Genomic DNA, 60,948 nt, shown 5'->3' on the forward strand with positions numbered 1-60,948 from the left:
GAACCCGAATCAAAAGTAAAAAGTTACTTATTGCTGCGTTTAGATACTTTAGAGCCATAAACAGTTGTACAACTTGAGGTTACCAAGGGAGGGGCAAAGGGGGGGGGGGTCGTGCTGTTGCCTGAAACTTGCCCCCTTCGTCACTAGATGCCGCTAGATCCCGCTAGATCCCACTCGCTGTTGTTCGAACCAGAGCACCTCCGTTGCCGTTAGTATCCAGTTCAATGCGACGTTGGAAGATGGTCTTCTGTTGCTTTGTACTTCATCTCAGGGGTGAATTCTTTTTACTCTAGACAGCTACAACGGCATCATCACCATCATTATTATTATGAAAGGATCCTTTCTGCGTAATGAGTGTGTTTACTTTTGGTTTGTTGTAATTGTAATCCTGAACCCTGGCGCCTTGGAGATAGGGTTTGTTATAAAAGCTGATAAATGCGTCGTAAATATGAGACTTTAAACACGTTTGGTTCCCTCCCCTCGAGGTCAGTGTCGCTCAGACGCCTGAAATAAGGTGTGTGGTTGGCGCAGTGGTTCCCAAAACTGTCCTACCAGGGTCCCCTTGAGGATAAAGGGACAGTGTAAGACCCCCCAAAACGAGTTCAGGGGAAAACGATTTTAAAAAACTCCACCATCAATGAGTTAGCTTGAAGTTAAAACATTCCCTTATTTCTTTAAAGCACTTTTCTATATAGTGATATTTAACATTTATGAATAAATCACATGTCTACAAACCCAAAGTCAAACTTTCACACTTTCAGTTTAATACTTTTCTATCTCTCACCCTTCTGCTATTTGTTGTCAAAGTCCATTAACGGTTCGACCTGTGACACACCTGTGAACCGGAAGTCCAAAGCGTCTCGGCGGGCTGACACGCAGATCCCTGCAGGTGCGACTCTCGTTTTGGGGGGGGGATCCGTGCGCTGCTCCTCGTGACGAACCTCCCTCGTGAGACCCCGGATCTCTGCTGTGAACGCACGAGTCACACCTGTGCACCGCGGGGAGAAAAGGTGTGTGCGCGGGCAGTCACTCCCGCCCACAGGTGACCCACAAAGTTTATCTCTCTTTTATTACACATCCAGTCAATGTCGTAAACATCTGGATTTAAAGCTCTCTGAGCTTTGTTTTTAAAACTTGCTGGATCTCCTGCAGGCTGTCTGACCTGCCCAGGAGACGAGATATTCAAAGTAAGTGAAAGTGCAAAGTTCAAAGTGCAATGTTGTGCATTATGAACCAAGCAGTGTGAGACTTGGACAGTTAATGTCAGCAGGTAAACTTTTAATTCCACCATTTCAAATAGAAACATTCAACTTCACGTCCAATTTCACATCACAGCATCAGAGCATTTAAATCATAAACATGGGAATAAAAGTCCAATCATTGACATAATGTCTTGTTAGAATACGTTTTTTTTATTTTAATGCAAATCTAGACCACTAGCAAAAAACAAAAACGGTATAATAATAACGGAACCAGCCTGTGATATCTTTCCTATTAGCACTCTCAATGCTAATGTTAGCATGTGACATCACGTCGATGAGATCAAAAGGGAATCATGTTCCTCATTATGACCGTTGGTCGTCTTACACGGAAGAACTCGGCTTTGACTCCACGTTCGATCCTCCTCGTCCTGATTCCAGCGGTTACTTTACGAAAATGTCTTCTTTCAATAAAGAGGGAAGGTGGGGAAGACTTTCTCCACGTTACGTTGCCATCAGACAGCGACTGGGGGCCGAGGCCGCTGTCGCTGCTGCACAAATCCACCAGACTCCATTGATAAAAGAGCCGACTTAATGTCGGTAGGCGGGTCGGATCCAGCAGGAGGTCGTCAGAGGTCGTCGGAGGAGGAGGAGCGGCCTCAGGTGCGGTGAGCGATTCCGTCGATGCTCTCCTGGATGTCGGACATCTTCTTCAGCAGCTGGTTGACTTTGGCTTCATCAAACTCCAGACACACAAACTGCGAGTCCTGAGGGAAGGAACGACGACACGAGCATCTATTCAGTTATGTGGCTTTTGCACCGACGCGACAAACTCTCTGAATACACAGCAGCTCTCTCTTTGAAACAAGAAACTATAGAATGTGAGAGTCACATTTGTTGGTTTCACCTTAAAAAAAGTACACGTTTTGTTTAGAATATTTGGGAATATTCATGTAAAACCTGGTCCGCACCAAATCCCCTTGGAGCAAAAGCCTGTACACATCTGGAAAGTGCTCCATTGACATCAGCATAAAAGGGGCGGAGCTGTTTAAACAGATGTGTAGCGTGAAACGAAACGGCAGCTGTCGGTCCCACCTGCCCGGCTTGACCCAGCTCCAGCTCCATCAGGGCCACGGGGCCGCCGGGGTCCGCCTCCCCCCGGCCGCCAGCGGCGGCGGTCCGGATGTCCACCCTCCAGGAGAGGCCCCTGAGGCCGGGCTCCCAGCGGCTCTGGGCCAGCAGGCTCTCCCTCACCCGGACCCGCTGGCTCCTCCAGAAGCGAGAGAGGGCGGCAGCCTGTTCGACAGTGAGCCCCCCGCCGCCCTGCCTCCTGGTCTGCGCCGTGAGGAAGGCCTCCAGCTGGGCGTGGTCCATGTCGGCCGCGGCGATGGACTGGGGGGGCATTTAGCATGTAGTTGCAGTAAATGTAAATTAAATGTGATTAGAATACATTTCACAACTGACAATGGATTTATGTCAAATGGAAAGGTTCATACAGGTCCTACAAAGTGCAATAAACCAGACTGAGGTGTCGTCGCCCCCTGCTGGCCACAGTACTTTTACACCACCTAAATCTACTTGAACACCGCCAATGACGTCACTTAAAAGGCACATTCGGTAGTGGGTGACTTCAGATATGATTGCGACCTGTGTATAAAGGTACGGAACATGAAGGCGCGTGTGTGTATATATGAAGTTAGGTGTATTTCCGCGGGTGGAGGCGCCGCCTCACCTTCAGGAGGCCTCTCATCCTCTCGTGCAGGGACCGGAACTCCTCGCGCGACAGGTGCGCGTACAGCTCGCGCTGCAGCAGCTCCTCGGTGACGTCACTCTTGTTGTAATAAAGCTTTTGGGCGATTCCGTTCAGCAATCCGCTCAGAGACTTCGCCGCGTCCACATCCGCCATGTTCGCGTCTCGGTCACGTGACGGCGGAAGGCGTCATGTGACGCGAGGACGTCACGACACGGCATTGTGGGAGTCGTAGTTCTATTTTTATTTTTTTTAATACGATTTCCAGAGAAAAGACTCCTCCCCTCGTAGTGTTGTTGTTTGATCGGTGCGATCAGGCAATATGTGTTTAATTCAATTATTTATATCAATACAACTAAACAAGACGTAGCAGAATGTCTCTCACACTGGAGCACGGTGAAGTTATTATGGACTTTTCCAGGATTTACTCAGTCAGTTTGCTTCTTAAGGGCATTTTTTCAATTGTACACATCTTAGCTTGGCTTTAAAAGACAATATGATCAAATATGATCATATTGTGCAAATATGATCCATACGCATGTGTTGAAGAACCATCTCACTGCTGTATATTATGAGGCACACACTGTAAGGCGCTGTGTGAACTCAGCATTTGGCACCGTTCAAAATTTCCATCTGATGATGTTATTTACTCAAGTACCGTTAGGAGCAAATTCAAGGTACTTATTGTGACTTTGAGTCCACAGCTGCAGCTCAAATGAGCTTTTCATCTTCTTCCTGTCAAATGAAAACTCTCTCTGTTGTGATGTGAAATGCTTGTGTGGATTAAGGGGAACCTGGTTTAGAAAAAAAAAATCTTCATAGTAATTAATATAAAAAAATAATCCTCCTAATGTATTTGATTTATTTTTCATTTGTCATCAGCGACTGATGAGCCAAAAGAAGATGCACACCATGAGTGTCTTTTCCTTCTTAAGTCCTAACTTAAATTTACATTGTGTTAACTTTTGATTCAGCGCTTACACACATCTACGGGCCCAATTAAAATAACCATCCAATTACCCACCTTCCTTTAATGTGTCAGAGGAGTCAATTAGATGTTGTCTTACACATTACCAGTATAGGGCTCCCTTCTATTCTTACATGTACGTTCCCAAATAACAGACACACAGACCATGGATGCTGAGACGAGCTTTATTCAGAAAAGCAGCAGAACAGAGGTTCAGTGACTTATATCAGCGCTTTGGAGCATTAGTCACTACATCACATGTCATTTAGCTGTCGCTTTTATCCAAAGCGACTTACATTGCATTATAACCCATGCGTTACATTTTGGGGGGGCGATTAGGGGTTGGGTGTCTTGCTCAGGAACACTTTGACATGGCACATGGAGCAGCCGGGATTCGAACCATTATCTCATCAACAGTGAGGCAACGACTGGACCTCACACCTCAATTTTATTCTTGACTAGTCACTCTCTATATTTGACTTTACAAAGGACCAGGAAATGGGCTGATGTGGATCAACCTCCACCTGTTAATTGGACCGTTACAGTTGTCTATTCGCCCCCCTGATTGCTTTTTTCTTATCAAGTTTAATTTTGATGAAGCCGGTTGAAATGATATAATGGCTACAGGCAAAGGCTAAATCTATTAAAGGCTTAAGAAAGCGCTGCTGGTTTGTCTCAGGAAACTCCGCGGGGCCCTTTGACCCGCGTCACTCCAGCCCCCATCGCCTGCCTCTGCTCCGGCTCCTGCTCCTGCTCCTGCTCCTGCTCCTGCCCTTGCTCCGGCTCCTGCTCCTGCCCTTGCTCCGGCTCCTGCTCCTGCCCTTGCTCCTGCTCCTGCTCCTGCCCTTGCTCCTGCTCCTGCCCTTGCTCCTGCTCCTGCTCCTGCCCTTGCTCCTGCTCCTGCTCCTGCTCCCGCCGCGCTTCTTGACGCCCCGCCCTCTTTTACCTTTGCGGCCCCTCTTGCGGCTCTTCTTTCTCACGCCGCCTCTCTTGCGCTTGCCGCGTCCTTTCCGCTTGCATTGCTTCGCCGCCTTGCCCCCCTCCCCCCCTCCGCCGGCTTCCTTGGGTAAGGCCACGCCGTTATCCGGGGCTTCGGCCTCGCCCACGCCGTTATCCGGGGCTTCGGCCTCGCCCACGCCCTCAGCCGGGGCTTCGGTGACGCCCGCTTCCCCGCCACCCGGCGCCACCTCGTCGTCGGTACCCGCTAGCGAGCGCGGACCTCGGAACCTCCCCCCTCCCGCGCACGAAGGCGCGACCCCTCCGCCCGAAGCGCACGTGTCGCAGCGCAGCAGCGCGTCGCCCGCGGGCGCGTAGCAGCGGAAGACGTTGTCGAGGCCCAGCTTGGACACCGCGGGACACCGGAAGGACGCGTCGGCGGGGCCGGCTTCGGAAAACACGAAGGCGTAACCGGGCCACCGGCGCACCACGTCGACCTTGTCGCCGAGGGCGCCGGCGTCCGCGGGGGAGCACGGGGAGCGTTTGGCGTAGATGACGAGGAAGCGGCCCTGGCTGCTGCCCGCGAGGGTCTGCAGGTTATCGAGGACCTGCGACAGCGGCGCCGCCACCACCCGGGCGCCCCGGTACACTCCGCCGCCGGAGACGGCTTTTCTCACGCGGTCCGCCGGGTCCTCCTGGAGGAGCCGCGGGAGGTCGCTCACGTCCTGGTTCCCCGGGACGCTCACGGCCAGGCTGAAGGCGTCCGGGAGCGCGTACCTGCCCGAGGGAAGACATTTTATAAGACATTTAATAATTCTTATTAAATGTGTTTTAAAAGTAAAAGTAATGTGCAACACACACATTTAAAATATAAGCGTAAGATATAATATGTTTGTGGTAGACGCGTAAAAAGTGATTACACTCTGATGACAAAAAGAGTTAAGTTTAAAAAGTTGTATCTAATTATTATTAATAAAAGCCAGATGTCTTACTATGTCCTAGAAGTCTAAAAACAACAATTCGGTAATATAAGGAAGGATGTAAAGGTGAATTAATAATTATGCAAATAAACTGATTTTAATAAGAGAATCAAACTGTATTTGTAAACCCCAATAAACAGAATATTCTGTGACTGCGTATTTAATAAACCGAGTGCTTCCGATAAACAGATTACACTGTAACATTTTTTGGAGAGTAGTAATTATAACCCATGCAAATCAATTAAATTGTACTTGTGTATTAGTCATCAAACAAATGTATAATTAACAGTAACTTCCACCTACACAACTACAGCCTAATAAAATATAGTTTTAAGTAAAGCTAAGTCATTTAATAAGTCATAATGTGCAATTTTAATATCAGTTGTAAATCAGTTGTATAAAGTGTTGAGTAGAGTTTACCTCATTTCTTTTAGTGAATCTTAGATGTAAAACGTAGCCGTACTTTTAATTATGTGCTGAAATCCCCAAACAGACGCCCTTATTGATTCTATCGGTTGTTTTTTCTTATAGTGTGGTAGAAGTAATCCATGTACATTGTTTTGTGCACTTACTCCTTCTTGATGCCGTCGATGATACTTGTGAGCCACGTCTGGTCCACAGCAGCCGAACCGTCTCCAGCTGACAGGAGGACGGTCAGCGCCACGACCGCCCAGCGCAGGCCGGCCATGTGCACGCACTCTGACCTCTGAGGTGATCACCTTTACCTGTGAGTGCTGGTTCCCTGCAGAGAGGACACACACACACAGCAGCTTTAAGAGCACAAATACTATTTGATATTCAGGGATGGAAAAACATGAATAATAATAATAATGAAAAGTAATTTCCTCTCTACTCATAAATGGTCATTAATCGTTGTATTTTCGTGTACCTGCGATAGTGTGACGTCTGATGCTCTGAGGACCGCTCTCCTCTCAGGCCTTGAAGGGAACGGGCTGCCGCAGTGCCCACGGGCACAATTTAATTTGTGCTTTCAGCCGACAGTAAGCACACCGGACGAAGCGCTCTTCTCTCCCCGTGCCCTTATTTGAACGTGTGTTTTCACAAAGCAGGAAGAGGAAGATGCGAAAAAAAAGTCACCACGGCTCGATTTGTAAAGTCATGAAGGTGCGGCGCGCACGTCGGTCATCGAATGTTTAACTTCATCAACACATCTGCAGTTTCCAGGGATGCTCGTGTGCACCTGCAGTCAAACCTTCCAGCATCACCATCTTCATGGAGGCCGAGCGCCTTCGTCTCACGGTGCTTTCCTGCGATAAAAAACGCTCATTTTAAATTTAGCAAAAAATGTTGAGCGTTTTCTAGTTCCAGCTTAAAAAATGTGTGTTTCTTTCTGCATTTCGTCATCTTATGTCGTAGTAAACTGAACATATTTGTATTTTTTAGTGGATTCAACAAAGCAAGTAAAACGTGGACGTCCCTTTTGTGCTCAGGGGGAGATTGTGAGGACACGTTTCTGTACATCAGGAACTCTTCATGTACCTTTTATTCACCGTTCCATTCAGGCCGTGAACACAATACGCACCAAGTGATCAAGGGACGGATTGGAAATAACGTCTTTAGTTGAAGCTCTTGGTGCAACAAGTAAAAAACACTGGTGCTTGAGTCCATCCTGGAGAGGACTCTTTATTATCCGTCTCTAAGATGTGATTAAGATGTCAATGACTTGGACGTGTCTTTAATGTCAAAGAGGAACTCCTTCAGGGGAACCAGCAGCGAGAGCCGCCCCACGCTGAAAGCTTCACCAACAGATGGACGACTTCTGCTCCGTGGATGACTCGCAAAAAGCTTCCTGTTTCCATCTGTTCATGAGAAACTTCAAAAAGAGAAAAAGAACACGGACTCGTGGCCTAAGCTCGTAAATATCAAAGTTCAATCAAATAAAAAAGGTGATGTATTTTGTAGTTTTTGTTTATTTTGTGTTCATAGGTGTGTAGTTATTCACTAACTGCCTCCACACACTGCAGCAGCTTCGAGGAACAAACCTCCCTTTAAAGAGTTTCCACATATCGGCCCCCCAGCAGCAAAGCTCGCGCTCCATAAGTATCCCTTTCACGAATGTCGTTGTTCTCTGAGGAAAATATTTTAAAACTCTGCTGTAAAATTCACAGATGGCTTTTGTTTTTAAAGTAGGTCTGTACACAGTTAAGCACTGACTTCCTCTTTCTGTACACTGGACTCCTTGAACTCAGTGATTGTCATCTTTAGACAATTCAAGTTCAATTCAGATTATTTAACGAGATACTTTTAATTTGGATCCTCTCCTGTGACCTCAACCCCTGAACCACCGTAGGCACCCAGGTCCTTGTCCTACCGACGGTTTATTTAGGACCTGGTTGCAGACACCGAGAAGGCAGGATAGATGGGAAAGTGAAATATGTATTTAGTAGGTAAATTGATACAGTATAGTGTGCGGTGGCGAGGCGCTGGTTGGGCGGCGATGTTATACGGAGATCCACTGGGTTGGGAAAAAAAACACACGGGTGAGGTTCAGTATTAGCGAAGTACCAATAAACTGATCTTCCCACTCAAAGGGGCCGAGAGGATATCTAACACTTCCACACCGACCCAGTTTAAGACCCGTTTCTGTCACAGCAGGGTCGAACCCCTTCAGGACCCCACAAAGAGGCAGAAAGAGAAGAGGGAGAGTAAAAGAGGGAGGGGTCTGGAATGTGTCAGTAGGATGGAAAACGTATCAGGGAGGGATTTACAGGGATACCGGAATAGGCGTGTTGGAGGCGTGTTGGAGGCGTGGTACGGCTCCCAAAATTCCGCCAATTAGCTTCAATTGACTAGCAAGGACCACGCCACCAAGTGACTACTTTATATTATTTGTGGGATGTGAGCGATAGGATTGTAAGTCGATCCGTCCAGTCGGATCGGACCGGTTGTGGGGTTCTACGTCAGAGGATCCGCCGTGTCGCCGGGGAAACAATGAACCCGCCCAAAAACTCCCATTGCGTGAGGTGCGATGAGCCGTTAGAAGATCTTTAAGATCCGGGGGGGGGGGGGGTGTGTGCATGTGAGGGCAACCGGCTCTGGGTTGGGATGAGGTATTGTAGGTTTTCATCACAGGAGGCTTTGGTAGCGCCAGCGATTCTCAAGGAGCGTCCGGAGTGCACGGTTGGAGGAATGCTGGTGGGACCGGAATCTGGTCGCCACTTTGCCGGATTGTCCGGTGAAGAGTGGGCCCTTTATTCATTGCCTCTGTGATTTTTGAAACTTGAAGTGTGTGGAAAGCGTCTCGAATGGACTCAGGGGTGACTGTGTCTTAGAGTGAAGACAGGTGTAGCTCGGCCTGATTGGTTTTCATTTACTTCGAGTGGAATGTCACCGTGTCTTCTGAAAGACGGGACAGGAAGTCGATATGCAAGCATAGCGGCGTGCGTTGAAGGTGGTGGTTGATGCGGTAAACGTTTGATGGCCATCTTGGAATGAGCAAAGGTGGCGAAACTTGTAACGGAGACCGGATTGAACGGCGGCCAGGACACTTTGCGAGCTTGGGACGCCATTTTGAACCTTCCATAGTAGAAGCCCAAAGACCAACCGAAGAAGCTGCATCTCAGTACAAATGTAAATTGGAGTGAAGGTTCAGCCAGAGACGGAGTTCGGAGCGTTCCCAGCTGTCCAGTGGGATGAAATCCAGGAGCGATGGGACGGATGTGGCTAACGCCAAGAGGTGAATGACCTCCCTCCAGGAACGATGCATAGGGCGACGTTTAGGTGACCCAAAGGGAAAGAAGCTGGCGTTTGGTACAGCGTGTGGCAGAGAGGAAGCAGACAGCTAATCCTCCTTTTGTGCTCAGTGGGAGATTTTGAGGACACGTTTCTGTACATCAGGAACTCTTCATGTACCTTTTATTCACCGTTCCATTCAGGCCGTGAACACGATACGCACCAAGTGATCAAGGGACTGATTGGAAATAACGTCTTTAGTTGAAGCTCTTGGTGCAACAAGTAAAAAACACTGGTGCTTGAGTCCATCCTGGAGAGGACTCTTTATTATCCGTCTTTAAGATGTGATTAAGATGTCAATGACTTGGACGTGTCTTTAATGTCAAAGAGGAACTCCTTCAGGGGAACCAGCAGCGAGAGCCGCCCCACGCTGAAAGCTTCACCAACAGATGGACGACTTCTGCTCCGTGGATGACTCGCAAAAAGCTTCCTGTTTCCATCTGTTCATGAGAAACTTCAAAAAGAGAAAAAGAACACGGACTCGTGGCCTAAGCTCGTAAATATCAAAACTCTCAAAGTTCAATCAAATAAAAAAAAGGTAACTTCAGATCAATAAAACAATAACAAAAGTGTTGTGGATGATTGTGTGTGAATACTGATCATTTGGAAGAGGACTCTGTTCTAGCGCCACCATCAGGTCAACAGAGGACACGTGTGCACAAAAGGCCCAAACACAAACCCAGGTGGACGCACACGTTGTTGAGTGAGTCATTTCCATCAGGACCAGAGGTTTAAACACCTTGTTGTCATGGACACGGTGATGCATCACCAGCAGGTGACAGGTGCAATTTGGGGACACTTCAATACTCTTGAAAGGTTCATTAAGACAAGGTTTTCTCACATGATTTACCTGTTTGTATCATACAAAAGAATTAAGGAATGAATCCTTTTAGAAAGGCTCTGTTCTCTGAGTGTGATCTTCATTTAGTGTTTGGTGTGTTTTTACTGGTGTCCATTAGACGCTTGAAGCTACCGAACATCAAACTTCCCGTTCTTTGTCTTCAGAAGCGTCTGCTGGGCGGAACGTGTGATCTCACATCTCACTAACACACCTTCTTCAAAGTCTTCCCCATTTCTGAGAAAATGTAAAAGAAGAACCTCCCTGAGGAGACGCTCCTCTTTCTACCAGACAGGAACAAACCAACAAGATTAGTGGTGAATATGTGGAATTCTTAAGGGAGATGTGTTCATATTTTAGTGGAATAATGTTTTCTATTCATACTAACATTTAATTTTGTTTTACATACGGTACTTTATGTGATTATTGTCCTCTTCTCAAAGCTATATCATGATATATTCTGGTCCTCCATACATGGGTTTAGATAAGCACTCAATTGCCTCTGACAACGTATTTGTTGACTCGTTCTCTCCTTCATCCACGTAGTGACAACATGCCTTTAATCATTAACCTTCATGTTGTATCCAGATGGCGGTGGTGCTGTTATCTGCGTCTGCTGAGAGTTCATTTTAACGTTCAGTGGACCGTCTGCATCAGTTGGATCAGAACAAGTTCTCCAAACCAACGAAAGGCCTTCATCTTTGTCATTTTAATACTTGATGCTCTAAAAACATTTAAATATAAAATATAAATGACTTCTAATCATGCTCTGAGTCTATTATTATTTTAAATAACTCTCTGGTCCTGTTGCTGTGTGTTACAGTCAGGCTCCTTTTCAAAGGCCACCTCTCGAACAGGTGAGTCAGCTGGTGTTAAATAACAGACTGTGTGTCACGGTTTGGTCTCTCTTCCTGTTTTAGTTTGAAGTTTCATGTCTCTTGTGGTCCTGGGTTAACTTCACTTCCTGCCTTGTCTTGTGATTGCTTGATTGTCTCCACCTGTGTCCAATCACCTGCACCTCCCTTGTGTATTTAAGCCCTGTGTGCCTGTTGTCCCCGGTCGCGTCATTGTCTAATGTCACTCGTTGTTGGAGCACGTCTTGATTTTGGTTTGGAATAAAGAGCACTGTTTTTTTTTGGAAAACTCTGCGTTTGGGTCCTGCCTTCCGCCTGCACCAGCAGCCGGCCCTGACACTGTGATTGGCTCGTTGCATCACATGTTTTGTGTTTCATTGAAGGTCAGTAGGCACTGAGAGATTTAATGATATGTCTCCTTCAAAATGCAGCTCTCTTTAACCTTTATTCAGTCTAGTTTTAGTCTCTTAATTATTGTGCATTATCTTAACGTCATATTTCATGTTTCATTATTGCAAAAAACATTCTGATATCTGCACTTGAAGTGCTTCATTAATTAAATCACTTTTATCTCTATCTGACCTCAATCTGTTATTTAGTTATTAAAAATAGCCTTTTTGTCATGTTAGTTTGTGTCCACGTAGCTTATTGAACAGCTTTTTAAAACCTTTTTGTTTTCTTCTTTGGTACATTTTCCATGCTTTTGAATTTTCAAATAAGTTGTTATCTGGATCTGTTGGTTGAATGTTTCTAGGTCTGCATATTAAAAACTAAAATAAACTATATGTCAACCCTCATTGTTGCTTTACTTGCCCTTAGATCAATTATTTCTACAGATAAGAAACTTTCAATCTGACATGTTTGATATCTGCTTAATGTAGTGTCATAGTTAAATACAAATACAACTCTTTACAAATAACATGGATAAAAAAAACATAGTGGAGCTGCCTTTGTAAATTTATTCCATTTAACATAAGGATGAGCAATAAAATGAGCTTCTAATCCGTTTGCTTTGAAAGTTTTCTTCCAGAATTGGAATAAATCCATACTGATAGTTACTGATAGTTTGAATAATTATTACAAGGTGCTTCGGCGTGTTGATTGACTCGTTCTCGTATTCAGCCTCTTTCTCTCATTCCTGTGATCATGTGATCTGTAACTTCTCATCTGTAGCAAACATGTCAGTGACACTATGGTTCTGTGTTCATTTGGCAGGTAGCGACGGTCCTACATGTGACGATCCAACCAACGAAGGTCAGTAGGTGATGAAGTAAACATTTCTCAGGAAGCACTTTTCAAAATCAAAGCTAAAATGTGGTTGAAGAGGAATGACTATAAAGGATTAATAAGCACACAGGCCTCAAGTGTTTTGCACATTAACACAATGTTGGGAAAAGAATTCTGAAATAAGAATTGAGTTTTGACTCTTTTTATAATCCTAAATAGAGTAAATAACAGCTGGGTGGAGTAACAGTGACTGAAGTCTACAGTGTGAAGAGGATCCTTTATTAACGTGATGTTGTAGTGAAGAGGGCACTGAGAGCTTTTAATGATATGTCTCCTTTAATAAGCAGCTATTTTAGTTCTTTTCATAGTTTGTAAAACATTTAAACATATCTTATTGAAGAGGTTTTTTCTCCTCTCTTTTAAATTTTGCTTGCTTTTGAATTTTGAAATAAAAAGTTAATATTCATTCTGTTATGAGCAATGAAATGAGCTGCTTTTCCTTTTGCTTTGAAAGTTTTCTTGGAGAATTGCAAGAAATCTGGCGTGTGAAATGAATCTATACTGATATAATTAGAATAAATATTACAACACGCTGCTCTGATCTTCTGTTTCAAACACGTCAGTGACATTTGGTTCTGTTTTCATTTGCAGGTATCGACCCTCCTACATCTCAAGAATCAACAAAGATCAAAGGTCAGTAAGTTATGAAGTGAATTTTTCTCAGGAAAAACCTTTCAAGATAAAAGCTCAAATGTTCTTTAAAGAGGAATGACTAATAAGGAGTAATAAGCACACAGGCTGTTTGCCTCCAGTGTTTTGCACATTAAAACAATGTTGGGAAAAGAATTCTGGACGGACATTAAGTTTTGACTTTCTAATTATAATCCTAAATAGAGTAAATAACAGCTGAGTGGAGTAACAGTGACTGAAGTCTACAGTGTGAGGAGGATCCTTTATTAACGTGATGTTGTAGTGAAGTCTGTCTTCTGGTGTCTCTGTTCTCTTTCACAGGAAGTTACACACGTTCAGTCTGGCTGTGAGCATCCCGTACAACAACAACAACAACAACAACAAGTACGACGTCAACAAAGTCACCGATAAACCCGATAACTACATCTCTGACGTTCATGCCTTCATGCAGTTAAAGATCAGGGAGCTGATCCCGCAGAGTGCCGCGCTCTGCAGAACTTTAACACCTTAACGGATAATCTAAACAAAGATGATTTCTTGCTGTTCTACGTTCGTGCTTCCTTGTTTGATCAGAAATGTGCATCCACAACGAGTAAAGTTAGTATTTTAGACATCAATGTGATTACCAAGTGGACTATATATAGATATAGATATAGATATAGATATAGATATAGATATAGATAGATATAGATAGATAGATATATATAGATATATATAGATATAGATAGATATAGATAGATAGATAGATAGATATAGATATATATATAGATAGATATAGATATATAGATAGATATAGATAGATAGATATATATAGATAGATATATATAGATATATATAGATATATATATATAGATATAGATATATAGATATAGATATATAGATATAGATATATATATATATATAGATATATATATATAGATATATATATATAGATATATATATATAGATATATATATATATAGATATATATATATAGATATTTGAATAAGATGTCCTTAGTATCTTCAACTGTTGGAATAAATGTTAGATATTTATCTGCAAAGTAATAATGCAGTTCGGGAGTCATCAACACCTTTTATTTGATCTGATGACGTCTAAAACCTGCCAAATGGACACGGAGACAAAATGTCCCCGACAGAAGGTCCAAACTGTGGAAGGACACACAGACACATGAGAGGTGATGCTGAGCCGAGCTTTAATCAGAAAGAGCAGAAGAGCAGAGGATTGAACAACACTTGAGGGAGGGAGTGACATGAGGAAACACTGAGGTTCATTTACATCACACTTACTTTTTATCTTTCATTTAAACCACATTAAACCCCCCTGTGTGTGTCTCACAAAGCATTAAAGTTGGTTACTAGAGGCCTCCATGACGCAGCTGGGAGAACCTTTGTGAGGAGGACACCCCTCATTAGCAGTTATTTCTCTGTCTTCCATCCATCATCATCAACATTAGTAGAACCGCCCAGACTTTTGTTGTCTTTTCCTGGTTTGTTGGTGTAACAGAAGGGGGTGACTGATTTGCCGGTGGTATCAGGATTGGAACAACTTGTGCACTTAAAACTTCCCTCTATTTTGTCACAGCGAAATATGTTCTTGAGAGGGATTTTAGATTTTCCAAGATTGTTAAGAGCTTGAATCAGTTCATGTTCCTCAACCGTTGCATTTTTAGGCTTGAATACCTTTTCAAACACAAAGACGGTTTCCCCCCATGTTTGACTGTTGACGACCGAGTTGATCTTTGTGATGATGTTGTAATGGTTACTTAGGTTGGTGCATCTTCTGGGACAAGGGGAAGCATACGAGTAGATGATCAGCAGGTCGCCTGGTTGGCTCTGTAGTTTTAATTTGTTCAGAACTCGATACTCGGCATGTTCACGCTTTTCACCTTGTTTCTCTGGTTCCACTATTGCGGCAACAAGTCTTTGGCCTTTGTACACTTCACCATTTAAAAGCATTTCCTTCACGTCGTTTGGGTTTTTTTCGTTGATGACTTGATCCAAGTTGTATGGGTCCTCATTGGGGATGCTTACTGCCAGGCTGAGCATACCATCTACTTTATAGCTGTCAATAGAGAACACAACATGTTACAAATATTCTCACTTATTTGATACGAGGGACGAGAATCATTTGCATTTCATCTACTGATTGGTTCGGTTGTAGAGACTCTCAAATGGTTCTTTTTATCACTAAACATTATTTTTTATTGTTATTTAAAAAAATAAGACATTATGAGCAGGTTTAAAAGTTAGCATTTTCATATTTATATTTCTATATAGCTCAGTCATAATTGTGAAATATTTGTCGTAAAAAATATTTAAAATATGTATTACATATATATATATATATATATAAAATAAAATATAAAATATGTATTTAAACATATATACATTTGACTTTGGTGGCTGCGATCCTAAATTTGGAAATGCGTCAACTTTAAAAGACAATAAGTCAGTGATGTTTACTCACTTATCCATGAGGCCTTTTATTAGTTTGGCGAGCTCCTTCGGGTCCACCTCACAGTTCACAGGATTCTCCACAGAACTCCCAGCAGACGCAGATAAGAGCAGCAGAGCCGCCATCAGCCACAGCCTCGCCATCTGGAGACAAGATGAAGGTTAATGATGTTAATGATTAAGTTGTCATTACGTGGATGAAGTCAACAAATACGTTGTCATAGGTACACGAGTGCTTTGTCTATTTTATTGACATTTTCCTCTTTTCGTTTAGACGTTAAATACGTTTATATTGTAAAACGGTGTCGAGGGGCACGACTCCGTTGCAAAAAAAATAATTAATTTTAAGTTGAGCACAAAAACATGTATATCATATTTTGAGGATATAAGGCACTGTATGTAAAACAAAATGAAATGTTAATATGAATAAAAAACATTACACTAAAATATTAAAATCTACTAAAAAACACATCTCCTTTAAGAATCCACATATTCACCACTAATCTCTGCTGTTGGTTTGTTCCTGTCTGGTAGAGAGAGGTGAGTCTTCTTCTTCTTCTTCTTCAGGTGTTCAGGCTGCAGTGAAGACAGTCAGGAGGAAGCAGTGTTCATAAAGAGGAGCGTCTCCTCAGGGAGGTTCTTCTTTTACATTTTCTCAGAAATGGGGAAGACTTTGAAGAAGGTGTGTTAGTGAGATGTGAGATCACACGTTCCGCCCAGCAGACGCTTCTGAAGACAAAGAACGGGAAGTTTGAGGTTCGGTAGCTTCAAGCGTCTAATGGACACCAGTAAAAACACACCAAACACTAAATGAAGATCACACTCAGACAACAGAGCCTTTCTAAAAGGATTCATTGCTTAATTCTTTTGTATGATACAAACAGGTGAATCATGTGAGAAAACCTTGTCTTAATGAACCTTTCAAGAGTGTTGAAGTGTCCCCAAATTGCACCTGTCACCTGCTGGTGATGCATCACCGTGTCCATGAAAACAAGGTGTTTATACCTCTGGTCCTGATGGAAATGACTCACTCAACAACGTGTGCGTCCACCTGGGTTTGTGTTTGGGCCTTTTGTGCACACGTGTCGTCTGTTGACCTGATGGTGGCGCTAGAACAGAGTCCTCTTCCAAATGATCAGTATTCACACACAAAGTGTTCATCCACAAGTCTTTTCTCTACTCAAACACTTTATCATCTTTTTATTCATCAAGTTAGCATTAGAATACATTTTGTCACGATTTGTCTTTAAGGCTTTACAAATGACAGAAGGCCTTCGGAGAAAACCATGTGTGTGAAACCTCGTCAGCGACTTCAGGTGAGAATGTGGAAGCGCCCCCTGCTGGCGGTGACGAGCACGTAAACACCCTTTATTACTGCTTATTATTTAATTGTTGAGCCAGTTCGTCAGGAGCACTGATGCATCTAACACACCTGCTGCAGGAGTCCTTCCTTGTTGCCTCTGGAGACACTCGTGCACTTCTTGGATCTGTTTCCAGAGCAGCTTGATGCTCCTTTGAGGTTTTCTACTGGTACTTGTTCTTCGTCTTTAGGCCTAAAAACCTCAGTAAACACTAGAGCGCCGTTTTTCCACTTCTTGATCCCATTGATGCTAAAATACTAGAGTTACTTTATGTCTATAGTCTCCCCACCAGGGACGCTTGTGTACACGTGTATGTTACATTCCTCGACTGATGTCAAGGGGAGTAACAAATGAACCATAAGAGAAGGAATTTGTAAACCAAAGAGTTTATTTGACAGTAAATCAAAACGTCCATCATGTACAAAAGAATGTGGTGCCTTCAAGTCCAAGCTGTCCTCTACCTGGCGTCCCCCAGCCTCTTATCCACCAATAAGCCAATGGCTTCACTCAGAGTTTTCACCTGGTAGTTCTATGCAGGACCTGCAGAGAGAGAGCGAGGACAAAGTACACACCCGTACAGACCTTCCACCACCGACATCTTTTCTACATTTGACAAACAAAGCTCAGCTTTCTTTCTGTTTTATACAGTCGGTAACCATTCAAGATGTGTTTTATATGATCATTGATTAATACATTTACATTCATTAAGCAAAACATGTTGACTGTAGTTTCAGCCTAAAAAATGTGTGTTTCTTTCTGCATTTCGTCATCTTATGTCGTAGTAAACTGAACATATTTGTATTTTTTAGTGGATTCAACAAAGCAAGTAAAACGTGGACGTCCCTTTTGTGCTCAGGGGGAGATTGTGAGGACACGTTTCTGTACATCAGGAACTCTTCATGTACCTTTTATTCACTGTTCCATTCAGGCCAAGAACACGATACGCACCAAGTGATCAAGGGACGGATTGGAAATAACGTCTTTAGTTGAAGCTCTTGGTGCAACAAGTAAAAAACACTGGTGCTTGAGTCCATCCTGGAGAGGACTCTTTATTATCCGTCTCTAAGATGTGATTAAGATGTCAATGACTTGGACGTGTCTTTAATGTCAAAGAGGAACTCCTTCAGGGGAACCAGCAGCGAGAGCCGCCCCACGCTGAAAGCTTCACCAACAGATGGACGACTTCTGCTCCGTGGATGACTCGCAAAAAGCTTCCTGTTTCCATCTGTTCATGAGAAACTTCAAAAAGAGAAAAAGAACACGGACTCGTGGCCTAAGCTCGTAAATATCACAACTCTCAAAGTTCAATCAAATAAAAAAAAGGTAACTTCAGATGAATAAAACAATAACAAAAGTGTTGTGGATGATTGTGTGTGAATACTGATCATTTGGAAGAGGACTCGTCTCTGTTCTAGCGCCACCATCAGGTCAACAGACGACACGTGTGCACAAAAGGCCCAAACACAAACCCAGGTGGACGCACACGTTGTTGAGTGAGTCATTTCCATCAGGACCAGAGGTATAAACACCTTGTTGTCATGGACACGGTGATGCATCACCAGCAGGTGACAGGTGCAATTTGGGGACACTTCAATACTCTTGAAAGGTTCATTAAGACAAGGTTTTCTCACACGATTCACCTGTTTGTATCATAAAAAAGAATTAAGGAATGAATCCTTTTAGAAAGGCTCTGTTGTCTGAGTGTGATCTTCATTTAGTGTTTGGTGTGTTTTTACTGGTGTCCATTAGACGCTTGAAGCTACCGAACCTCAAACTTCCCGTTCTTTGTCTTCAGAAGCGTCTGCTGGGCGGAACGTGTGATCTCACATCTCACTAACACACCTTCTTCAAAGTCTTCCCCATTTCTGAGAAAATGTAAAAGAAGAACCTCCCTGAGGAGATGTGATGCCCCACACACAAAATGAGTGTGTGTGGATGGTGCCTACCTAACTGTCTCCCTACAGGTGAGCCTGGGTGGGGCATTGTCCTGATGGCTAATGGAGAGCACCTGGGCCCAGTGTCTCTCCTGAGGTTATATATGCCAGGCTCCTGCCAGTTGGAGGGGGGGGGACTCGAGAGGAGGCAGACCCGACCTTCGTTTCGGCAGTATTCTCCATGCGTTTTCAGTTGTGTTGAATTATTCTCTTCATGCATACACGCACCACACCATTTTGTCACACATCCACACTTACAACACTGACTTCCTGACTACCCACCTCATAGGATCCTTATGGCTTTTGGATATGTGATTTCAGTTTATTATTGAAGTTCTTTCTGTTAGGGTTATAATTTAATAAACATGTATTCCTTTCATCTTATAAACTGTCTCCTGCTCCTGATGTTTTGGCATAGCTTGAGCCAGCTATGACAGAGACGCTCCTCTTTCTACCAGACAGGAACAAACCAACAAGATTAGTGGTGAATATGTGGAATTCTTAAGGGAGATGTGTTCATATTTTAGTGGAATAATGTTTTCTATTCATTTAATGTTGTTTTACATACGGTACATTATGTGATTATTGTCCTCTTCTCAAAGCTATATCATGATATATTCTGGTCCTCCATACATGGGTTTAGATAAGCACACAATTGCCTACGACAACGTATTTGTTGACTCGTTCTCTCCTTCATCCACGTTAATGACAACATGCCTTTAATCATTAACCTTCATGTTGTATCCAGATGGCGGTGGTGCTGTTATCTGCGTCTGCTGGGAGTTCATTTTAATGTTCAAGTGGACCGTCTGCATCAGTTGGATCAGAACAAGTTCACCAAACCAACGAAAGGCCTCATCACAAAGTGAGTAAACATCCCCGACTGGTCGCCGTCTTTTCATGTCATTTTAACACCTGAGGCTTTAGAAACATCTCTCATCTCATCTCATCTTCAGCCGCTTATCTGGGGTCGGGTTGCGGGGGCAACAGCTCCAGCAGGGGGCCCCAGACTTCCCTTTCCCGGGCCACATCTAGCAGCTCTGACTGGGGGATCCCAAGGCGTTCCCAAGCCAGTGCAGAGATATAATCTCTCCACCTCGTCATGGGTCTTCCCAGCTGGACGTGCCTGGAACCTCCCAAGGGAGGCGTCCAGGGGGCATCCTTAACCAGATTCCCAAACCACCTCAACTCGCTCCTTTCAACGCAAAGGAGCAGCATCTCTACTCCGAGCTCCTTGCGAAGGGCTGAGCTTCTCACCCTCTGAGGGAGACGCCAGCCACTCTCCTGAGGAAACCCATTTCGGACGCTTGTACCCGTGACCTCGTTCTTTCGGTGATGACTCATCCTTCATGACCATAGGTGAGGGTAGGAATGAAGATTGACCGGTAGATCGAGAGCTTTGCCTTTCCGCCCCCGCTGCTCCGATTCTCCAAGCTCACACTCCATCTTCCTCTCACTCGTGAACAAGACCTCGAGGTACATGAACTTCTTCACTTGGGGTAAGGACACATTCCCTACCCGGAGCAGGGAATCCAAAAGCAGCGATGAAATTCACAGCCCCCCGAACTGTAGACCCTCCTCCCCCCGACTAGGCCTCGATATCCTGTCCATGAAAACCACAAACAAGATGGGTGATAAGGCGCAGCCCTGGCGAAGGCCAAACCCCACCGGAAACGCCTCCGACTTACAGCCGAGCACCCGAACACAGCTCTCGCTTTGGGCGTACAGGGATTGGATGGCCCCAAGTAAGGACCCCCTCACCCCGTACTACTGCAGCACCTCCCACATTTTCTCTCTTCAGTTTAAAATATAAATGACTTCTAATCATGCTCTGAATTTCTTTTTTTCTTAAATAACTCTCTGGTCCTGTTGCTTTGTGTTACAGTCAGGCTCCTTTTCAAAGACCACCTCTTGAACAGGTGAGTCAGCTGGTGTTAAATAACAGACTGTGATTGGCTCGTGTCTCACATGGTTTCTGTGTTCTGTATTGTGAGGGTCAGTAGGCACTGAGAGCTTTTAATTATATGTCTGCTTTAAAATGCAGCTCTCTTTAACCTTTATTCAGTCTAGTTTCAGTCGCTTAATTATTGTGCATTATCTTAACGTCATATTTCATGTTTCATTATTGCAAAAAACATGATGTCTGCACTTAAACTGCTTCATTAATTAAATCACTTTGATCTCTATTATCTGACCTCAATCTGTTGTTATTTAGTTATTTATTAAAAATAGCCTTTTTGTCATGTTACAGTTTGTGAAACAAGTCCACGTATCTTATTGAACAGCTTTTTAAAACTTTCTTTTGTTTTCATATCTTTGGTACATTTTGCATGCTTTTGATTTTTCAAATAAAAAGTTGTTATCTGGATCTGTTGGTTGAATTTTTTTAGACGCCACTTTTAGTATATATATATATATATTTAGATATATAGATATTGATAGATAGATATTGATTTACTAAATTGTTTGAATTGTTCGATCTGATGATGTCTAAAACCTGCCAAATGGACACGGAGACAAAATGTCCCCGACAGAAGGTCCAAACTGTGGAAGGACACACAGACACATGAGAGGTGATGCTGAGCCGAGCTTTAATCAGAAAGAGCAGAAGAGCAGAGGATTGAACAACACTTGAGGGAGGGAGTGACATGAGGAAACACTGAGGTTCATTCACATCACACTTACTTTTTATCTTTCATTTAAACCACATTAAACCCCCCTGTGTGTGTCTCACAAAGCATTAAAGTTGGTTCCTAGAGGCCTCCATGACGCAGCTGGGAGAACCTTTGGGAGGAGGATACCCCTCATCATCACTTATTACAGGGCCTTTGGCCATTTTTTTTTTTCGCAGGATAGCGTAAATGTTCTTGGGCGTCGTAACAGTAGCGCTGGACCATAATGCCATCGAAGCATTTCTTGCACGACACATGGTCGGTGCATCGGTAGATGTTCTGCAGCCCGATCGGTCCGAGGTGAACCTCGTGTGTCCCGAGCCGCTTGAGGGCTTCTTTGAGGTCCTTCGGGGGTATTCGGTTTCCTGCATTAGGCACAAACACTTTGGAAAACACAACAGCGTAGTTTGCCCACTTCGTAATCACATTGATGCTGTCTAAAATACTAGAAGGATGGTCTGTGGATGCACATCTCTGATCACACGGGGAAGCATAAACGTAGAAAAGCAAGAAATCCTTTTTGTTTTGGGGATTTTCCTTTAAGGTGTTGAAGTTCTGCAGAACGCGGTACTCTGCGTGATCAGCTCTCCCTTTTACTGCATTACTGCATTCCTTCTTAGCATTGACCTCGTTCCACGTCATATTATTTTCTTGACACTTATCCAGAACATCCTGCCATGGTACCTGTGCTTGACGACACTGTTTCAGAACATCTGGCCATTTCAAAACCGTGGCTGCGACCATCCTCTCACTAATGTAGACGCCACATCCTAAGATCTTATCTTTCACTTTTTTGGGGTCATCGGTGACTTTGCTGACGTCGTACTTGTTGTTCTTGTTGTCGTACGGGATGCTCACAGCCAGACTGAACATCGGGAACCTCCTGTCAAAGGGAACAGAGACACCAGAAGACAGACTTCACTACATCATCACGTTAATAAAGGAAAGGATCCTCCTCACACTGTAGACTTCAGTCACTGTTACTCCACCCAGCTGTTATTTACTCTATTCAGGATTATAAATAGAAAGTAAAAAGTCAATGTCCGTCCAGAAAACATTTTATTGTTACTGTAAAAAACACTGGAGGCAAACAGCCTCTGAACTTATTACTCCTTACTCCACATTTTAGCTTTAATTTTGGAAAGTGCTTCCTGATAAATATTTACTTCATAACTTACTGATCTTTGTTGAGTCTTGGTTTGTAGGACGGTAGAAACATGCAAATAAAAACAGAACCAAATGTCACTGACGTGTTTGGAACAGAAGATCAGAGCAGCGTGTTTTAAATGAATTCAAATTGTATTATTGTTTATTTACAAGTACAATTCTGTATCTCAATTATTTCTCATTATTATTTTAAACAGAGTAGAATTACAAACACAGCTCTGCTGTAGTTTGTCATATTTACATGTTTTTCTTTTTAAAAGAAGTGTATTTCTATTTAAATATAACAATACGTTAAGCAGATATCACATGTCAGATTGTAGAAATAATGAATCTAAGGGCAGCTGATGCAAAAATGTTAGTATAAATAGTTTATTTTTATTTCATATGAATACATAAAAACATTTAACTAAAAAACTTTTTTTTAATTCAAGAGCAAAAAGTATAAGAAAAACAAAGATGTTAACTTCTTTTGGCTTAGTTTTATTTTTACTATCAATAAATTACATTTAACTAAATAATAAAAGATCCAAGTCAGATAATAGAAATACAAGTCATTTAATTAATGAAGCACCTTTTCAAGTTTAGACATCAGAATGTTTTTTACAATAATAAAACACGAAATAGGATATAAAATCAGACATGAAGTGAAAAACATAGCAAAAATAACAAAGCATGAAGAATATACACATTAAATAAATAACTAAAACTAGATGAATAAAGGTTAAAGACAGCTGCTTTTTAGAGGAGACGTATCATTAAAACCTCTCAGTGCCTACTGACCCTCAATCAAACACATAAAACATGTGATTCAACCAGCCAATCACAGTCTGTTATCTAACACCAGCTGACTCACCTGTTCAAGAGGTCATTGACGATTTGAGCAATTTGGGCCTCGTCTGGTCTTTGAGGAGCCGAACTGTTGAACACACAGCAACAGGCCCAGAGTTATTTTAAAAACAAAGAAATTCAGAGCATGATTAGTTTATTTATATTTTATATTTATATGTTTTTAGAGCATTAAGTATTTTTTTAGTGAGCACGTTAACGCGTCATGAATTTATAAACGTGTTAACTCCAACAACGAGTTCAACAGCCTTTCTTTTCTTTTTTTTGAGCCCTGGGGGGGGTCTTAAACACTGATTTAACACATGAACCAAGAAAATGGAAAATGAAGGTACTGCACTATGAGATGGACATTTTCATTAGAACTATCTACCAGACGGCAAAGTGGATACAAGCAAAGCAATTTGTAACCACTGCAAACTGGAAGTAATCTTTCACCAGAGTACTACGGGCCTAAAGTACTACGGGCCTGAAGTACTACAGGCCTGAAGTACTACGAGCTTGAAGTACTACGAGCCTGAAGTACTACAGGCCGAAAGTACTACGAGACTGAAGTACTACGAGCCTGATGTACTATGAGCCTGAATTACTACGAGACTGAAGTACTACCAGCCTGATGTACTATGAGCCTGAAGTACTACGAGCTTGAAGTACTACGAGCCTGATGTACTATGAGCCTGAAGTACTACGAGCTTGAAGTACTACCAGCCTGATTGTGGTGGTGGGCGTGGTTTCGGCTCGGCTGCAGGAGAGAGCGAGGGGGAGTGGCTCGGGGAACAGTGCCAGGTGGAAACAATAATGACCAGCTGGGGGTGATTGTGTGTGTGTGCTCTCCCCTACTTAAACAGTAAGGCGGGGGCGAGGGAGGAGGGAGAAGGACCGACGAGTGAACCGGACGCCGGCGCAGAAGAAAATAAAAACGTTATTGAAACCCAATCCTGACTTCGAGTTGCTGTGTCCAGAGTCTGAACAACCTACACTGAAGTACTACAGGCCTGAAGTACTACGGGCCTGAAGTACTACGGGCCTGAAGTACCACGGGCCTGAAGTACCACGGGTGCTGTAGCGACACTTGGGCGGACTACACATGGGAGTACTGTCGACAGAGCAAGGCAGTAACTATGAGGCGCCCTTAGAATCGAGTACGAGACGCACAAAGAGACAGCGTTCCAACCAGCACCGACTGCTGCTCCCACTGACACATGCAGACTCACACTGCAGCATCAAGTACAACATCTGGATCCCTGTTGTTCACCTTACTGCTGAACTAATGCTGCTCCCTGAGGAAAGACTCATGTTTCTGCTGCTACCTGATCAGACAAGAAGGACCCATGTGGATGTGATATAAAGAACTTCTATGTTGTATATTGTTTATTTGTAGTCTGCTTGATATTTGATATTGTATAATATCATTTAATATCAGCTGATTGGAAACGAGTCAACGTGAAAAGACGAGAAGTCGGGATGTTTACTCACGTATTGATGGGGCCTTTTTTTGGTTCGGGGACCTTGTTCCGGTTCTTTGCATCTGGATTTCCACACCTCCCAGCAGATGCAGATAAGAGCAGCAGAGCCGCCATCAGCCACATCCTCGCCCTCTGGAGACAAGATGAAGGTTAATGATGTTAACAATGATTACGTTTTCATTACGAGGATGAAGAGACGAACGAGTCAAGAAATACGTTGTTGTAGGTACACGAGTGCTTTGTCTATTTTATTGACATTGTCCTTTTTTCATTAAAAAACGTTAAATACATTTATATTGTAAAACGGTCCCGAGGGGCAGGACTCCGTTGCAGATGTTGCAAACAAAAATAATTATTTTAAGTTGAGCACAAAAACATGTATATCATTTTTTGAGGATATAAGGCACCGTATGTAAAACAAAATGAAATGTTAATATGAATAAAAAAACATTACACTAAAATATTAAAATCTACTAAAAAACACATCTCCTTTAAGAATCCACATATTCACCACTAATCTCTGCTGTTGGTTTGTTCCTGTCTGGTAGAGAGAGGTGAGTCTTCTTCTTCTTCCTCTTCTTCTTCTTCTTCAGGTGTTCAGGCTGCAGTGAAGACGGTCAGGAGGAAGCAGTGTTCATAAAGAGGAGCGTCTCCTCAGGGAGGTTCTTCTTTTACATTTTCTCAGAAATGAGGAAGACTTTGAAGAAGGTGTGTTAGTGAGATGTGAGATCACACGTTCCGCCCAGCAGACGCTTCTGAAGACAAAGAACGGGAAGTTTGAGGTTCGGTAGCTTCAAGCGTCTAATGGACACCAGTAAAAACACACCAAACACTAAATGAAGATCACACTCAGACAACAGAGCCTTTCTAAAAGGATTCATTCCTTAATTCTTTTGTGTGATACAAACAGGTGAATCGTGTGAGAAAACCTTGTCTTAATGAACCTTTCAAGAGTATTGAAGTGTCCCCAAATTGCACCTGTCACCTGCTGGTGATGCATCACCGTGTCCATGAAAACAAGGTGTTTATACCTCTGGTCCTGATGGAAATGACTCACTCAACAACGTGTGCGTCCACCTGGGTTTGTGTTTGGGCCTTTTGTGCACACGTGTCCTCTGTTGACCTGATGGTGGCGCTAGAACAGAGTCCTCTTCCAAATGATCAGTATTCACACACAATCATCCACAACACTTTTGTTATTGTTTTATTGATCTGAAGTTACCTTTTTTTTATTTGATTGAACTTTGAGAGTTGTGATATTTACGAGCTTAGGCCACGAGTCCGTGTTCTTTTTCTCTTTTTGAAGTTTCTCATGAACAGATGGAAACAGGAAGCTTTTTGCGAGTCATCCACGGAGCAGAAGTCGTCCATCTGTTGGTGAAGCTTTCAGCGTGGGGCGGCTCTCGCTGCTGGTTCCCCTGAAGGAGTTCCTCTTTGACATTAAAGACACGTCCAAGTCATTGACATCTTAATCACATCTTAAAGACGGATAATAAAGAGTCCTCTCCAGGATGGACTCAAGCTCCAGTGTTTTTTACTTGTTGCACCAAGAGCTTCAACTAAAGACGTTATTTCCAATCCGTCCCTTGATCACTTGGTGCGTATCGTGTTCACGGCCTGAATGGAACGGTGAATAAAAGGTACATGAAGAGTTCCTGATGTACAGAAACGTGTCCTCACAATCTCCCCCTGAGCACAAAAGGGACGTCCACGTTTTACTTGCTTTGTTGAATCCACTAAAAAATACAAATATGTTCAGTTTACTACGACATAAGATGAAGAAATGCGTAGTTCGTGTGCAGATTTTGCATCTTTTTTAAATAACTTGCGTGTCTCCAGTGGCAACAAAGGGAGGACACCTGCAGCAGGTGTGTTAGACTGCATCAGTGTTCCTGATGAACGGGACACACACTTCAGCTTCGTTTGGTATATTTTACAAAAATTACACTTACATGTTTTCTTATTATCAACACACTACATTTCCTTCCTCTAATGCCTATTCATTAATAATTAAACAATGAGCAGTAATAAAGGGTGTTTACGTGCTCTTCACCGCCAGCAGGGGGCGCTTCCACATTCTCACCTGGAGCCGCGGACGAGGTTTCACACACATGGTTATTTGGTCAAGACTCAAAGACTCAAAGACGAGTCTAACAAAGCAAAAGAGACTTTAACATCGCATGTCACTTAGACATGACATGACACTAAAGTAAAGGGAGCAGTGGGGGAGAACTTAGAAAGGCGGCATTCTGGATGAGCTGCAGAGGGCATAAATAATAAAATAAAAGTGTTTGAGTGGAGAAAAGACTTGTGGATGAACACGTTGTCTGTGAATACTGATCATTTTGAAGAGGACTCTGTTCTAGCGCCACCATCAGGTCAAAAGACGACACGTGTGCCCAAAACGAGCCTCAAACTTCCCGTTCTTTGTCTTCAGAAGCGTCTGCTGGGCGGAACGTGTGATCTCACATCTCACTAACACACCTTCTTCAAAGTCTTTCTCATTTCTGAGAAAGTTCAAAAGGAGAACCTTCCTGAGGGAAATGTTCCTCTTAAATGTTGCTTCCTCCCGACTGTCTTCACTGCACCTGAAGAAGAAGAAGAAGAAGAACTCACTTCTCTCTGTTCCAGACAGGAACAAACCAACAGCAAAGATTAATGGTGAATATGTGGAATTCTTAAAGATGTTTTTTAGTCAATTTTTTAAGGTGTTTTTAAATTTTTAAATTTTTTACTAACATTTGATTTTGCCCCAGTTGTGTGTCAGAGTGTGACTGTTTTTTTTTTGTCATTTCAAAAAAAGTTTAAAATCACTAGAGGCCTCCATAACGCACCTGGAAGAACCTTTGGGAGGAGGACACCCCTCCCCACCCCTTTTTACCCACAGTAATCCAAACTCCTTGACCATCATCCTCATCATCAGTAGTACTGCTCAGACTCTTTTTTTACCCGTCTGGGAGGGGAAGCTGGTTGTGCCACCCGGAGGCACATTGACAGAAGTGGACGCCACGTTGTTGCTAGGAGCGGGTCCTGGACCGTTGCTGTAACAGTAAGACGTGACATCCTTGCCACTGGAGCAACTCCTGCACGGCCCTGGGCCGTCACATCGGTAGATGTTCTGCAGCCCGATTGGTCCGAGGGGACCCTCGTGTTTCCCGAGCAGCAACGTCGTTCTCCTCCTTTAGGCTTAAACACTTTGGAAAACACAGCGTAGTTTGTCCACTTCTTGTCACATTGATGCTGCCTAAAATACTAAAGTCACTCGTTGTGGATGCACATTGCTGATCACACGGGGAAGCATAAACGTAGAAAAGCAAGAAATCATCTTTGTTGTTTGGATTATCCTCCAAACTGTTGAAGTTCTGAAGAACACGGAGCTCTGCGTAAATAATTCTTTTTTTTTTTTATCAGGGCAGTGTTCTTGAACCTCGGCACACGTCATACTTGAACTCTGCTTCAGACAATCGTCCCTTTTCAAAACCGTGGCCGCGACCATCCTCTCACTACTGTAGACACTTCATCCTAAGATTGTATCCTTCACTCGTTTGGGGTCGAAGGTGACTCTTCTGAGGTTGCACTTTTTGCTGTTGTTGTCATCCGGGATGCTCTAGACTGACTGCCAGACTGATCATGGGGAACCTCCTGTCAACGGGAACAGAGACACCAGAAGACAGACTTGTCCTCCATGGGGGGGTTGTTTTTGAAATTATGGGTTTGGTGGGGGGTGGGGGGCAAGCGAGAGAGTTCATGATGTTGGTCTGTTGACAGAATAGCTGCGTCATGTGACTCCCTTAATGTGGGCGCCTGTGGGTGAGTGGGGAGCGCGGCCGTCCTCCAATCAGAGGGTTGTTGGTCGGATTCCAGGGAAACCTGCATGTCAGTGTGTCCTTGGGCAGACACTTGACCCCAGCATTGTTCCTCTAGCTGTGACTACAGTGTGTGTGAATGTTAGTGACTGATGGACAGGTGCCACTGTGTATGGTAGGTCCTGTCATCAGTGTGTGAATGGGTGAATGATGTCATGTAGTGTTAAAGCACTTTGAGTGGTCAGAAAACTAGAAAAGCGCTGTACAAATCCATTTACCATTCCAAGTCGATTTAACCAGCTGTTATGGTTTAGCTGTGTGAGACAGAGTGCAGCGCGTGCCTGTAAGTATCCACGGCAACGGAGCAGCTGGGTTCATTAACAAGCTGATCAAAGGTTCAAAGGATCAAAGGGCAGAGAGCATATAAGCCATTAACACAGAATCCACACCTCAAATCAGGAATCAGGAATCGGGAAACGTTTATTGCCAAAATATGTCAGACATACAAGGAATTTGACTTGGCGTTTGGTTACAAAACAGCAGACAGTATGACAATGGACAAAAGACAACGAAGTCAAAAAATAAGATAAAAAATATGCTTTGGGTTTTTTTGCTATAGCTATGGGTTCGTAAATTTAAGACATAAAGTTAAAATAAAAAGTAAAACAAAAGAGAAAAGAGTTCAAGGAGGTTCTCAAATGTCCTCTGTAAGACCTGAATGCTTTCAGGTCATGTCAGACTGCACTAATCAGCAAACACGGATTCTTTGCATTTCTTAACGATTTCTTAACGGTTACTTGTTGTTCCCCTATAGGCACAAACACAACAGCGTTGCTAAAGATATTAGCAAGATTTTCAGACACAGCTTCGCAATCTGGAGACAAGATGAAGTTTAATGATTAAGGGCATGTTGTCATTACGTGGATGAAGAAAAGAACGAGTCGTAGGCAAATTAATGCTTTGTCTATTTCATTTTTTAACAAATATAATATTTTAAACTGCCTACTAGATAAAATGCATGTACGTAGGACCAAAAGTGTATTTTAGGGTGAAGTTTTGAAGATAATCACATAAAGCATCATATGTAAAACAAATTTAAAGGTTAATATGAATAAAAAACATTATTCTGCTAAAATATGAACACTTCACACAATCTACTAGAAAACACATCTCCTTTAAGATTCAATATATTCACCACTTACCTGTGTTTTCGCTACATTGTATTCTTCTTTTTCAGTTAAGGGAAGCAACATTTTTAAATAGCAGCAATCCCTCAGGGAACTTCCCTCAGGGAGGTTCTTTCTCAGAAATGCGATGTTATTGAGATTGAGATGTGAGATCAAACGTTGCGCCCAGCAGGCGCTTCTGAAGACAAAGAACGGGAAGATTTACATTCTGTAGCTTCCAGCACCTTCACTCCATCCTGAGGATTTCCTCAGCTCAAAGCCTGACCCCAGACATTGATGAGCTTGTATCCAAGATGAGACACCAAGTGTCTGGCTCAGACCAGTGAGCATCACAAAGCAGCAAACGGTGCTTTGACGCATTTTCAATTTTTTACTACAAGACATTTGATTAGTCCTTGAAGTAAATTATGTTTGGCTGTTGTTTGCCTGTAGAAACGGTCCACTTGAAATTACTCTGGAAAAACTGCAGATAGAGCCATAAGCAAGTTCTTTCAATACGTTTTCAATAAACGTTGAACCCATCTGGCCCTTGACGTGTATCAATTTTTTTATTTCGGCCCACTGTGTATTTGAGTTTGACACCCCTGCTCTAAGGTGTTAAAGTGACTGCAGAACACAGTTCTCTGCGTGATCAGCTCTCCCTTCTGCTTTAGAGCAGTCTCTCTTTGGCCCAAGTCACAGGCCTCGGACGTTTATTACATTGTTCAAGGACATCAGCCACCGGTGCAATGCCTCAGAAGTGTGGCTGCGACCATCCTCTGGCTCCTGCAGACGCCACATCTTATGATTCATCCTTCACAGAGTCTGTGACTTTGCTCGTTGTCGTCGTACGGAATGCTCTGTTACCAATGTGACGCCATAAGACACTGAGATCACGGGTTAATCGAAACTCATTAGATCAGATCAGCAGGTGAATCAACTGCGCAGGACCAGGGGAGCAAGATATACAGGTTTGATCGGTATCAGTCTATGCTTCACCCTTTTCCACTCACATTAATATGATTCATAGCAATGTATTCTTCCTCCTGATCTCAGCGACTGATTCTGTGGTCCCAATAGGTCCCGTCTCTGGCTGAGATTCCGGTGTCACTGTGAACCATTTACACACTGCATTGTGCACTGTGTGGGGCCGTTGCTATGTTCAGAATCTGGTTGTAAATATTTGTTAACGGTGATGTGTCAAACCACCAGGTATCCAGCTGCTTGTCCCTCATCACACATGTTTGGACAGGTGTTGCTGCACATTAAACAAAGCCAATCATCAAACTTCCCGTTCTTTGTCTTCAGAAGCGTCTGCTGGGCGGAACATGTGATCTCACATCTCACTAACACACCTTCTTCAAAGTCTTCCTCATTTCTAAGAAAATGTAAAAGAAGAACCTCCCTGAGGAGACGCTCCTCTTTCTACCAGACAGGAACAAACCAACAGCAAGTATCCCCCTGTGTGTGTCTCACAAAGCATTGAAGTTGGTTACTAGAGGTCTCCATGACGCAGCTGGGAGAACCTTTGTGAGGAGGACACCCCTCATTAGCAGTTATTTCTCTGTCTTCCATCCATTATCATCATCAACATTAGTAGAACCGCCCAGACTTTTGTTGTCTTTTCCTGGTTTGTTGGTGTAACAGAAGGGGGTGACTGATTCGCCGGTGGTATCCGGATTGGAACAACTTGTGCACTTAAAACTTCCCTCTATTTTGTCACAGCGAAATATGTTCTTGAGAGGGATTTTAGATTTTCCAAGATTGTTAAGAGCTTGAATCAGTTCATGTTCCTCAACCGTTCCATTTTTAGGCTGGAATACCTTTTCAAACACAAAGACGGTTTCCCCCCATCTTTGACTGTTGACGACCGAGTTGATCTTTGTGATGATGTTGTTATGGTTATTTATGTTGGTGCATCTCAGGGAACAGGGGGAAGCATACGAGTAGATGACCAGCAGGTTACCATTGTCGCTCTCGAGTTTTAAGTTGTTCAGAACTCGATACTCGGCATGTTCACGTTTTTCACCTTGTTCCTCTGCTTCCACTTTTGCGGCAACAAGTCTTTTGCCTTTGTACACTTCACCCTTTAAAAGCTTATCCTTCACGTCATCTGGGGGGTTTTCTTTGAAAACTTGATCCAAGTTGTATGGGTCCTCATTGGGGATGCTTACTGCCAGGCTGAACATACCATCTACTTTATAGCTGTCAATAGAGAACACAACATGTTACAAATATTCTCACTTATTTGATAACGGGGAAGAGAATTATTTGCGTTTTATCAACTGATTGGTTTGATTGTTTATTGAAACCCTCAATCTGTCTTTTCATCACTAAATACTGTTATTTTTCATTAAGTTATTTGAAAAAAAAAGATATTTTGAGCAATGTAATATATGTTAAATAAATAAATATATAGTGGTGTATAGGTCCGTAATATAAACAACTTCTAGGTTGAATATCATTTTTGTCTTTGGTTTACATTTTAATATCTGCTTTGCTTGGCTGCAATCCTAAAGTTGGAAATGAAGACAAGTGGTAAAGGATGTTTACTTACTTATCCATGAGGCCTTTTATTAGTTTGGCAAGCTTGTTCGGGTCCACCTGACGTTTCACTGGATTGTTCACAGAACTCCCTTTAAACTTATAGAACAGGTGCAGCAGCAGCAGCCCCATCAGTATCAACCACAGCATCTGAAATTCAATGGTAAAGGGCAATATTTTCATTATGTGGATGAAGAAATGAAGAGTTGAAAAATACGTTGTTATAGTAAATGAGTACTGTGTATTTTCGCTCAGTAAATACATTTGATATTGTAAAACGGCCCCTAAAACCTTTTTAGAGGAGACCATCCAGACCGCCAAAATAAAATACATGTACGTAGAACCAAAAATATATTTTATGGCACGGACGATAATCATATAAATCACCGTGTTTAAAACAACATTAAATGTCAATATAAATAAAAAACTACTAAAAAAAGACATCTCCTTTAAGATTCCACATATTCACCACTAACCTTTGATCTTGAATTATCCCTGTCTGAGGTGACTTTCTTTTTCTTTCATTTTTTTTTGGCAGGCGAGAAGAAGCAACGTTTTTAAATAGAAGAGCTCCCTCAAGGAACCTCCCTCCAGGAACCTCCCTCCAGGAACCTCCCTCCAGGAACCTCCCTGAGGCGCGTTCTTCTTTTGAACAACAGAAATGTTAGTGAGATGTGAGCTCACACGTTCCACCCAGCAGACGCTTCTGAAGACAAAGAACGGGAAGATCAACATTCTGTAGCTTCCAGCGTTCCGGCATGTTACATTACATTACATGTAATTTAGCTGACACTTTTATCCAAAGCGACTCACAATAAGTGCATTTCCACATAGAGATACAAACTCAGAAGAACAAGTAACAAGAAAGTACAATTTTCATCAAATAAGCAGTTTCAAAACATGTTAGAGAAAAGTGGCATTATAAGTACAATTTAAGTGCTATCATTTGTTAGTGCTACGGTTTGCTAGTGTTTTAGTCAAGGTAGAGTCTAAAAAGGTGTTTCTTGAGTTTTCGACGGAAGACGTAGAGGCTCTCTGCAGTCCTGATGTCATCGGAGAGCTCGTTCCACCATCTGGGAGCAGGACAGCAAAGAACGGAGAAGCGGTGTGGTGTGGGAGGATTTCGGAAGGTTGAAGACCAGTCGAGCTGCTGCATTCTGGATGAGCTGCAGTGGTCGTATGGCGGTACCTGGGAGACCCGCCAGCAGAGAGTTACAGTAGTCAAGGCGGGAGATGACAAGCGCCTGGATCAGTACCTGTGCCGCCTTCTGAGTGAGAAGGGGTCGTATTCTCCTGATGTTGTAGAGCGTGTATCTACAGGATCGTGTCGTCGCTGCGATGTTGGCAGTCAGGGAGAGTTGGGAGTCAAGTGTCACGCCGAGGTTCCTGGCACTCTGAGTGGGCGTTAACACAGAGTCGCCGAAGTTAACGGTCAGGTCCTGAGTGGGCGAGGTTTTTCCAGGGAAGAAAAGTAGTTCGGTCTTGTCGGGGTTGATCTTCAGGTGATGAGCGGTCATCCACTGGGAGATGTCAGTCAGACATCACACCAAGTTCCTGAAGGGAGGAGATAAGGATCTGGTGGTGAGCGAATGTTGCAACGGACGGGTATAGAGTCGATTGATGGGGCGGGGTCGTTAGTTGGTGAGAGCGGAAGAGAGTATGAGACAAAGTAGTGATCAGAGACATGCAGCGGAGTTACAGTGAGGTTAGTTGTAGTGCAGTTCCTAGTGAAGATGTAGTCAAGGTGATTGCCAGCTTTGTGAGTCGGAGGGGAGGGATTGAGTGACAGTGCAAATGAAGCAAGTAGGAGTATGAGGTCAGATGACTTCTGTCGGGATGTTGAAGTCTCCTAGGAGGATGAGCTGAGGGCCATTTTCAAGTTGGACAGGACGATGTCCAGTTCTTCCAGGAAATGACCCAAAGAGCCTGGCGGACGGTAGAGGACAACAATGTTTAATTGAACCGGGCGAGTAATGGTTACAGCATGGAATTCAAAAGACAGTGGGGGGGAGGAAGATATGGGGTACGGGGATAAGATCCATTTGGGTGAAATGAGTAAACCTGTCCCACCACCCCTGCCAGTGGGTCTGGGTGTGTGGCTGAAGGAGAAGGCAGAGGAGAGAGCAGCAGGGGTGGATGTGTTGTCCGGTGTGATCCGTGTCTCAGTGAGGGCGAGGAAGTCAAGCCACTGCTGGATAGCAAAGCCGGAGATGAAGTCAGCCTTGCGAGTAGCTGACTGGCAGTTCCAGAGTCCTCCTGGGACAAGGTGCTGGACATGTGTGGAGCGGGTGGGGTACGTAACAGAGGAGAGATTACGACAAAGTATTGATCTAGTCCGAGGGCGGTAGTATCTGCGGGCAGAAATTCGAAAAGGTACAGGAATAAAACACATTGTTACGAATGAATATGAAAGGCGCCGCACTCAGCCGCCCTGAAGACTCCAAGACGAGCACTTTGACACCCTAATCAGTGCACATACACCACGTGCTTTTTGATAAACAAAGATGTGAGAACTGGCACTAAAGACTGAAACTAGTAGTCAGCAGAAACAACAACAACAACAACTAGCAGTGAAGTTAGCTTAAAACAAGAAACTGTAACATATAAAGCAGTAGCAGTCAAGTTTCACTTAAAAACAGCAGAAGCAACAACAGGTTTAGCAGACTAGCTTGGTTAAAGAAAAGATACTCAATCTGATTTCAAGTCTCCTGGATGTCTGAAGATCTGGTAGAAGAGATGCACACATCACACACATGTAGGTTACAGTTGATAGAGTCCCTGCTGTTGACTGCATGGTCAGACTTCCACCCTAGCTCAGTCATAATTGTGAATGATGTTATTTGTTGTAAAACATGTTTATTTATTTGCATTCTACTGTTTACATCTCAATATGTGTTTTGCTTGGCTGTATTTCTAAACATGGAAATGCGTTAACTTGAACAGACGCGGTCATTGATTTACTCACTTATTGATGAGGCCTTGCATTAGTTTGATGAGCTTGTTTTGTTCCAGAGAGCCGCCATCAGCCACAGCCTCCACATCTGGATACAAAATGAAGTTTAATGATAGAGTTCAATATTTTCGTTATGTGGATGATTCCTGATTCCTCATAAAACAAAAAGAACGAGTTGAAAAATACGTTGTAGTAGTAAATGAGTACCAAGGGGTTAATCGAAACTCACCAACAGATCCACAGGTGAATCACATGTGCAGGACCAGGAAAGCAGGCTGTACAGGTATCAGTCAATGCTACACCCTTTTCCACTTACATAAATATGGATTCACTGCATGTTTTCCTCTTGATCTCATGAAAAAGTGTGTTTTGAATACAGCTACTAAGACCACTTTCTCCAACACGAGTCTTCAGTGTTCCATTCCTGCCAGGAGGGGGCGGTGTATGCATTTATACTCACAGTTATCCCTCCATCACTCTCAATCTCATCTGCCAATATTCTTAAATTACGTGTTAACTGACTTGAGTGTAAACAAAGCACGGTGTCATGTATCAACTATAGCAAAAAAAAATTATGTTTTTTTTTTCTTAAATGACAAATTAATATAACTTCTTGGATTCCTGCCCTCTAAGCACACACCTGCACCTGGGTGAGGGGGGGTCACTGTATATTCCTCACAGCTCTCTTCCAATGCTCTCATTAGGTTGAATGGAGGCGATATTGTACTGTTTTGTTATCACTGATGCTCTGAGATATGAATAAATTAATAAATTAAAGCTTTGCCAAACCCAAATATTTTTAGGGAAAACCGCGAAAAGGCCCCCACTACTCTATCAAATGCCTTTTAAGAATCGAAGTGAAGGCGGCTATGGGTGTGGTTTGCCCCTGATTACATTGTATAGGGTGTAACAAATGTCTAATATTAAGATCTTTGTTAGAACTTTACAGTCCACATTAATCAAACACACAGGTCTTTATTTTTCAGGATCAATAGGGACTTTTAATTAATTAAGGATATCAGCGGTTGCATGTATTTTGTAGCTCTCTAGTGAAAATGATTCTTCGTACACCTCTGTCAGGATAGGAGCTAGTTTATCTACATATCTTATCTAGTTCTTATAGTTCTCTGATCCGTTTAACCAAGGCGATTTTCTGGGCTTTAATAAGGAAATGGCCCTTTTAACCTCCTCCACTGTTATGGGGCTGTCCAAATAGTTTTTGATCCACTGGAATTTCTGGTAATGTAACATTTAAATAGAGTTTAACATAGCTTTCTATTTCTGGATCAGCCTCTTATTTATAAAGTCTAGATAAAACCTAGAAAACCCCGATGGATTTCCTTTGTGTTTGTCACTAGTTTCTGTGACGCCGAGTCCTGTGTTGTTTGTCTGTGTTTTCTGTGACTCACCTGTTTTGTCGTTTCAGGCCCCTCCCCCTCACTGTGTGTGATTACAAGCTCCTCCCTGATTGCCTTTGTCTCGTTGCCTTGTGTATTTAGTCTGTGTCAATCCCTAGTCAATGACGTCATCAGTAACGTAACTTAAAGGAGCCGTGACCCATTCTTCATAAGACAGTAAGCACATGTTACTTACATTACCAGCATCCAGAGGTGTGGACTCGAGTCATGTGACTCTCCAGAGTTGCTGTCTATGAAGATTCATAACAGACTGAAACAGTAGTGGTAAGAAGGATCAACGTGGAAGATGGTAAGATGGCCGCTACATTTGAGTCACAAAACTCACGATGGAAAGAAGAAAGGATTATCACGCAGAATAAACCCTTCTACACGGATGAAGACCAAGTCAGAGCCTTCATGAAGAGATGCTCAGTCAAAAGCTTTGCCAAGAGTTTGAGGATGTAAATGCTGAAGTTGTAGCTTTGTTGGATGAAGATGAAGGTCAAGCAGATCAATATAATTGATATAAACCAAGATCAGCACCCATAAGAGACTTTGTGGAAAATACTAAAAACTGGTGTGGAAAAAAGTATCGAAGCAAAACAGTGTCACTGGAATTACTTTATCAAATGAATCTGAACGATGTGATGTTAATGTTGAGGACAGCGTCTCTCAAGTTGGGGAAGAAAGACACGGCTAACAAGTACCTCATCTGCTAGCTCTAGCTCAGTAGCTTCATCTGTAACCACCATAGGTGTAACAATACATTCTTTGAGGGGGGGCTCGTGTTATTGAGACAATACCAATCTGCCGAGAAGTTTGTGGAGGCACTGGGGCTGGAGAAGGAGAGTGTGTTCCAGCTGTGGTAGTAAAGCTGAAATCCAGAAAAAGTGAACAGTACGTAGAGACCTACTCCTTCATAGATCCTGGCAGCAACGTTTGGCAGTGAAGAGCTACAAAGAACACTAAACCTTAAAGGAAAGCGCACCCAGTTTCTTCTCGACACAACGGGTCGAGACCAGTCTAACGGTCACATTGAAGTGAGTGAGGGACCCCATGGCCTCAAAACTGCCCTTCGATGGCTGATAAATGGCTCAAAAAGGGGGAAAACCTCAACACAGCCAGTGGTAAACTGCAAAGCTACACCGCTAATCGCATCTCAGTGGTGGAAATAGAAGAATTGCTAGTGAAGCACTACAGTGCAGATTTCCCAGGAAGAAGCTGTGAAGAGAAGGATGAACTGTCTCAAGAGGATCACCAATTCAATGCACGTTGTTACGAGCTCAGCAAAGATGGCGGATGGACACTCCTGCATGAGTTTGCTGCTGAGAAATGAAAACATCAGAGTGCAAATGTTTTCCCCCAGTTTTCATGGGAAGTAGCAAGTCTTCTCGAGTCAAAAGGCTCGAGTCCAAGTCAAGTCACGAGTCATCGATGTTAAAGTCCAAGTCGAGTTGCAAGTCTTTGTGCGTTTTGTCGAGTCGAGTCTGAGGTCATCAAATTCATGACTCGAGTCTGACTCGAGTCATGTGACTTGGACTCGAGTCTGACTCGAGTCCAAGTCACATGACTCGAGTCCACACCTCTGGATGCTGGTAATGTAAGTAACATGTGCTTACTGTCTTATGAAGAATGGGTCACGGCTCCTTTAAGTTACGTTACTGATGACGTCATGTCCCGTATTCTCCAGTCGAGCTTAATCAGTCTGAGGAGCAACGCGTTTTTTTGCCCGTTGTGCCAAGTCGAGCACCGAATGTGTCTTGTAACTGAGTTAAGTAAATCTTTTGAAACAGAGTTGCTGTCTATGAAGATTCATCACGCGTCAATCTGACAGCCCAAAGAGACTGTAACAGTAGTGGTAAGAACAATCAACGTGGACGGAGGTAAGATCACCTGAGGTCAGTCACCTGTGCAGGACCAGGGGAGCAGGATGTACAGGTATGATCGGTATGGTTGCTATCAGTCTGACTCAATCCTTCACAACTTTTCCACTCACTTAATAAGATTCACTGCATGTTTTCCTCTTGATCTCATTAAAAAGTGTGTTTTGAATACAGCTACTACGACCACTTTCTCCAACATGAGTCTTCAGTGTTCCATTCCTGCCAGGAGGGGGCGGTGTATGCATTTATACTCACAGTTATCCCTCCATCACTGTGGGAAATTTCATCTGCCAATATTCTTAAATTACGTGTTAACTGACTTGAGTGTGTGTAAAACAAAGCACCAGGTCATGTCTCAACTATAGCAAATATAATCCCAATTAAGTAGCATTAATTATTATTAAGTATATAATAATATTAGTAAGCTTATTTCATCATGAGATGGAACTTTGTAAGCAGATGAATATTGGGTGAAACAATTCATTTAGTCACAATTTGTCTTTAAGCCTTTACAAATAACAGAAGGCCTTTGGAGAAAACGATGTGCGTGAAACCTCGTCTCCAGACTCCAGGTGAGAATGTGGAAGCGCCCCCTGCTGGCGGTGAAGAGCACGTAAACACCCTTTATTATTGCTCATTATTTAATTATTAATGAATAGGCAACAGTGAAAGGAAATGTGGTGTGTTAATAATAAGAAAACATGTAAGTGTAATTGTTGTAAAAGACACCAAACAAAGCTGAAGTGTGTGTCCCGTTCATCAGGAACACTGATGCAGTCTAACACACCTGCTGCAGGTGTCCTCCCTTCATGAAGGTTCTAATGTGTTCAGAGGCCTGGATTCACCTGATGGATCACGTTGCAGGACGAGGTTTGTGCTTCTGTTGGACTGTGTTATGTTCCACTGCAAGTAGGACATGTGGACAGAATCATGCTGTGGCAGAGCGAGAGGTGCTTTGATAAGATAATGTTCTGATGATGAAGACCATGAGGAGCCTTCAGTGTCTGTCGTCAGGAGGTGCAGCTTATTTATGTTTAGTTGCAGTTTGAGTTTGAGTCATCAACACCTTTTATCTGATCTGATGACGTCTAAAACCTGCCAAATGGACACGGAGACAAAATGTCCCCGACAGAAGGTCCAAACTGTGGAAGGACACACAGACACATGAGAGGTGATGCTGAGCCGAGCTTTAATCAGAAAGAGCAGAAGAGCAGAGGATTGAACAACACTTGAGGGAGGGAGTGACATGAGGAAACACTGAGGTTCATTTACATCACACTTACTTTTTATCTTTCATTTAAACCACATTAAACCCCCCTGTGTGTGTCTCACAAAGCATTAAAGTTGGTTACTAGAGGCCTCCATGACGCAGCTGGGAGAACCTTTGGGAGGAGGACACCTTCATCAGCTGTTTTTACCCCTCAGCGCCTGCCAGCAGTCTTTCCTCCTCCCTTATCAACCTTGTTATTTTTTTGACCCGTCTGTGGGGGGACGGTGGCTTTGCCACCTGGAGGCACGTTGACAGAAGTGGACGCCGCGTTGGGAGCGTGTTGTGGGTCGTCGCTGTAACAGTAGGGCGTGACATTGTTGTCTCTGGAGCATCTCGTGCACGGCACCGAGCCGTCGCATCGGTAGATGTTCTGCAGCCCGATCTGAGCCCCGAGCCGCTCGAGGGCTCCTTTGAGTTTCTCCACGGGTATTGGGTTTCCTCCTCTAGGCACAAACACTTTGGAAAACACAACAGCGTAGTTTGTCCACTCCTTAATCACATTGATGCTGTCTAAAATATTAGCGGGATGGTCTTCAGATGCACATTGCTGATCACACGGGGAAGCAAAAACGTAGAAAAGCAAGAAATCCTGTTTGTTGTTGGGATTGTTCTTTAAGGTGTTGAAGTTCTGCAGAACGCGGTACTCTGCGTGATCAGCTCTAGTTGTTTTCTTTGGAGGACTGCATTGTTTTTTGACCTGATCCCACGTCATCTCTTGTTTTTTTGGACATTTTATAAGAACATCCTTCCATGGTTCCCGTACATTTTCATTCTGATCCAGAAAATCCCGCCATGGTACCAGTGCATTAGGACACTGATCCAGAACATCGTCCCATTTCAAAAGCGTGGCTGCAACCATCCTCTCACTAGTGTAGACGTCACATCCTAAGATCTTATTCTTCACGTTATCGGCAGAGTCGGTGACTTCACTGACGTTGTACTTGTTGTTGTTGTCGTACGGGATGCTCACAGCCAGACTGAACATGGGGAACCTCCTGTCAAAGGGAACAGAGACACCAGACTTCACTACAACATCACGTTAATAAAGGATCCTCCTCACACTGTAGACTTCAGTCACTGTTACTCCACCCAGCTGTTATTTACTCTATTTAGGATTATAATTAGAAAGTCAAAACTTAATGTCCGTCCAGAATTCTTCTTCCAACATTGTGTTAATGTGTAAAACACTGGAGGCAAACAGCCTCTGCTTATTATTCGTTATTATTCATTCCTCTTTAAAGAACATTTAAGCTTTTTTTTGGAAAAGAACCTTATACAATTCTTTTTACTTCATCACCTACTGACCTTGGTTTGTCAGGACGTAATTCGTAGGACGGTCGATACCTGCAAATGAAAACAGAACCAAATGTCACTGACGTGTTTGAAACAGAAGATCAGAGCAGCGTGTTGTGATATTTATTCTAATTATATCAGTATAGATTCATTTCACACGGCAGATTTCTTGCAATTCTCCAAGAAAACTTTCAGAGCAAAAGGAAAACCAGCTCATTTTATTGCTCATTCTTATGAGCAGCTGCACTATAGTTACATGTTTTTCTTTTTTTTAATTGTATTTCTATTTAAATATGACAATACGTTAAGCAGATATCAAACATGTCACATTGAAAGTTTCTTATCCGTAGAAATAATTAATCTAAGGGCAGGTTATTCAAAGATGTTGGTTGTTGTATATTTTACTTTAGTTTTGAATATGCATACCTAAAATATTCAACTAAATAACAGAATGAATATGAATGAATAAAAAGCATGCAAAAAGTAAAAGGAGAAAAAAACCTCTTCAATAATACATTTAACTGTTTCACAAACTGTGAAAAGAACTAAAATAGCTGCTTTTTAAAGGAGACATATGCCTACTGACCCTCAAAGAAATAGAGAAAACATTCAACGAGCCAATCACAGTCTGTTATTTAACACCAGCTGACTCACTTGTTCCAGAGGTAGTTGACGATTTGTTTAATTTGGGTCTCGTCTGGTCTTTGAAAAGGAGCCAAACTGTTGAACACACAGCAACAGGCCCAGAGAGTTATTTTAAAAACAAAGAAATTCAGAGCATGATTAGAAGGTATTTATATTTTATATTTAAATATAATTTGGAGCCTCATTTAATAAAAAGTGGGAAAAGACAACAAGCATTCGTGTGGAGCCAAATCCAGGTCAAAAGTTTTGTTCATTTGAAAAAAAATGTAAACCTAAAAGTTTAAGTTTTCTTAAAACTGTATTCAAAATAAAAATAACTGGACGAAAAATATTTTCGAGTTGAAATATAGTTTTTACTCAGTTTTATTATTTTTTTGAATAAAATATATTTTTTCAATCTTCTCAATCTATTTTTTTATATTTACTGTTTTATATTTTTCGGTTGCACATTTTATATTTTTATATTAAAAACTTACAGTTCATTCACTATTAAGTGAAGAATGAAAAAAGTATTTTATTCAAAAAAATATAGAGCTGATTCAAAACTATATTCAACCCGAAAATATTTCTCATCCATATTTTTATTTTGAATACAGTGTTGTATTTTTCAATGTTCAACAACAAAACTTAAACTTTCAGGTTCACTTTTTTCTTCAAATGAACAAAACTTTTGACCTGGATTCTGCTCCACACAGTCGGGATGTTTACTCACTTTTTGTTCTGGTCCACCTGAGGGTTCACAGGATTCTCCAAAGAACTCCCAGCAGACGCAGATAAGAGCAGCAGAGCCGCCATCAGCCACAGCTTCGCCATCTGGAGACAAGATGAAGGTTAATGATGTTAACAATGATTACGTTTTCATTACGAGGATGAAGAGACGAACGAGTCAACAAATACGTTGTCGTAGGTACACGAGTGCTTTGTCTATTTTATTGACATTGTCCTTTTTGCTTAGTCAATAAATACAACTTTTATCTTGTAAAACGACCACTAAATAAAATACATGTACGTAGGACCAAAAGTATATATTATGGTATGGTTTTGAGGAAAGGACAATAATCATAAAGCACAGTATGTAAAACAAAATGAAATTTTGAATGAATAAATAATATATGAATAAAAATATGTTTCCACAAAAATATGAACACTTTCTACTTTCTACACACAATCAACTCAAAAACACATCTCCTTTAAGAATCCACATATTCACCACTAATCTCTGCTGTTGGTTTGTTCCTAGAGAGAGGTGAGTCTTCTTCTTCTTCTTCTTCTTCTTCTTCAGGTGTTCAGGCTGCAGTGAAGACAGTCAGGAAGAAGCAGTGTTTATAAAGAGGAGCGTCTCCCTCAGGGAGGTTCTTCTTTTACATTTTCTCAGAAATGAGGAAGACTTTGAAGAAGGTGTGTTAGTGAGATGGTGAGATCACACGTTCCGCCCAGCAGACGCTTCTGAAGACAAAGAACGGGAAGTTTGATGTTCAGTAGCTTCCAGCGTCTTACTTAGAGCACATAGAGTCCCTGCAGAGGATAATTGTGAATGATGTTATTTGTCGTCAAAATGATATGTATTTAAAATATATATATTACATGTGCAATACGAACAACTTCTAGGTTTCATATCATTTATTTGTATTCTTCTGTTTACATTTTCATATCTGCTATGCTTGGCTGCAATGCTAACTTTGGAAAGGCTTTAACTTGAACAGACAACAAGCCGTCAAGGGTGTTTGCTCACTCCTCCGTGAGGCCTTCAAGGGTTTGGGTCCACAGATAACAGCCACAGCCTCGCCACCCGGATACAATATGAAGTTTAAGCATGACACGATGTTTTCATCATGTGGATGTTTGCAAACTTTGTCTGCTTTCGTTCAGTCCACATTTGACATCATTTTATACATTTTGTAGTGGAAAACGACTCCCAAAACCTTTTGAGAGGAGACCAGCCAGACCAGATGCCAAAATAAAATGCATGTACTTATGTATGGTACGGATGATAACCATATAAAGCACTGTATGTAAAACAACATTAAATGTTACTATAGATAAAGACACAGGGAGGAGCGTGACCCCTTTTCCACTCGACGATTGTGTCCCTCTCGGTGGGCTCTTACTGATGTTGCTGATCAGGCACCAACTTTACCGAAACAAAGCACTGCAGTGGGCATTAACAACCTGTCCGAAAACACTATAAAATGGCTCAAGCTAAAATAGGTGTCTCTATTAAGCGCAGCTTCAAACTGTCGGTAAATAAAACCCGGTAGGCGAAAGCCGCTTTAGGCAAAACAGGCGATCAGCAAACAGAGCTGTAAGCAAACAGAGCTCAAGGCAAAGCAGGTTCCTTGAAGGCGAGCAGTTTGCAGATTCTGCCAAAAGTCCCCTAGAGGATGATTTCAAATCAATAGAATAATAATAAACAACACCTCAGTTATAGAAACTAGCGAAATGAAATCACCGATCAGGCAGGTTGTTCTCTGGTTCCGGTTCTTCTACTTTAGGCACGAAACCGTCTGAAAACAGCCCACTTCTTTCTCACATTGATGCCGTGTATTGTTCTACAGAGGAGCTTCTTAACCTGGCTTTGATCGAACCGCGGGGGTCAAGACACACACAGTTTAGCCCGGTTCACACTAGCAATGTCAATGAATTGAGCACAGCCGTGTTAAAATGAGGCCACTCGCATTACTCCTGACGTCTTGACGGATACTTTGCCATCGGAGAGTCATACCCTGCAGGCGCGTGACAGCCGTCGCGTCAGCTGACTACAGTCAAAACCCCGAGGAAATCATTGAACTCCAGCGGAGCTCCAGCAGCAACCCTTTGGAACAACGTTCACGTGTCACCACATCGTTCCAAACCCCCTCATTGCTAAGAAAGATCTTGATGTCCTCGCACCGTTTGTTACAACGTGTCTTGATCCTTTTCCAGGACGGTGGACCACTAAGAAAAGCAACAGACGTTGTTGCTAAAATGATATCAGAGTTTTTTGTTGGTTTGGTTCTTTGGATTTTATGTGCAACTGATGCATTTCATTTTGTGCACTAATGAAATAGGTAGGTTTCGCATCTATCTATTTTTCCAATAACCAAGGGTTCGGTGACTGTCCTGATGAAGCTTGCCGGGTTCAGAAGGGATCGAGAACCACTGTTTTAGAGGGACTCGTTTCTGACGGCATCCTGGTACATCACGGTATTTTTTGGAGTAAATAAAACTCGCTCGCAACTGGCTAGCGTGTTAGCTCGTGTCAAAGGGAACAGAGACACCAGATGTGAGGCAGGCTTCATTACAGAAGCATGTTGATAAGGGTCATGTGGCGCGTGGCGCCGGGGGGGGTGCGCTGGGAAACGCGAGGTTGGCAGTTCGAACCCCGGCTGCTCCGTGTCCCTGAGCCTGTAACACCCAACCCCCCCCCAGGCAAATGTAAACCCATGGGTCAAAAATGCAACGCAAGTCGCTGAGGTCATTGATGATTTCTGCAATTTGGGTTGTTATTTGGGAATTTGGGATGTTATTTGTCGTCAAAATGATATGTATTTAAAATATATATATTACATGTGCAATACGAACAACTTCTAGGTTTCATATCATTTATTTGTATTCTTCTGTTTACATTTTCATATCTGCTATGCTTGGCTGCAATGCTAACTTTGGAAAGGCTTTAACTTGAACAGACAACAAGCCGTCAAGGGTGTTTGCTCACTCCTCCGTGAGGCCTTCAAGGGTTTGGGTCCACAGATAACAGCCACAGCCTCGCCACCCGGATACAATATGAAGTTTAAGGATGACACGATGTTTTCATCATGTGGATGTTTGCAAACTTTGTCTGCTTTCGTTCAGTCCACATTTGACATCATTTTATACATTTTGTAGTGGAAAACGGCTCCCAAAACCTTTTGAGAGGAGACCAGCCAGACCAGATGCCAAAATAAAATGCATGTACTTATGTATGGTACGGATGATAACCATATAAAGCACTGTATGTAAAACAACATTAAATGTTACTATAGATAAAGACACAGGGAGGAGCGTGACCCCTTTTCCACTCGACGATTGTGTCCCTCTCGGTGGGCTCTTACTGATGTTGCTGATCAGGCACCAACTTTACCGAAACAAAGCACTGCAGTGGGCATTAACAACCTGTCCGAAAACACTATAAAATGGCTCAAGCTAAAATAGGGGTCTCTATTAAGCGCAGCTTCAAACTGTCGGTAAATAAAACCCGGTAGGCGAAAGCCGCTTTAGGCAAAACAGGCGATCAGCAAACAGAGCTGTAAGCAAACAGAGCTCAAGGCAAAGCAGGTTCCTTGAAGGCGAGCAGTTTGCAGATTCTGCCAAAAGTCCCCTAGAGGATGATTTCAAATCAATAGAATAATAATAAACAACACCTCAGTTATAGAAACTAGCGAAATGAAATCACCGATCAGGCAGGTTGTTCTCTGGTTCCGGTTCTTCTACTTTAGGCACGAAACCGTCTGAAAACAGCCCACTTCTTTCTCACATTGATGCCGTGTATTGTTCTACAGAGGAGCTTCTTAACCTGGCTTTGATCGAACCGCGGGGGTCAAGACACACACAGTTTAGCCCGGTTCACACTAGCAATGTCAATGAATTGAGCACAGCCGTGTTAAAATGAGGCCACTCGCATTACTCCTGACGTCTTGACGGATACTTTGCCATCGGAGAGTCATACCCTGCAGGCGCGTGACAGCCGTCGCGTCAGCTGACTACAGTCAAAACCCCGAGGAAATCATTGAACTCCAGCGGAGCTCCAGCAGCAACCCTTTAGAACAACGTTCACGTGTCACCACATCGTTCCAAACCCACTCATTGCTAAGAAAGATCTTGATGTCCTCGCACCGTTTGTTACAACGTGTCTTGATCCTTTTCCAGGACGGTGGACCAATAAGAAAAGCAACAGACGTTGTTGCTAAAATGATATCAGAGTTTTTTGTTGGTTTGGTTCTTTGGATTTTATGTGCAACTGATGCATTTCATTTTGTGCACTAATGAAATAGGTAGGTTTCGCATCTATCTATTTTTCCAATAACCAAGGGTTCGGTGACTGTCCTGATGAAGCTTGCCGGGTTCAGAAGGGATCGAGAACCACTGTTTTAGAGGGGCTCGTTTCTGACGGCATCCTGGTACATCACGGTATTTTTTGGAGTAAATAAAACCCGCTCGCAACTGGCTAGCGTGTTAACTCGTGTCAAAGGGAACAGAGACACCAGATGTGAGGCAGGCTTCATTACAGAAGCATGTTGATAAGGGTCATGTGGCGCGTGGCGCCGGGGGGGGGTGCGCTGGGAAACGCGAGGTTGGCAGTTCGAACCCCGGCTGCTCCGTGTCCCTGAGCCTGTAACACCCAACCCCCCCCCAGGCAAATGTAAACCCATGGGTCAAAAATGCAACGCAAGTCGCTGAGGTCATTGATGATTTCTGCAATTTGGGTCTCAATCCTTAATGAGGATCCCAAAGGGTCAAACTCTTTACGTGCGAGTCAAACTGAGTCAAACCGCTGCTGGTAGATGTGCACCTTTAATCACTCAACTGTACTCCTTCACCAAAGAAGGAAACCAAAAGCAACATAATTTCTATTTTAAACAAATGTATTAACCCCAGGTTTTCAAGCTGAAATCAAAGGAAATGCCATAGAGCATGACAATCTGAAAATGTGTAACTCCATGTTTTCATTTTTTAAATTTTTTATTTTTCAGAAGCGCGACGGACAGGTGGGATTAAAACATGAAACCATGAAATGGTAAACTTCTGGATTTCTTTCTAACAGAAGAACTCAAAGGGACAAGAAACAGTTTCACAATCTACAAAAGCCACATAATACAAATCGGTACAAACAAGGTCAAAGGTCACTCAAAGACTTCAACCGAGAGCTAAATGTGGCTCGGCCTTCTCCACCTGAGAAGTGAGAACACACCTGTTTAAGGCCAAATGAAAGTCCGTCCTGTAAGCACTGATTGGTGTAACGCTTTACAGCGGGCCATAAAGTGCGGGGGGGGAGGGGGGGAGGGCGAAGACGCTTCTCAACAACACGGAAATATCGGCGGATCGGTTCAGTGTCGGTTTCCAGGATCTTGGGGAAAACGCAAGCGGGCCGACATGGACACGGGGGGTCCGATCCGGGCCGGTCTCCTTCTCCTGGCTTGTGCGTGTGTGGCCACGGGAAGTCCGATAGGTGAGTGGAGGGTGCTTCTGAAGGCGGGAACAGGAGGAACAGAAAGGTTCTCTCGTGTCACCAACACCAAAGTGCTGTTTGTTAAAAGAGAGTCGCGGCCTAAACGGGGATTTGTCAGGTGACGTTGACCTTTGACCCTCCAGTCAAAGTGGACTCGATGTATATAAGTGGAATTAGTGAAATGTTGCGGTTTTTTTTTTACATGATTTGAGCTGTCATGAGGCGCTGCAGGGGGGCTTCATAAATCTACTGAGCCCCCCGTTAGGTGACACCTACGCCCTAGCTCCTACCTCCTACGTCCTTTATTTTATTTCTGTATTAAATCATGACGCCACACCAGCGTGGTGACGCCTCACTTTACGTTTTAGTGTTTCAAAGTCCACCATCAGGTGTACGAAGGTGTAAAGAATTTCAGTATTGTATACAGAAACAAGATGGCAAAAACTAACACAAACACACACACAGTATGTTTTCATGTACTTGAAACTGTGTTTATCATAATAACCCGTAGTGTTCCTGTTCCTTAAGGTACTTCTGATATTAATTGTGCTGGGGGTAGCACTGCAGTATTGGGTCAAGTGAATGAAGGATATTCAGGTGAGTAACATCTATTTTAAATGACACTGATATTGCAAAAAGTCACTTCATCAGTAATTTTGAAATATAAAAAGAGATTAGAAATTCTCTGTAAGATGTATATCTTTTCAATAATAATTCAATGTATTTCCCGAACAAAGTGTCTAACATATGTTGTACAATCATATCTAAATTGGCAGCTTCCTTTTATATCCTGTGAATGTGTGACGGCCATCGATACATATTTGAAAACGTTGCATCAGTGCGACGCGTCATTCATCCTCACTGAGTGGAAAGCTTTTAACGCTCCGTCTCCCGTGTTGATGCAGGGGAGGTGGAGGTGGTGAGCGGGATCACGGGTGGGGTGAAGCTGGTGCCCCACATCTTCCCGACCCACCTGCAGTTCCTGGAGCTGAGCTTCACGGCGGGGGACGCCACCGCGACGGTCCGCACCACAAAGCCGCTGGACGCCGACGCGCTGGCCGCCGTGAGTTGGACAGAAGAACGTTACTAAGACGAGATGAACGAATGATTAAAGAGGGTTTTAATGCAGATAAAAAGGGTTAAATATTTCATTACATTTAAGCTAGGCCTTATGGCCTACATATACCATGCCTATGCAAGTTTAGGCTCATATATGTAGGCCTACATGGCCTATATAGGCCTACATATATCTTTATATGCCTATGTAGGCCTACATGGCCTATATAGGCCTACATATATCTTTATATGCCTATGTAGGCCTACATGGCCTATATAGGCCTACATATATCTATATATGCCTATGCAGGTTCACAGGTTTAGGCTCAAGGTTTAGTATGCTAGTATGAAAATAAATGAGTCATGCCCACGTTACACCCTCATGTCTCACTCACACTTCCTAACAACGCGCATCTTGAGGGATCGTCATGGAAACACTCCAGATAGCACGACTCATCGTGACTCACGTTAGATAACGGTTGAGCCGAGAGGTTCAATGGGCGCATATTGCATCATACTAGTTAATATTTAGCCTAATCCGAAAGGCGCATGACTACACACATACATTGGGATTTTGTAGATGGCTGCTGTCATCATTCCTCCTGTCGTTACTAAAGAGGTTTTATGGAGGTGATGGAGGGTAAAAACACATATTCCCTCTGTAATAAAAATCATTAAGTTCTTCAGGCTTCGTCAGTCCCAGTTAGGCGATATCTTCCAACGTCAGAAGCACGATTCCCTATTTCTAGCTGCTTGAGCTCAACCCGTGTTCCCGTCTCATCGGTGGCTTCATGTCTTTCAGACCGACAGCACCTTGTATTACTCCGTCATGTGTGACGACATAACGAAGGTGGGTGTCAACGTGTCAAAGTCACAATTTACACTGGGACGAGGAACAACAGCGTATTTCAGTTTACCTTTTGACCCTCACAGTACAACAACACTCGGACGCTGAAAATCAACGACCTCAATGACAACAAACCGATATTTGGACAGAAGAGCTACAGCGCGTCTGTCTCCGAGGTGAGTCCCTCAGCTCGACGCTGTCATGTGGAAATGGACATGTGGACGTGTGGACGTGTGGACGTGTCATTGTGCCTCGTCTTTCCCTTTCAGATCCACAGCGTGGACAGCGTGGTCCTCCAGGTGTCGGCGGTGGACGCAGACAGCACGCCAGCCAACAACCGAGTGGCATATTCCATTGTAATTCAGTCATAATAAGGCCACAAATATGAATACATATGTTATTAATCATAACATAATAATCTTGCACTGCCAAAGGGTTGAATGCAACTTGCTTCAAAGATTTTAATAGATGAAATCAAAATGGTTTATAAATAATACATTTGAATCTGTTATTTTCTCATGTTGTTATATAATTCAATTTAAACAGCAACAACAAATCACACTTTATAGAAAAATATTTTAAAAAGCTTTAGTGAAGTCACTGTTTCCACTGTGGACCTCGACGAGTAACAGTAATCATTATGAAAATCGAACTTTCTGTCATAAGGAACCGACTTCCGAGGACTTCATGGTGACCAACTCTGGGGCTTTTATTTTGAAAAGAAGTTTGAACTACAATATAGTTCAAAAGTACAACTTCATTGTGACGGCAAAGGTATTTGAACATATTCACACAAGCGCTAATCACTTAGAGGCATGACGGCGTGAATGGCTGACAGATGTGCGTGGTCACTGCAGGATAACGGCGGCTTAAACGACACGGCGTCCGTGCTCATCACCGTGGAGGACTTTGATAACATGAATCCGTATTTCAGCCACAACGTGTACCAGGCCTTTATTCCAGAGAACCAGGTTAGTCTCTGATGATCAAAACTGCACCTTTTAATCACAGTAAGCCCCTAAAAGCATATTCTGTTTTGTGGTACATTCTCCTATTAATGGAGCCATAATTTACCGAATGAACATCCGGATCTATTGAAGAACATTTGAATGTAGAGATTGAGACCATGGTTCATGTTTACAATGTTTATGGAGGGATTAAATCAAGAGAGACAGAGAATACGGCCTTAAGACATCAGCTTCCCTCTGCGGAACGAGAGGTTCAATAAAATGTTAATAAGTAACCCTGATATCTTGACTTCAGCTTTAGTTGTCCTACATTTACCTTCTGTGTGTTTGCTGTGCCATAGTCAGCGGGCGTTTTCATGGTTCATTTGTTGGATAAAACCCAAAGGGGATGAGACTTGGAGGGGGTCGTAAAACACCTTTTTTGATTCGATTAAATCTCCATAACCGTTATGTAACCCCCTGTATGTTTCATATTTAAAGGTTGGACCTTTCAGGGCTCTTGAGCCCGAGGCCATAAAAGCCCAGGACGGAGACTTGGGGATCAACATGACGTTGACTTACAGCATCAGCTCAGGTAAATGACGAGGAAGGAAGGCTTTGACCTCGGCTCGGACCCTTCCAGACGGAACAATGTTTGACGACGTCTTTGTGTGTTCAGTGTCTCCAGACAAGTATCGGACAAACTTCGGGGTGGACTTCAGCAGCGGGGCGGTGTCCGTGCTGACGGCTCTGGACCGGGAGGAGATGGCCAGCAGCGAGATCTCCGTCAGCATCAAGGTACCGACGCCTCCGTTCACGTAGGACAAGAGGAAGACGTGTCTTCACCAACCCCCTGAGTCCGTTTCCATCTAGTTATCCTGAACACGAGCAGGAGAAAGAAAATGACGACATTTTTCTGGGGAGAAAATACTTTTACCATGAATAAAACAACACAAAGCAGTGAAAAACTCACCTGTGACGTTTCGTCTCTGCAGGCGGCCCAGACGGACGACGCTCTGAAGACGGCCGGCGCCGTGGTGTCCGTCTTCGTGGAGGACGTGAACGATAACCCGCCGGATTTCGACCGGCCGGCCTACTCCGTATCACTCCTGGAAAACTCCCCCTTCGATGGCGTTGTGTTCAAAGCCGCGGTCAGCGACCTGGACCAGGTGCTGCGCTTTTAACTCAGAGCCACCTTTTAGAAGTCACATGATTGCTGCTACTGGAGGGCTTCAGGCCCGGAAAGATGATGAAGGAAGCACCAGAATGGTCACAGCTTGATGCAGTGGAGTTTTTTGCTTCGTCTTCATAACCATATTAAATGTCCCTGGGACCAATAAAACACGCTCCATTAATTAACACTAATTCACAATTTCATAGATCTGTCCTTTAAAAACGTGTCATTTATTTGATAGTGCTCTCTTATTGTGGTAAACTAAACCGTCTTTCTCCACAGGGAGGATTTGTGGGGACTCTACGGATCATTCCAGAATCTTCTCCCTTCTCTGTCGGCTCTGACGGGACCGTCCGAGTGAAGAACCCCTCAGACCTGGACAGAGAGACCACGGAAAGCTTCAGATTTGAGGTGAACTCCAGTTTTGAGAATGTGATTGTGGTAATAAGTGTGTTCCTGTGTGAACATTTCATCATTACAAACAACGCAGCGCCATTACTAAGTTATATAAGTTACCCTAAGACACAAACACAATACTACTTCATAGATACATTTATTGTTAACTATGTTATTCTGATGAGAGAGCCAAATATCACCGGACGTATCACGCTAGAACTATTTTATCTCCGCATCAGGACCTATACCGTGTCATATTATCTGTGATTTCGTTAATCTGTTATTTAACAGATCGAAGCAAAGGAGACAGATCCTCCCAACGCTGTAGTCGTGGTCGAAGTCAACGTAACTCTCCTGGATGAGAATGACAACAGTCCTTCATTCAGCAGTAAAACGTACGAGGGGAAAGTGTTTGCCAATCAAACAGTTGGAATGCAGCTGGTCCAGGTAAGTGATAAAAAACGTGTTTTAAACAATATGTGCTGGTCTGGAATCAGATTTCCATTACAGTTATGGAACAATCCATGTTGTCACCTGATTTTTTTATAGCTTCCAACATTTTATCTACCCTTGAAATATTCTTTGTGACCAGTTGTTATTGAATTGTAGAAGCTTGATATTATTTTTTAATACACTAAAAGATAACTAATTTCATATTAATCAATTTCCTCTTTTTCAAATCTCAAAAAATGATACCTCATAGTCTTAATTATTCCCTATTGGATAAAAACACATTTCTGCTTCCTGTGCCTCTGATTGGCTAGTATTGGGTACTAGCCAACTAGTGGGTAAAGTTAAGGAGTGAGGGTTGATATTGTTGGAATTTCAGGACCAAGCTCAGCCAATCAAGGGCAGAGTAGGGGTAGCGATGCCTTCGTCATAGTAGAAAAAAACCTTTTGTGATCATCAGATGAGGTCATGATAGATCATTTATTAACAATAAAAAAATCTTTCTGTTTTTTGCCCTTACATTTTTTTAAAAATATTATGGCATCCTTTAAATGTTATTGAATATTGTGATCATGAAAATATTTGAATGAAACCAGAGCAACATTAATTCATGCTCTTAACTGTTGGTATGGCGGGTTTTAGCTCAGCTTGTTTGACTGATTAAACCTCCTTAATGTACATGTGAACGTAATTATCTGTATAGATACTCTGGTGTTCCTCAAGGTTCAGGTCTCCTTCTCTTTCCTGTTTGAAGTACACTTGTGTGTGATACATCTGCCCTCTACTTTTATGCTGATGACACACTTCTCTATTTGACCCTGATTTGCAACTTACAACTTTGTTATCTCTCTCAACACCTTTTTCCTGTTTTCGTGTCATTTTCATTTGCCGTTTACGGATGTGGTGTTTGTGTAATTTAACTCAAAGGTTAAGGCCGAGGATCCAGATGCTGGCGTAAATGGGCAGATAAAATACTTTATTGACTTTGGCAACAACGACGGCTTCTTCTCAATCGAAGAAGACAGTGGAGAAATCTCGTTGGCTCGAACCATTCCCCTGCTGGAGAACCAGATATTGGAGTTCCCTCTCTACATAACGGCCAGAGACGGTAGATCTCTTAATTGCATAACTCACAAAACACTTAGCTGATTATGATGATTCCATTTTAGTAAAGAGCCAATCAGAAATAAATCACAACTCTATTTATTTTTGGTTTTGGATCTGATCTGAGGGTCATGATGTATTTGATAAACTGCTCTTTGTGGGCAGTTTAAATTTGTCCATTCAAAATCTTGTCCATTCATATAAAATTCATGAAATGTTATATGGATATATTGATATATGGTGTGTATATATATACTGTATATTGATATACAAACACAATATACAATATTCTTCCTCCTAGGGGGCGCTATATCCCGCTCCTCCTCAGCACAGGTGAACATTCGGGCCCCTGGCGACTCCAAGCCTCAGTTCCTACATGAAGTGTACCGTGGCACTGTAGAAGAAGAGCGGGAGCCGGGAGTTTTTATATTGAGGGTGAGTTGAGTAAGAGTCGATTTGTATCTGGAGTTCAGAGTGGGATGAGTAACTTTGGATTGTCTGCCAATTCATAATTGGAAAACTATTGTTTACATCCGGCTCTTGACCTTTTGTCTTCAGGTCGACTTCCTCGCCGTAGCTGCTGAGATTCCCGTGACTCTCCGAGTTGATTCCGAAGCCGACAAGTTTGTCATCACCGACGGCGGCGAATTCTCCACCAGGGTGAAGCTGGACTACGACGAGGCCCCACACAACTACTCCGTGGGCATCTCCATCTCCGACGGGGTCAACAGCAACAGCGCGGTGGTGGAGGTTCAAGTCACCGACGTCAATGACAACAGTCCCGTCTTTGCCTCCGGCTCCGCCACCGCGGCCGTCCCAGAGGACGCGGAGGCGGGGTCCAACGTGACGAGCGTGACAGCCACGGACAAAGACAGCGGCTTCAACGGGGAGATCCGATACTCCCTCAGAGGAGGACAGGGCAGGTTCTCCGTGGACCCCGTGTCCGGGACGCTGAGTGTGGGCGGTGCACTCGACAGGGAGGCCGAGGCCGAGTACAACCTGGTGCTGGTGGCCGAAGATCAGGGTCGTCCGTCCAGGTCGGCCACGGCCTCCCTGCTCGTCCAAGTGACCGATGTCAACGACAACGTCCCCGAGTTCTCACAGGCCGAGTACCGGGCCAACGTCTTTGAGACCGAGTCGGTCGGTACGAGCTTGCTCACCCTGTCGGCCGCAGACCCCGACGAAGAGGCCAACGGGAGAGTGACGTTCAGCATTTTTCAGCAAAGTCCGTCCTCGGAGCCTCCTGTCTTTGAGCTGGAGTCGTCCAGCGGGGTTCTGCGGTTGGCCCGGCCTCTGGACTACAGCGAGGTCAAGGCGTACAGCCTCCAGGTCCAGGCCTCCGACGGAGGGGCTCCCTCTCTGGTTGGGAACAGCTCTGTAGTGGTGACGGTGAGGGACGTGAACAACAACCCGCCGGAGTTCAGTAAGGAGATCTACAACGTGGCCGTCTCTGAGAGCCTGGCCAGCGGCGCGTCCGTCCTCACCCTGGAGGTCACAGACCCGGATGAGGTGAGTCACATCTTCTTTGTTGCTGTGATTGTGGGATCACAGCTGTTCAACACACTTCCTGTCTCTGTCTCCAGGGAGGATTCTCCAACGGTTACTTCCTCTTTGCCAACGACACTTTTGACATAAACAAACAAGGTGTGGTCTCACTGAGGAACGATGTCACCTTGGACAGAGAGACCAAGGACAGCTACATGATACAAGTACAAACATTTGAATCATGAAGGTCGTCCCATCACTTTTTTTGTTGGCATTTGGAGGACTTCTGAGTTCACGCTACTCTCCGTGTGCGTGTTCAGGTGGTGGCGGTGGATCAGGTCGCCGCCGGCCTGAGCGCCACGGCCCGGCTCAACGTCTCGGTGCTGGACTACAACGACAACGCGCCGCAGTTCCCGAGCCTCCCCGACCCCTTCCTCATCGCCGAGGGCGAGTACTCGGAGGTCGCCCCGGGGGACGTTTTCACCATCGAGGCCACGGACGCCGACCTCGGCCCCAACGGAGAGGTCACCCTCTCGCTCCTCCGCCCGCACCCGCTCTTCAGGTTCAGAGAGGTGAGGCTGGGACGGGCGCTGTGGGGGGGGGGGGCGAAATATGTGAGAGGCACGTTGTTTTGTGTTGAATTGTGTTGTGTGGCTTTGTGTTGCAGGACGGGACGCTGCTGGCTGTCGGCTCTCTGGATCGAGAGCGCCAGGAGACGTACGAGCTGTTCGTGAAGGCCTGGGACGGCGGACGCCCGCAGAGAGAGGTGAGATTCATGGTGGAACATTTTGAAGTTTTATCATTATGTGCGTGATCTGCAACAAAGAAATAACTCACTGAATCACTTAAATTGTAATGAATTATGACAAAATAAGACTGACGAGATCAAACTGATTCCTGCGCATCAGAACATCACCTCCATCAGAGTGAGCCTCCTGGACGTGAACGACAACAGACCCCAGTTCAGCTCCAGCAGCTACGTCAGCACCGTCCTGCTGAAGGAGGCGGAGGAGGGGAAGCTCCTGCTGACGCTGTCCGCCTCCGACCGGGACGCCGGGAACAACTCGCTCATCGCCTACAGGTCTGGAGTGTGTATAAAAATACAAAGTAGACTGTAGATTAATATTAGTGTCCAACAAGTCATCACTTACTTTTCTTTGTACTCGTCTCGTCCGACTGACTCCTCTTTGTACTTAAAATAAAACTAATTAAGTTCCGTCGTTCCGCTCCCTGCGGCTGCAGTTTCTCTGCAGGAAGTTCTCCATATTTGGCCTTAAACAGCGAGACCGGGGCCGTGACCTTGACCTCTGACCTCGCTGATGTCACAGAAGACACCACGCTGGAGCTGACGGCCGTGGCCGAAGACCACGGTCGGCCTCCTCTGAACTCCACAGGTATCTCATGCATCCTCAAGACTTCTAAATAACATTTAAGTGCAGAACCTAAGTAAAAGAATTTTGTTACTTTCCAACAAATAAAAACCGTTCATCACCTCCACGTACCGCCTGGGATTTTCTTCCAGCTCGCGTGGTGGTGAATCTGAGGGTTGCCAATCTGATGGAGGGGGTGGCCTTCCTGAGCTCCTCCTACAACTTCAGTCTACCGGAGAACCAGGCGGCGGGGGCGCCTGTGGGGAAGGTGTCGGCCTCCTCGGGGACCGTCCTCTACGACGTGGCCTACTCTCTGAAGACACACGCCGACCTGTTCTCCGTCAGCCCCAGCGGAGCCTTGGTGACCAGAACAGAGCTGGACAGGGAGGAGCAGGAGTGGTACATCCTGGATGTGGAGGCCGTGGACACCAGGACCCCCCCAACGTCAGCATTTGCTATGGTACGGTCGGCTTTATATGCGGTAGCCGCCCTATAGACATGTTATAGGGCAGAATATTTGAATTGATATTTACTATGGAAGACTTGGTAAACAGTAACTTTGTCCTCTAGGGGGAAAATGCCCCAAATTACCTAAAAAACGACTGTGTGTGTTGAGTGTGAAGATTAGTTGTGTATTACACAAATGTTTTGAATGAGATCTTCTCTCTTTTTTGCTTTGACCCGCTTCTTCTCTCCCTCAGGTCAGAGTTCAGGTGCAGGACGTGAACGAGTCTCCTCGGTTCCCCTCCGAGGTCCACAGAGCCTCCGTGTTCAGCATCGCCCCGTACAAAACCCCCGTGATCCGTGTGGAGGTAACCCCCCCCCCTCTCTCAGAAACAGAGGCGTTAACGGAGTCCATGTGAACACGGAGTTACAGAACATGTATATAATACAAAATATATATGTATAGCATGTCTGTGTCGATCATTGAAAGGGACAAAATAATTGAAACGATAGTATGTTAAAGGCGATACAAAGTATCACAGTGTTGAAGACACCCCCCGCCCCCCTCTGTCCCTCCCCACCCCCCAGGCTTCAGACCCTGACCAGGGGGAGGCCAGTCAGCTGGTCTACGGTCTCACTGAGGACAGTCCCCACTTCGACGTGGACCCGTCCTCCGGTCAGCTGTTCGTGGTGTCCGCCGCGGGACTCGCGGGACAGACGGCCGCGGTGGAGGTGGAGGCCCGAGACCCCCGCGGACTCTCTGCTACAACCAGGGTGGAGGTGGGTGGAGGAGAAACAAACCATTATTTACTGCTTCCGGTGTCCTCTGGTAATCGCTCTCTAAATACAGATTAATAAGATACCTGCCCACCTGCCTGTAGGTGGAGGTGAAGGGGAGCGCGAGCAGCGGTGACGTGGTCGTCCTCTCCATCAACCAACCCGCCAACGCGGTGGAGAAGAAGCTCCGCGAGGTGGAGAGGTGAGACCAGGTTAACGCACGATGACTGTTTATGGGATGCGTGGCTTCCGGGCGGTTCTGATCTGCGCCCCCCCCTCCCCCCCCGTCTCTGCACCAGCTCTCTGGGTTCGGCCCTGGGCTGGACGGTGAGCGTCATCGAGGTGTTGAGCACCACCCGCGGTTCCTCCGAGTCCAGAGCGCCGCGCGTCCTCGTGGAGGCGCGGGTCGGCTTCTTGAGCTTCGACAGAGGAGAGGTGGTTCCCTCGGAGGAGGTCACAGAGTAAGATGTTAATACATTATTAATACAACGTTATGACGACCCTTTGTGGTATTAGTACTTTCACTGGTACTAGTATCTGAACACTTCTTCCAATGCTCAGGTTATATTGAATCTGTCCTGCGGCTTCTTTAGGAAACTGAGAATCCAACAATCGTTGAATCATTGAACACAATGTTTCCTCCAGGAAGCTGCGGAGCCAATCAGCTGCTGTGAGGGCGGAGCTTGTCAAAGTGTTCGGGGAGGGGCTCCATTTCGAGGTGGAGGTGGAGGTCCCCAAGTCCCCAAGTCCCGCCTCCAGCCAGGCTGTGGTCATCGCTCTGTCCGTCATGCTGGCCCTGAGCATGCTGGGAATGATCGTGGCCGTTGCATTGATCGTCAGGTGAGCGTCGGAAGGATTCTTCCTGTGAACTTAAAGGTTCTTCTTCATAGTCGGTCTACTTGTTTTAGCTAATGTAGGCTAATGTAGGCTAACGCAGCTAACAACGCTAACAGCGTCAACTTGACTGGCCCTCGGATGCAATGACGTCATGTTGTGAGCTAACCGCGGGGGGATGCTAACATGCTAACACGCTAACATCAAAAGACCTCAACATGCCGACTCGTGTCCTCTCCCTCAGGTTCAAGTGGACGCAGAAGTGTCCGAAAAGTGACAAAGAGGGTCTGGTTTGTGACGGGAAGGACGAAAACTCCCAAAAGGTAAAGAAAATAATAAAGAAGATGCTCAAAGTTCTCCAGGAATTTCTTTGAATGTAACCTCATTTAACTATTTGTGATTCAGGGACAGAGGTCAGAAGAGAAGGGAGACAAGGAAATGCAGCCGAGGACGGACAGAGTGACGGAGGACGGAGACAGCCACACTTCTTCTCTTTAATCCAAACAGCTTTGGGTCCGATTGTACAGAAGGCCACTAAAATAATTTGTTTTTTTACAGTAAGCTCATACATTTAATGCTTCTATGGGACCAGAGGAGTCGCCCCCTGCTGGTCACTGCACAGAATGCAGCTTTAAAGAAACTACCGCATGCCTTCACTTTTCAGAACCGGGATGGGGGGTTGCTGCCTATATAATCATTATCTGTCCTCAAGTAATGCTGGACTACGTTTCTCCTTGTGTTCAGCTGGAATTAAATTAATTGCACTTTATTACAGAAAACGGAAACTCGATTAAATTGATTTGATTCATTTGTAAATCATCTATCAAATCCGATTGTCACTTCATATTGGCAGCTTTTTTTCTATTTCATTGATGCATTGATTTGTAAAATATGAAAATGCTTGTGCAAATGAATCCATATTTGACTCGATCAGTCAATATTCTATTTGCAATTTATGTAAAAAAAAGGAAATTATTTCTGCATTTTACATTTTTAAATGTAAACACTTGCATTCTTTATAAACGTGTGTTTGTAATGTGAAGCAACCTGATGTCGATGGATTAGAAACAAATTAAAATAAAACTGCATTAGGATCTTCTAGTTATTCAATTGTTTATTTCTATAGGAATGACTGACTCTGTTTTTTTTTGTTGAGTCGTTAGTCCACAGACGTCCACCTGAACAAAGCGTGTTGAATAAAGCACCGAGCTGACACGAGGACACACTTATCTGTATGTAACAGGAGGAGGTCACATTGGATCTTTTCATTTCATTTGGGATTTGTTGGGTCTACTAGCAGAACTAGGCTCAGCTCTCTTTTCCTTCGCCCGTGATAAAGTGATTAGAAGTGATGATGTAACCTTAACTCAAACACAAATGCAATGATAGCCTGCTTATTTGAAATTTAAAATTAAATGTGACCCCAGAGGAGACCTGCCTCCGGATCAAATTCTGTGTTTAATCTGTATTTACACACTCACATAACACACAGCAAATCAAAATCCAGACATGGACACTTACAGGCAGGGCCGGCGCTAGCCATTTGGGTGCCCTAAGCACAAATGCTTGGTGGTGCCCCCCCCAACCAACGAACCAACCAACCACCACCACCAAAGGAATAACAACCATTCAGAATGTCTTAGTTAGGTTCTCTTTATTCCCCAAATAACTTCTAAACATAAATAATTTACATAAACAAACATGAAAAGAAATAAATCATATAAAAGATAAAATTATAAATTATAAATACCAAATACCACCACAATTACTAAAAACACAGATTTGGAACTGAACATTGTAAATGCAGAAAGTATTCAAGTATATAACCGT

The 60,948-nt window shown here is 43.7% G+C and overlaps 5 protein-coding genes and 3 long non-coding RNA genes across 10 annotated transcripts in view; 1 reads left to right on the forward strand and 7 right to left on the reverse strand.

The window, feature by feature from the left end:
• b3gnt2a (UDP-GlcNAc:betaGal beta-1,3-N-acetylglucosaminyltransferase 2a) overlaps positions 1 to 969 on the reverse strand; it is a 2,595-nt gene extending 1,626 nt beyond the window's left edge. Inside the window, exon 1 of one of the 2 annotated variants that reach the window (XM_037472088.2) lies at positions 836 to 969. The gene's annotated coding sequence lies outside the window, so the exon portion shown is untranslated. Of the gene's footprint in view, positions 1 to 784 lie in introns of both variants that reach the window. The other variant, XM_037472089.2, reaches the window with a different exon arrangement.
• Positions 970 to 1,261: 292 nt separating this feature from the next.
• commd1 (copper metabolism (Murr1) domain containing 1) lies at positions 1,262 to 3,150 on the reverse strand. The gene is made up of 3 exons (XM_037472171.2): positions 2,932 to 3,150; positions 2,295 to 2,591; positions 1,262 to 1,966 (listed from the first exon to the last, which is right to left on the reverse strand). The coding sequence occupies exons 1-3, from the start codon at positions 3,103 to 3,105 to the stop codon at positions 1,859 to 1,861; spliced, it is 579 nt and encodes a 192-aa protein (XP_037328068.2). The 5' UTR covers positions 3,106 to 3,150; the 3' UTR covers positions 1,262 to 1,858.
• A 935-nt stretch (positions 3,151 to 4,085) lies between these two features.
• Positions 4,086 to 6,853, reverse strand: LOC119218008 (uncharacterized). The gene is made up of 3 exons (XM_037472130.2): positions 6,722 to 6,853; positions 6,405 to 6,574; positions 4,086 to 5,629 (listed from the first exon to the last, which is right to left on the reverse strand). The coding sequence occupies exons 2-3, from the start codon at positions 6,518 to 6,520 to the stop codon at positions 4,624 to 4,626; spliced, it is 1,122 nt and encodes a 373-aa protein (XP_037328027.2). The 5' UTR covers positions 6,521 to 6,574; positions 6,722 to 6,853; the 3' UTR covers positions 4,086 to 4,623.
• Positions 6,854 to 14,381: 7,528 nt separating this feature from the next.
• Positions 14,382 to 16,220, reverse strand: si:dkey-96g2.1 (uncharacterized protein LOC795315 homolog). Its single transcript, XM_062564608.1, has 3 exons — positions 16,148 to 16,220; positions 15,664 to 15,794; positions 14,382 to 15,258 (listed from the first exon to the last, which is right to left on the reverse strand). Exons 2-3 carry the CDS (start codon positions 15,792 to 15,794, stop codon positions 14,613 to 14,615), a joined length of 777 nt encoding a protein of 258 aa, XP_062420592.1. The 5' UTR covers positions 16,148 to 16,220; the 3' UTR covers positions 14,382 to 14,612.
• Positions 16,221 to 18,708: 2,488 nt separating this feature from the next.
• Positions 18,709 to 33,139, reverse strand: LOC119218069 (uncharacterized). 2 transcript variants are annotated; one of them, XR_009956969.1, is made up of 4 exons: positions 33,086 to 33,139; positions 32,623 to 32,759; positions 31,467 to 32,270; positions 18,709 to 18,899 (listed from the first exon to the last, which is right to left on the reverse strand). It is a non-coding gene; the product is annotated as an uncharacterized LOC119218069 (long non-coding RNA). The 2 variants fall into 2 exon arrangements; XR_005120323.2 differs by lacking the exon at positions 18,709 to 18,899 and having other exon boundaries at positions 29,477 to 32,270.
• Positions 22,795 to 25,683, reverse strand: LOC134132773 (uncharacterized). The gene is made up of 4 exons (XR_009956970.1): positions 25,605 to 25,683; positions 25,104 to 25,225; positions 23,638 to 23,700; positions 22,795 to 22,810 (listed from the first exon to the last, which is right to left on the reverse strand). It is a non-coding gene; the product is annotated as an uncharacterized LOC134132773 (long non-coding RNA).
• An 8,920-nt stretch (positions 33,140 to 42,059) lies between the features above and the next one.
• Positions 42,060 to 43,358, reverse strand: LOC119218009 (uncharacterized). The gene is made up of 3 exons (XR_009956971.1): positions 43,261 to 43,358; positions 42,763 to 42,863; positions 42,060 to 42,125 (listed from the first exon to the last, which is right to left on the reverse strand). It is a non-coding gene; the product is annotated as an uncharacterized LOC119218009 (long non-coding RNA).
• Positions 43,359 to 48,086: 4,728 nt separating this feature from the next.
• Positions 48,087 to 60,247, forward strand: LOC119217859 (protocadherin Fat 4). Its single transcript, XM_037471850.2, has 29 exons — positions 48,087 to 48,234; positions 48,763 to 48,831; positions 49,140 to 49,297; positions 50,093 to 50,140; positions 50,224 to 50,313; positions 50,407 to 50,493; positions 50,804 to 50,911; positions 50,995 to 51,108; positions 51,586 to 51,679; positions 51,764 to 51,882; positions 52,080 to 52,253; positions 52,541 to 52,669; positions 52,946 to 53,101; positions 54,032 to 54,212; positions 54,510 to 54,643; positions 54,767 to 55,717; positions 55,792 to 55,917; positions 56,014 to 56,265; positions 56,361 to 56,459; positions 56,602 to 56,774; positions 56,936 to 57,087; positions 57,216 to 57,523; positions 57,765 to 57,875; positions 58,096 to 58,287; positions 58,389 to 58,486; positions 58,584 to 58,745; positions 58,930 to 59,124; positions 59,363 to 59,441; positions 59,524 to 60,247. Exons 1-29 carry the CDS (start codon positions 48,159 to 48,161, stop codon positions 59,614 to 59,616), a joined length of 4,728 nt encoding a protein of 1,575 aa, XP_037327747.2. The 5' UTR covers positions 48,087 to 48,158; the 3' UTR covers positions 59,617 to 60,247.
• The last annotated feature ends 701 nt before the right edge of the window (positions 60,248 to 60,948 follow it).

This window comes from Pungitius pungitius, chromosome 9, assembly GCF_949316345.1.
Source record: "Pungitius pungitius chromosome 9, fPunPun2.1, whole genome shotgun sequence".
In the NCBI taxonomy this organism is placed as follows: Eukaryota; Metazoa; Chordata; class Actinopteri; order Perciformes; family Gasterosteidae; genus Pungitius; species Pungitius pungitius.

Bases quoted from the DNA above. Each gene is read 5' to 3' on its own strand.
- commd1 (XM_037472171.2), bottom strand. From the start codon at position 3,105: ATGGCGGATGTGGACGCGGCGAAGTCTCTGAGCGGATTGCTGAACGGA. The intron at 2,592-2,931 runs GTGAGGCGGCGC...ATGCCCCCCCAG, and splicing joins GGATGAGAGGCCTCCTGAAG to TCCATCGCCGCGGCCGACAT. The intron at 1,967-2,294 runs GTGGGACCGACA...TCCTTCCCTCAG, and splicing joins AGCTGGGTCAAGCCGGGCAG to GACTCGCAGTTTGTGTGTCT.
- LOC119218008 (XM_037472130.2), bottom strand. From the start codon at position 6,520: ATGGCCGGCCTGCGCTGGGCGGTCGTGGCGCTGACCGTCCTCCTGTCA. The intron at 5,630-6,404 runs GTAAGTGCACAA...TCCCTCGGGCAG, and splicing joins ATCGACGGCATCAAGAAGGA to GTACGCGCTCCCGGACGCCT.
- si:dkey-96g2.1 (XM_062564608.1), bottom strand. From the start codon at position 15,794: ATGGCGAGGCTGTGGCTGATGGCGGCTCTGCTGCTCTTATCTGCGTCT. The intron at 15,259-15,663 runs GTGAGTAAACAT...CTCTATTGACAG, and splicing joins ATAAAAGGCCTCATGGATAA to CTATAAAGTAGATGGTATGC.
- LOC119217859 (XM_037471850.2), top strand. From the start codon at position 48,159: ATGGACACGGGGGGTCCGATCCGGGCCGGTCTCCTTCTCCTGGCTTGT. The intron at 50,314-50,406 runs GTGAGTCCCTCA...TTTCCCTTTCAG, and splicing joins ACAGCGCGTCTGTCTCCGAG to ATCCACAGCGTGGACAGCGT. The intron at 50,912-50,994 runs GTATTTGAACAT...TGGTCACTGCAG, and splicing joins ACTTCATTGTGACGGCAAAG to GATAACGGCGGCTTAAACGA.